The sequence below is a fragment of the Bufo bufo genome, chromosome 1 (assembly GCF_905171765.1).
Source record: "Bufo bufo chromosome 1, aBufBuf1.1, whole genome shotgun sequence".
NCBI lineage: Eukaryota > Metazoa > Chordata > Amphibia > Anura > Bufonidae > Bufo > Bufo bufo.
Window position 1 is genome coordinate 157,636,817 of NC_053389.1, and position 72,089 is coordinate 157,708,905.

Sequence of the window (72,089 nt, forward strand, 5' to 3'; positions counted from 1 at the left end):
AGTAGCGTAGGGCAATCAGTAGCGATTTGTTGTTAAGTAAGGCATAAATAGGCGGAGCTATCATAAGACGACTCACGCCTATTTATGAATATTAATTATTGAGATCTGCATAAATATCAATAATTAATATACCCGTTAACAATGGCCATGTTCACCTCCTCCGGCGGCTTAACAAAAAACTGCCACACCGCTGAGTACGTGATTTTACCCCCAACACTATGCACTAACTGACTACATCCCGGGCAGGTAGGCTCCTGCGAAGTGGGTGGTCTACCCCAGGCACATTTGGCTCCCGACCTCCCACTGCTGCCATCCTGCTGACTCCCGGCCACACTAGAGACTTGCTGGCTCTGCTGCTCCCTCACGAGCAATCTGCCACCCTCTTCCACCGATGATGATGAAGCGCCTTCGTCACCCGGCTCCCAAGTGCGATCAGCTACATCATCATCATCGAGTACTGTCTGCACATTACTGATGTCCTCCTCAACCAGTGGCATACTGCCAATATAGGCAGATCATGCCGTTGCTATGGGGCCCGTGGCACAGGGTGGCCCGAAGCAAATGGAAGGCTCCGCCCCCTACTCTGCACAAGAGAGTGAAAATTTATTCATAGTTTGAGGCGGCCTGAGGCCAGCCCACTTGTGTTCTTGAACTTCTCCCTCCGGCTCCAACCCTGGACCCCGCCCCCGTTGGTTGACACGACACCTCTCTCTGACCTCCACCATTATTCCGGCTGCAGCTTCCTCCCAGGCACACCGCATCTGCATTTCACACTGGCCAATCAGCTTTTAGCAACGCAAGGATCATGCTGCTGATTGGCCAGTGTATCAGGCAGCAGGAGCAGCGCAGGCACACATAGACTAGGGTGGCCACTGACTTCACGGACCTCACCGGCCACGCCCTCAAACCTATAAATCACGCCCACCTCCATGAAGCCACACCCCCATCGCCGGGTGGAGGAGAGGTAAGAACTTGTGGAGGGTCCAGGGGTGTCCTGGAGGGACTGGGGGTGTGGACCCAGACAGTCCCCCTTCACAGTAGTAGTTATTAACCCCTTTCAGCAATCCCCCAAGGGGTTAATAAATACTGTGAATGGGAGACTGCTGAAAGGGGCTAATAACTACAGTGAAGGGCCTTCACATTAACCCTTTTCAGTAGTCCCTCATTCACAGTATTTATTAACCCCTTTCAGTCCCCTCTTCACACTTATTTATTCCCCCCTTTCAGCTGTTCCCAGGACCAACACAGTAGTTATTATTAACCCCTTTCAACATGACCAGCGCCTGCCCTTCTTCCCCTTTGAGCAATCCCCGGCAGCTCACAGCACAGACCAGTGAGTATCTCAACGCAGCTGCACTCCTCAGAGTCTGTTCCGCCATGTGGCCACACCTGCACCAACCAGAGTTGACTGGCACGATGCAGGCGCTGCCGGAAGTGCGACGTGACGTCAGTGCGCTCTGCGCTGTGATGTGAGTGATCCTTAAAGTGCCCCGTACTCGCCGAGTCTAGAGTCGCCGATTATCACAAAAAAGGACTTCTGGACGGAGGACCAGGAGTCTAAAAACCGGACTGTCCGGCCTAAAACCGGATGTCTGGCCACCCTAATAGAGGTGTGGACCTGGCGTGGCAGAGTTATCCTCTCTGCGCTCACGTGCTGACCGCCATCTGCCGCCCACCCTCAAGACAGTCATCAGCCAGTGAGTGCCCCTGGCCCATACTGAATGACCGGTCAGTGAACACAGAAGTGTGCCACAGTAAGAGGACAGCAGCAGACTTAATATAAAGTTCATATATGGTATTAGTTGGATATGGGTATTCTTGATGAAGGGAGGGCAGCAGCAAGCAGTGGGGTTTGGGGGGAAGGTGGCCCTGTAGTGTCATAGAGGACTCAGGAGGACAGTGTGCTTTCCTCCTACTCCCCCCCCCACTCCCCGGGGGGAAGCACACTGTCCTCCTGAGTGTATCTATGACCCTACAGGGCCCCCCCACAGCACATCAGTCACCTTTCAGGGGGGGGGGGGAGAATATGATTGGTGGCTATGTGCATGCTCAGCATCAGCAGCAAGGAGTTGAAGGGGTTATCCAACTCCTATAATGACCCCCCAAAATGCCTGGGGCCGGGCACCTTACTTACCTCATTCCCCGGCACCCGCATTGCTCCTGATGCCACTGCTTCCCTCCCGTCATGCAGATGAATACATCCAGCGGCATAGGGGTGTGCAGCCAATAGCAGGCCACAATGGGAACGAGCCTCCCTAGCATCGCGGGTGAATCTAGGGAGGCTCATTTCTGACGCAGCCTGCTATTGGCTGCACCCCCCCATTGGGCATAAGTATTATCTGTATGCGGTGCCTGGGCGTTTTGGGGGGCATAATAGGGGTTGAATAGCCCCTTTAACCTTAGGATAACGGAGATTTTTTCATTTTTGCATTTTCTTTTTTCTTCTCTATCTTCCTTTAGCCATAACTTTTTTATTTTTCTGTTTACATAGATGTATGAGGGCTTATATTTTTGCGGGAGAAGTACTTTAATATGGCAGACAACGTAGTGTGAAACGGGCAAAAATAAATTAAAATGGGGTGGAATTTGAAAAAAAAAACAACACAATTTTTCCACCTTTTTATGGGTTTTGTCCCTACGGCATTCCCTTCACGGCAAAACTGACCTGTACCCTTTATTCTCTGGGTCAGTACGATTACAGTGATACCACATATGTATAGGTTTTTTATGTTTAAATAGTGTAAAAAAACACTTTGATAAAAATGTTTTATTTACTTTTTTACATCCCCATATTCTGACCCCCATAACTTTTTTATAGTTATATCTACTGAGCTGTGTCGGAACTAATTTTTTGCGGGATGAACTGTAGTTTTTATTGATACCATTTTGGAGTGTGTGTGACTTTTTGATCACATTTTGATACATTTTTTGCGGTGAGAGAGATAATGAAAAAATGGCGTTGGTAGCAAAGGGGTTAGGATGTGGGGGATGGGCTGTGTCAGGCTTTAGCACAGTGGACACAGGCAGGAGGAGCGATCTGTATGCGGGCTCCTGCCCTGCACTTGTTCAGCTGTGCTTGCATACATATGGCGCGCTGTGCCCACTCTGCTAAAGCCTGACATCGCCCATCTGGGGGGCCCAATTCAGACTCTTGCTATGGGGCCCAGTGATTTCTATGTACGCCCCTGTCCTCAACCGTCTCTGGGTCAGGACCCTGACCGCTCGCAACACCAGCTCCCACGCCACTCTCCTCATCATTACTTGCCTCTAGTGGAGGAAGCGGCGAATGTCTCCTCCACATCTTGGCTGCCAGTAGTTGCTGACTGTATTCTAGTAGCTCGTCCTCACTGTATAGTTGAGCTGAGCACACAGCATACAATACTTCTCTGGCTGAGGGAACAGAAAAGTACAGAGGCAGGTTGAGGGCACAGGGCCTGCTCCCGGGCCATGACAACTAAGTTGGTTGTATCTGACAAACCCACTAACCCTTGGCGGGGGATGTCTGATGTCACTTGCGACGAAGTCAAAGATTGAGTCAACCATTTAAGAACAACTGGGTGGCTGGTCAAGACACGACCGCTAACTGACACTGGGAGCTCAGACCTCTCGAAGTGACCCCTGCTGCCACGGCCCCTTACTCTGCTGCGACCTCTGCCTAAACAGGAGATTAAAGCACCCCAAAAAAGTCTGTAATTTTTTCATTTCACCACAAAATCAGCTCATAAGCCCTTTTTTTCCCCACTATTACACGACAAAAAGAGCTTTATAACATATAACTGCACCTGCTGAATTGCAAATATATTTTACTTTTGCCACTAATACATGCCACAAAAGGCTTTAGAGCATATAACTGCACCGCTGAACGTCAAATATATTTTACTTTTGCCACTAATACACGCCACAAAATGCTTTAGAACATATAACTGCACCGCTGAACAGCAAATATATTTTACTTTTGCCACTAATACATCACAAAATGTGCTGTAATTTTAGCACTTCACCAAACAACGACTTTAGAACATATAACTGAACCGCACAAGGGCAAATAAAAAATATTTCCTAATAAATCCTGTTAATGGCTGTAACACCCCAATAACAAGAACGGTTTGCTGGAATTACAGAGCTGTATAATGGCAATTTGGATCCCAAGTCAGTGCAGCAAGGTGTAATAGGATTGTTCCTATTAACCAGATTGTAACCTCCCCTACTGAACCCTGTTCAACATAAATGCTGCGGAATGATTCCTCACTTTCCTTTTCCTACACTTTGAATAATATTTCCCTGCACTTGAAAATAATTTTTTTAGCACAATGAAGTTTTTTCTAGCACTGGCCCTAGCATCTGCTGACGTCTCTCCCTGCACTAAGTACACTGGAAAATGGCAGAATCTAAGATGGCTGAGGCTATTTATAGTGCTGGGACATCACAGGGCTGGCTGGCTGCTGATTGGCTGCATGCATGGAATTATGGGTGATCCTGCCTTCCTAGAGTTCCTTGCTCCATGTCCTCACACGTGCAGTAGTCATTTTAGGAAAAAATGTGATTCGTTACCACGAAGTGTGAGAAAATTCGGATTCGGTGCGAATTGAATTTTTCCTGATATTCAGATCGAATTCCACTTCATAAACTTAAATTTAAATAGGCCCTTATTTTTTTCCACTTATACACTCCACAAAAGGCTTTAGAACATATAACTGCACCGCTGAACGGCAAATATATTTTTCTTTTTTCCACTTATACACTCCACAAAACGCTTTAGAACATATAACTGCACCGCTGAACAGCAAATATATTTTTCTTTTTTCCACTTTTACACTCCACAAAAGACTTTAGAACATTTAACTGCACCGCCGAACGGCAAATATATTTATATTTTTTCCACTTATACACTCCACAAAATGGCTTTAGAACATATAACTGCACCGCTGAACGGCAAATAGGCCCTTATTTTTTTCCACTTATACACGACACAAAAGGCTTTAGAACATATAACTGCACCGCTGAACGGCAAATATATTTTTCTTTTTTCCACTTATACACTCCACAAAACGCTTTAGAACATATAACTGCACCGCTGAACAGCAAATATATTTTTCTTTTTTCCACTTTTAAACTCCACAAAAGACTTTAGAACATTTAACTGCACTGCCGAACGGCAAATATATTTATATTTTTTCCACTTATACACTCCACAAAATGGCTTTAGAACATATAACTGCACCGCTGAACGGCAAATAGGCCCTTATTTTTTTCCACTCATACACGACATAAATGGCTTTAGAACATATAACTGCACCGCTGAACGGCAAATAGGCCCTTATTTTTTTCCACTTATACACGACACTAAAGGCTTTAGAACATATAACGGCACCGCTGAACGGCAAATATATTTTTAATTATTCCACTTATACACTCCACAAAAGGCTTTAGAACGTATAACTGCATCACTGAACGGCAAATATATTTTTCTTTTTTCCACTTATACACTCATGCATCCAGCCAAACCTTGGGTTCACACCCTAAAGGGCCTAAGGGCTCATGCACACGACCGTGACTATTTTGCGGTTCGCAAATTGCAGATCTGCAAAACACGGATGCTGGCTGTGTGTGTTCCGCATTTTATGGAACGGAACGTCCGGCCCTCAATATAGCAGTCCTATTCTTGTCCATGATACTAGAATGGGTCTGCGATCCGTCCATTCCGCAAAAAGATAGAGCAAGCTCTAGTTTTTTGCAGTGTGGAGACACGGAACAGAACAGCACAGAAGCGCTCCGTAGTGCTTCCGTGGGGTTCCGTTCCGTGCTTACGTTCCATTCCGTCCTGCACCACATCTCCGGATTTGCGAACCCATTCAAGTGAATGGGTCTGCATCCGTGATTCGGAATGCACACGGCCAGTGCTCCGTGTATTGCGAACCCGCCGTATGCGGGCCACAATACGGCAATGGAGGTGCAACGGCGTGAATGAGCCCTTATTAAACCAAAACTAGACATAGGTCCAAAACACAGAATTGGCACAAATATTTCTCATAGGTTCCACTCCTGGTTTTGGCTCACATATTCTGATGCAAAATACTGAAAATGACCTAAATACTCTATGCACACGGTGGTATATGTGAGTAAAAAACTTATTGTGCAGTATTTTTTTTATTGTACACCTTTGTATGGAATAGTATAGTCTACTCTACTATGTTATTGAATACTGTAAAAAAGGTATACCAGCCCAAAGGAGGCCCAAAGGACACTCTTTTGGTCTCTGACGGTTGAATTGAGCCCTATGAATACGTGTGGTGTATACATCGGTGTATATGCCAACCATAGGACTCTAATGTGACATGAATAGAACCTAACCTGCATGCAGACTTACAAATTGTGCAGGCAATAAACAGTAATGGCCCATTCAGATGGCCGTAGTGCTTTGCGGTTACGCAAATTGCAATCTGCAAAACAAGGATACCAGCCATGTGCGTTCTGCAATTTGTGGACCGCACATAGCTGAAACCATAATAGAAAATGGCTATTCTTGTCCACAGAATAGGACAAGCTCTATCTTTTCCGCGGAGCCGCAGAACGGAACCACGGATGCTGTCCGCATCTTTTGCGGCCCCATTGAAATGAATGGGTCTGCCGCAATTATGCGGAACGGATGTGGACTCATTCAAACGGCTGTCTGAATGAGCCCTAAATGAATGAATGTTTGGAGGTGACGTTTACTTTTTGCTTAAATGATACTGCATGTATAGATGTGTATGGTGTAGCAAGTGAACATTTTACCAAATGGCGGTATTTTAACCTGTTCCCCCGACTGCCTTATGACTATATATTTCAGCGGTCAGGACTTTAAATATGGCTCCTGCTCGCAAGTGCAGTGAGCGCCATAGCCACCTGGTGCCTGCTGTTTTCAAATCTGACCATGGCATCTGTGAGGATAAAAATCATTAGCTGTTGCTCCCAGCCATACACCGGCCGCCCCTAGCAAGGATCCTGCAAGCCAGATGTCGTGTGCGGCAGCCTCAGTCCTCCTGAGTGACATAAGGCTGCCGCACATTAGTTCCTATGGACAGCCTGTCTGTGGCAGGGCTCCAAGGGAACTTATAGGACCATTTATCAAACTGTTTTAAAGTAGAACTGGTCTAGTTGCCCATAGCAACCAATCAGATTTCTCCTTTAATTTTTGAAAGCTCCTTTGGAAAATGAAAGGTGGAATCTGATTGGTTGCTATGGGAAACTAAGCCAGTTCTACTTTACACCAGTTTGATAAATTACCCCTTTAGTGTAGTTCTCATAGACTCCAATGCTAATGCATTGGAGTCTATCAGAGAAGCAATCTAATGATTGCTTGTTATAGTTCACTAGGGGAACTATTAAAAAGGGTAAAAAAAAAAATTATTGTTGAAAAAATATTTTAAAAATATAAAAATTCTAATCACCCCCCTTCCCCCAAAATTAAAATACCTAAAAAATTTAAAAAGATAAACATCATGAACAAAAAATGCAAAAATATTTATCCCATATGGCAAATGGTGAAACAGTTTTAGGTATGCTGCACACTACACGTCCAACATCATGCCGCGTCTCTGCTACCAACTGCTGTAACTGTTCTTCTTACCGCTCTCTCTCGCTCCTGAAGAAGTGTCAACAATATGGGGACACAAGAAACGCGTCGGGAGGGATTGGCTTAGAGTAGACGATAGTAGCGTTGTCTTTTCCCCATCTACCCCTCAAAGGAGGCTGGCTAGGTTACAGTCAAGCAGCCGCTTGCAGCTTATTAATTTTTGCAAGGGTGTAGATTCACATTGGGAGCTGTATGACCTGAGTGGAATCAGCAAAACTGGTCTCTTCTCCCACCAGTATTGCTTTCATATTGTCAGCTCACCGAGGTATGGTCGTTATATACAGGGGCGGATTAAGTGCATGATAGGCCCGGGGCTGTCTAACCAACTTGCCCCCCCCCCCCCCCCATTTTAGTTTAGTTTTTTTTTTTTGTATGAAGAGGCTGTGGTGCTTCATGAGCGCCACAGTCTCTTCCTAGGCCATATGACATCTTCAGACAAAAAAAAAATACCCCAAATTGGGTCCTAAACTGAAAAATTTGGTCGCCAAATTTAAAATACATATAATTATAATAAAAAAGACATGGAGGAGAATACAGCACCACATACCTCTTACATCCAGTGACATCTCCTGTCATGTAGACCTTCTCTTTCCTCTTCACCTCCATTTGACCCAGACCACCATGGCAAATTCTTTCAGCCACATCTCGTCTCTACAGTTTGGAACACAGACACGTTAGTTTTCTCAATTCCTCCTCATCCTGGTGTCCCCACAGTGTCATCCTGCTGCCACTCCCAATACTGTGCCCGTTGTGCCCCCCAATGTCCAAGGTACTATACTGCTTAAAAAATAGTGACCCTAATAGACATAATTGGAGTCATTTATCAAACTGGTGTAAAGTAGAACTGGATTTCCAAAAGAGCTGTCAAATATGAAAGGTGGAATCTGATTGGCTGCTATGGGCAACTAAGCCAGTTCTACTTTACACCAGTTTGATAAATTACCCCAAATGTCCTTATAGTGTCCACAGCAGCTATAATGTCCCCTAGAGTGCCCCAGTAATAATAACACCCTCTATTGTGCTCCAGGTAATAATCCCTGTATAGTGTCCCCAAAAATAATAGAATTGCCCCTACAGTGCCTCCCCAATAGCAACACCCCCATATAGTAATTTCCACCACACTGCCCCCACATAGTAATTCCCCCATAGTAATTTTCCCCCACACAGTAATTTCCCCCAAACTGCCCCCATATAGTTCTTTGCCCCCACACAGTAATTTCCCCTACATAGTAATTTGCCCCACACTGCCCCTACATAGTAATTTCCCCCACATAGTAATTTGCACCCACACTTCCCCCACATAGTAATTTCCACCACACTGCCCCCACATAGAAATTACCCCCACACAATAGTTTCCCCCACACTGCCCCCACATAATAATTTGCCCCTACATAGTAATTTTCCCCCACATAGTAATTTCCACTACACTGCCCCCACATAGAAATTACCCCACACTGCCCCCACATAGCAATTCCCCCCACACTGTCCCCACACAATAGTTTCCCCCACATAGTAGTCCCTCCCATAATAATTTGGCCCCACACAGCCCCATATAGCAATTTGCCCCCACACTGTCCCCACATAGTAATTACCCCACACTGCCCCCACACAATAGTTTCCACCACACTGCCCCATATAGTAATTTGCCCCCACATAGTAGTCCCTCCCATAATAATTTGCCCCCACACTGCCCCCACATAGTAATTTGCCCCCACACTGCCCCATATAGTAATTTGCCCCCACATAGTAGTCCGGCTCCCATAATAATTTGCCCCCACATAGTAGTCCCTCCCATAATAATTTAGCCCGAACACAGCCCCCACATTCCCCCTCCCATGTACTCGAGGTCCCTTCCCTAATATGTCCTCCTCTGTGTCTCGTCCCCCACATGTCCCCCAAAGTAGGCACATGAAATAAAAAAATTAAAATTGGGAAAAAAAATGAAAAGCTAAATACTTACCGTCCAGGGCCAGGCACTTGATCGCAGACGAAGGCGGGATGAGGCAGGCGTGCACACGTCAATGTGCTGTGTCCCGGCACAGGCGCGTGATGACGTCATCACGCACGCCTGCGCCGGGATTTCACTACCGCATAGGCCTCAGGCCTACTAGGCTTGAAGCCTATGGCGGTGATAGGCGACGGGACAGGGAGCTATGCGCTCCCGTGCCCCGCCGCAGTATGTGGGCGTTCGGGACGGCGCTGGGCCTCCCAGCGGTGCTGGGCCCGGGGCTGCCGACACGAACGTCCCTATTGTAATCCGCCACTGGTTATATACTAATACCATCACCTACCCTGGGCGGATTTCCTTCTCTTCCTCTTTTTTCCTTTTTCTTTGGATTTGGGTTTGATTGACCGGTTTATCGGTTTATTTACTACCTTATCGGCCATTCTTACATGTGCCAACATCCATAAGGCATTAGTAAAGACCCCCGTATCCTGCATCTGCTTTGGGACAGCAGATGTTGCATATACTATATCCTTTAATTAACATAGGCGGCAGGATACGGTATCCAAAATTCCTGAACTGGTTAATACATAAGGCTATTGTCACGACTGTGACTGATCCAGACAGGTCTGGGAGGAGAAGGTCGCAGCGACTTGCTACTCGCGATAGCTTGTGAGTTTGCTCCATGGTTCAGGGTATGTCATCCGGGTTTTGCCTTGTGAACCTTTTTGTCCTGACTGGGAGTTTGTAGGAGTCCTTCTCAGGTGAGTCCTGTCTGCCACTCCCAGCTACTATATTAGTTTCAGTTTCACTTGCAGTCATTGCCAGATATAGTCCTTACTCCCAGTTCTATTCTGACATTTGAAGGAGATCGTTTGATGGTGTTGCTGTGGAGCTCTTGTCCGGCGTGGACTGTCGTGATTGGGATCGCCTTCTCTGCTCGTGACTGGATAAGTCTATCTCTGTTATAGTTTGTTTGTTGCTGTCTTCCCCTGCTGTTCTCCTTGACATGAGTGATGGTGACTAGTGCTCCCATCGGCCTTTCCCCACTCTAGGCTTTAGGGTGACTGAGGGTTTAGGCATCCTGCTCGCCGCACGGGTTCACACCCCGTCTAGGGTATCAGGGCAGACAGGTGCCAGCTTAGGGTTAGTCAGGGGTGGCCATACTATTCTCATCCGTAGATAAGGGTCCCCCTTCCCCTCCATCTGGTGCGACACGACCGCTGCTTGGATAGCGGTCGTGACAGTATATCTGGCCTTTTAAAAGAAAATAAATAAATAATGACATTTCTTTTTTTTTGCTTGCTGTTTTGCTTTGTATTTTTCTGTTCCACTATGGATCCGGTTACGGTTTTGGCGAAACAATTACAGGGATTATCCCTTGAAGTGGCAGGATTAAAAGCAACAGTGCTGCAGCAGCCATCCTTGGGTTCCACCGTTGCTACGGGAAACCAAGGTACTCCTGAGCCAAAAGTGGCTTTACCTGATAGGTTCTCAGGAGGGAGAGACCAATTTGTAACCTTCAGAGAAGCTTGCAAATTGTTCTTCAGGTTACGCCCTAGATCCTCCGGCGGTGAGGAACAATGGGTGGGCATTGTAATTTCTCTCCTGCAAGGAGATCCGCAGGCTTGGGCTTTCTCCCTACCATCAGACTCTCTGGCCTTACGATCAGTGGAGGAGTTTTTTGAAGCCCTGGGTCTCGTATATGATGACCCGGACAGGGTCTCACTGGCTGAGTCTAAGCTACGTAGACTTCGGCAAGAGAACCGGTCTGTTGAACTATATTGTTCCGAATTCCGTAGGTGGGCTACTGATACGTTATGGAACGACTCGGCCCTTAGGAGTCAGTTCTGCCAGGGGTTGTCTGAAAAATTAAAAGACGCACTGGCGGTATACGAGGTCCCTGGGTCTCTGGAGGCTGCTATGTCTCTGTCCATAAGAATCGACAGACGACTCAGGGAGAGACTATTAAACCGTTGCTACGGGAAACCAAGGTACTCCTGAGCCAAAAGTGGCTTTACCTGATAGGTTCTCAGGAGGGAGAGACCAATTTGTAACCTTCAGAGAAGCTTGCAAATTGTTCTTCAGGTTACGCCCTAGATCCTCCGGCGGTGAGGAACAACGGGTGGGCATTGTAATTTCTCTCCTGCAAGGAGATCCGCAGGCTTGGGCTTTCTCCCTACCATCAGACTCTCTGGCCTTACGATCAGTGGAGGAGTTTTTTGAAGCCCTGGGTCTCGTATATGATGACCCGGACAGGGTCTCACTGGCTGAGTCTAAGCTACGTAGACTTCGGCAAGAGAACCGGTCTGTTGAACTATATTGTTCCGAATTCCGTAGGTGGGCTACTGATACGTTATGGAACGACTCGGCCCTTAGGAGTCAGTTCTGCCAGGGGTTGTCTGAAAAATTAAAAGACGCACTGGCGGTATACGAGGTCCCTGGGTCTCTGGAGGCTGCTATGTCTCTGTCCATAAGAATCGACAGACGACTCAGGGAGAGACTATTAAATTTTACGGAGGCCTCTATAGGGCAGGGATCGGTTTGTTATGATCCAGTCGAACCAATGCAAATAGGGGGCGCCACTAGACGGGTGAATCCTCCTAAGTTCCGCCGTAGGTCAGAGGTTTCTTTTCGTTGTGGGGGGAGGGGTCATTTTGTAAAGGTTTGTCCCTCAGAACCCAAGAGACCACAAACAAAGGAGCCGCCGGAAAACTAGAGTCCCCAGATTGTGCGGAGGATAACAGTCTGGGCGTATTCGTTTCCTCCATACGCATGTCTCAGTTTTTGTTGTCCGCTACCGTTGAGGCGGGCAATAAGACTGAGATCTGTTCCGTCTTTTTGGACAGTGGGGCGGGGGTCAACTTGGTGGATTCACGGTTTGCTCAGGCTCTGGGTTTTACTCCAGAACCGATACGCAGAACTATTCCTGTTTTTGCCATCGACTCCTCCCCTCTTACTCAGAGAGAGTTAACTCAGATCATCCATAATATCCATCTGCAGGTAGGGGACCTCCATAAAGAGCATATCTCTTGTTATGTCCTGGACGGTCTTCCGGCTCCTATGGTATTGGGGTTTCCCTGGCTGGTGACTCACAATCCAGTGGTGGATTGGCAGGCCGGGGAGATTGTGGAGTGGAGTGAACATTGTAAGGACAACTGCTTGAGTAGTAGGTGCTCTACACTCTCTGTAACATCTTTACCTGCCTTTCTGTCAGATTTTATGGATGTGTTCTCTGAGAAGGGTTGTCAGGGGTTACCACCTCATCGTCCATATGATTGCACGATTAATCTACTACCTGGGGCAAAACTACCTAAAACCCGGTAATACAATCTTTCCGGCCCGGAGAGGAAGGCTATGAAAGATTATATTTCGGAGAGTTTGGCTACGGGACACATCAGACCCTCCTCTTCACCTGTGGCTGCAGGGTTCTTTTTTGTTAAAAAGAAAGATGGGGGCCTACGTCCTTGCCTGGATTTCCGGGAATTAAACCGGATAACTATCCGAGATCCCTATCCTCTTCCTCTCATTCCCGACCTCTTTAATCAGGTTGCTGGTGCTAAATGGTTCTCCAAAATGGATCTCAGAGGAGCCTATAACCTGGTTCGCATCAAAGAGGGGGATGAGTGGAAGACGGTTTTTAATACTCCGGAAGGGCATTATGAAAATCTGGTCATGCCATTTGGTCTTACTAATGCGCCTGCGGTATTCCAACATTTTGTCAACGATATTTTTAGTCACCTTATCGGGAGATTTGTTGTGATATATCTTGATGACATCCTGGTCTATTCCCCGGATCTGGATACACATAAGATCCATGTGAGACAAGTGCTGCAGATATTAAGGGCCAACAAATTGTTTGCTAAATTAGAGAAATGTGTGTTCGCCGTAAAAGAACTGCCATTTATGGGGTATGTGTTGTCAGATTCAGGTTTCCGCATGGATCCAGAGAAAGTTCGGGCGATTATAGACTGGGATCTGCCTGAGAACCTGAAGGCATTGCAACGCTTCCTGGGGTTTGCCAATTTTTATAGAAAATTTATAAAGAACTATTCCTTGGTGGTCAAACCACTGACGGACATGACCCGAAAGGGATCCGATTTTTCCAAATGGTCACATGCAGCCAAAACTGCCTTTGCATCTCTGAAGGAGAGATTCACCTCGCCCCCTAGTCTCGTACAGCCAGATATCTCGCTTCCTTTTATTGTAGAGGTTGACGCATCAGAGGTGGGGGTGGGAGCGGTACTATCTCAGGGCCCGTCCCCTGGTGAATGGCGTCCGTGTGCTTTCTTTTCGAAGAAATTGTCTACTGCAGAAAGAAACTATGATATTGGCAACAGGGAACTTTTGGCTATTATGTTGGCTTTTGAGGAGTGGCGTCATTTTTTGGAGGGGGCGGTTCATCCCGTCACGGTGATTACTGATCACAAAAACTTATTATATCTGGAGTCTGCTAAACGTCTCACCCCTAGACAGGCTCGGTGGTCGTTATTTTTTACTAGGTTTAATTTTGTAATAACCTATCGCCCGGGGGCAAAAAATACTAAGGCGGATGCATTGTCTCGAAGTTTTCCTGGAGGGGGTGATGTTGAGGTACCAGAGCCCATTTTGCAAAAGGGGGTGGTGGTCTCTGCATTACACTCAGGTTTAGAGGGTAGGGTGTTGGAAGCTCAGGGGGACGCTCGGGTAAACTGTTTGTGCCAGAAAATTTACGCCTGGAGATACTAAAAGAACACCATAACTCCACACTGGCAGGACACCCAGGTAGTAGGGCAACCTCTGAATTAGTGTCTCGTCGGTTCTGGTGGCCTAAGTGGCGCCAGGAGGTCTTGAATTTTGTGTCTGCATGTGCTACCTGTGCTCGTTCTAAGGTAGATCATACTCGTCCGGCAGGGCGTCTTTTACCTCTAGATAAGAGATATAGTGGTTTTTGAACCCTATTTGCGGCGCTGAAAACAGGAGGCAGATTCTCGTGAAGTATTTTTTTAAAAATTGGATAGCTTGTTTATTCTTTTGTCAATGCGTTTCAAGGGCGCACAGCCCTCTTCGTCAGGACAATAAAAGCATATGTAGTATCAAGTTAAAACATCGTCTTTTAAAAAGGGGTATTTTGGCGCGCAGGCCAGTGGTTCGTTGGGCAGGGAGCTGGTGTGTATGACGTCATTAGCGGCGTCACTGGGGGGGACGTCCTTCACTATCTGGATGATGTTGAAGGTACGGTGATCGCTCTTTTTTGTATATGTATATAGCGCGTCTGGTTGCCGTTTTTATGGTCTTTATGTCTTTTTATTGTTGTTCTTCTGTAAGTATTATTGTGTGCTGGCCGATCATTTTTGTTGCAGTGGTGTACGGCCTATTTAGGTACCCTGATCTAGTGGTTCTTGTATGTTTTGGGCTGCTGCCGGCACTGTAAAGTAAGGGGGATGAGTGTCCTGGTAGCGCTCCCAGTGCCTGTAGATGTCAGGCTTTGGTAGAACTTATACTTTGCTGTAGTAACCGCATAAAGGAAAGGGAAAGAAGTGGGCAGTGTTCCGTTTCAGATGGCTTTTCAAGGTGCTGCAGGGTGACGGGCTATGTTGGCGCTATGATTTTGAAAGTGTGTTGGGAGCGGGTGTTCCATGCTGCTGGGTGTTCCCATGGGTACGGAGATGTTTCATTTGGGAGGCAGGCAGTGGGGAGCGCACTGGAGAGGGCCGCATTTTTGCATATATGACTGCGGCAGGGTCCCTGTATTTGGTCTATTGCGGTGGGGAGGTACGTCCTTTTGGAGTTGTTATCTGGCATTTTGGTCTTGTAGAACGGAGGGGGTGCGGTGATTCCTCTTAGTTTGGAATTGTGTTGTATTTTTATTTTTATTTTATTTTATTTTATTTTATTTTGTGTTTGGGTGTATGCATATAGGGAGGCCCAGGTGTCTGTATTGTCATATGTATTGAAATTGCTGTCGGCAGATTTGTTATGTTTGTGTGTACTTGTTGGTACGTGGATTATGTTTGTGTGTTGATATTTTCGTTTTTATTTTGTGGTTGTAGAGTGCGCTGTCTGCTGTGTTTCCAGGCTGGAGACTGTGACACCGTCCGCAGGTAATATCACTTTGTATGTCATTTGTTTTATAGCGCAGGGTTTTTGTAGCAGAAAAACTGGAGGGGGGGGGGTGGTGGCGGAGGTGTTGTATTTTTATTCGTATGTTTTTGCCAAGATGTTTCTATATTTATAGATTAGAACATGGGATGGGTGTCTTGTTGGTTGTATTTTTTTGGGGGATCGGATGGGGGCGGCTGACGGACATGGAAAGGGGCACCATGTATTTTTATTTATATTATGGAAAATAGTTTATCTTTTTTATTTTTTATTTTTTAGGGGGTGGGTTTGGGGGTGTCTGATTATAGGATGGTTTCCGAAATTGCGTTGAGCCCATATGGTGCAAGGGTGTCCAGCTGGTATATCCAGTACACTTCTCTCTTTTGTAGGGTGTTGAATCTGTTAAAGGGATTTTCGGCTATGAAATCGATTGGGGTGATGGTTAGGGGGTGTTTTTCTTTTTCGGGTGTTGATGCACAGTGTCTGGAAAGACTGTGTTTTAGGTACTGTCTGCGTATGTTATACCTGTGTTGGTTTACACGGTTATGTAGGGCCTGGGTTGTGCGTCCCACATACTGGAGGCCGCATTTGCATTCAATAAGATATATCACGTAGCAGGTTTGGCATGTCATGTGGTGTTTGATCATAAAGGTGGAACCGTTTTTGTTTGAAGTGAATTGTGTGCGGTTGTGTGTAATGACCTTACAGCATAGGCACGTTTTTACTCCACATTTGAAACTGCCTTTCTGTTCGGGCCTATCCAAAAAAGGAAAGTCTTTTTAGATTCCACAGTAAAAGACAAACCCTCTCCCAAAGGAAATGCCGCCCCCCAAAAACAGCCAGCCACTACAGTCAAAATATTCAACCTTTCGTCACACACCCTTTCAACATCTGAATATAGACTATTACAGAAGGGACTCTCCTTTTGCCCATACAACCCGGTCGACCCATTCGAACTCTACCTAGATATACAAAAATTCAGAAAAAATCTAACAATAAAAAGACACTTTGAATCCCAAAACACAAGGAACACAGAGACTTCACAAGAAAAACCTGAAATACCTCACGACCCCTCTATATATACACATCAGGAAGTACACCCCAAGTCAAATTTCTTCCCCCTACAAAGTCAGGGACATTTTATACCAACATTCTTTGACTTGATATCGACAGATATAAAAAAGATGACGGCAAAAACAAACCCAAAAAAATCCTCCTTTAGAGAGAATCTGAGCAGCCAAGAAAAAATGGCCCTCAAAAAACTAAAAGAAAACACTGAGATAATAATCCGTCCAGCCGACAAGGGAGGTGGCATTGTCCTACAAAATTATATAGAATATGAAAATGAGGCACAAAACATTCTAAAAGACCCAATCTATTATGAGACGATCCAAGAAAATCCCTTCCCAACCATAAATAAAGAACTGACCACCAGAATAAAACATGCCCATGAACAACAGCTTTTAAATAAAAAAGAAAAAAACTTTTTAATACCGAAATCCCCATGTATACCATATTTCTATCACCTCCCAAAAATTCACAAAAATACAGACAAACCCCCAGGCAGACCAATTGTGTCAAATACCAAATCAGCCACCAGTAACCTGTCCCACTACCTGGACCTTTTCCTACAACCATATGTCCGTGCACTCCCCAGCTATTTACACGACTCCTGTCAACTCATCCGTGAACTAAGTGACCTCCCATATAAAGACACATATGCCCTGTTTACCATGGACGTCACCGCTTTATATTCAAACATACAACATGACCTAGGGTTAAAATGCATAAACAGAGTACTGGCAAACGATAAAACATTAAAACCCCAACAGATAACCTTCCTTTTAGAAAGCCTCAAATTCATTCTAGAAAACAACTTCTTTATCTATAACCACACCACATATCACCAGTGCAGGGGGACCGCGATGGGGACGAAAGTGGCACCGGCGTTCGCAAATCTCTTCATGGGAGAATTCGAGAAGGAACACATTCTGAACACCCTTAAACCAAATAAACATATCATCCACTATAGGAGATATATAGATGATCTGTTCATCATCTGGGATGGCAGTGAAAAACAAGCCCTTGATTTCTGCACCCAGCTAAATGCCACAGACTGGGGAATCTCTTTCACCCCAAGTTTCAACAAGACAACAATAGATTTCCTCGACATTACAATTACCAATACCAATAACCATCTGACCACAAAAACATATTTCAAAACAGTAGACACGAACAGCTACATACATTTCACAAGCTTTCATCACAAGAAATGGCTCAAAAATATTCCTTACAGCCAATATAAACGTATCAGACGCAACTGCACAAAAGGGGAAGACTTCATTTCACAAGCAAAAATAATACAAAAACGATTCAATGAGAAAGGATATCCTAAAAAACTAATAAAGGATGCATACGAGAAAACCGCACAAATAACACAAAAAACCTGTTTAGAAAAAAGCAATAAGAATGAACAAAAATCGGAAATGCACCTAAGCCTAATCACCCAATATAATACATCCAACAAAACCATCCGTTCAATATTAGCCAAACATTGGCACATTCTACAACAAGATCCCTATCTCAAAAAACACCTGTCATCACAACCAAGAGTCATCCACAGAAGAGCCCCCACAGTGAAAAACATGCTAGCCCCCAGCAAACCTAGACAACACGAAAAAACCACGGAAAGGGATAGGCCCGAACAGAAAGGCAGTTTCAAATGTGGAGTAAAAACGTGCCTATGCTGTAAGGTCATTACACACAACCGCACACAATTCACTTCAAACAAAAACGGTTCCACCTTTATGATCAAACACCACATGACATGCCAAACCTGCTACGTGATATATCTTATTGAATGCAAATGCGGCCTCCAGTATGTGGGACGCACAACCCAGGCCCTACATAACCGTGTAAACCAACACAGGTATAACATACGCAGACAGTACCTAAAACACAGTCTTTCCAGACACTGTGCATCAACACCCGAAAAAGAAAAACACCCCCTAACCATCACCCCAATCGATTTCATAGCCGAAAATCCCTTTAACAGATTCAACACCCTACAAAAGAGAGAAGTGTACTGGATATACCAGCTGGACACCCTTGCACCATATGGGCTCAACGCAATTTCGGAAACCATCCTATAATCAGACACCCCCAAACCCACCCCCTAAAAAATAAAAAATAAAAAAGATAAACTATTTTCCATAATATAAATAAAAATACATGGTGCCCCTTTCCATGTCCGTCAGCCGCCCCCATCCGATCCCCCAAAAAAATACAACCAACAAGACACCCATCCCATGTTCTAATCTATAAATATAGAAACATCTTGGCAAAAACATACGAATAAAAATACAACACCTCCGCCACCACCCCCCCCCCCCCTCCAGTTTTTCTGCTACAAAAACCCTGCGCTATAAAACAAATGACATACAAAGTGATATTACCTGCGGACGGTGTCACAGTCTCCAGCCTGGAAACACAGCAGACAGCGCACTCTACAACCACAAAATAAAAACGAAAATATCAACACACAAACATAATCCACGTACCAACAAGTACACACAAACATAACAAATCTGCCGACAGCAATTTCAATACATATGACAATACAGACACCTGGGCCTCCCTATATGCATACACCCAAACACAAAATAAAATAAAATAAAATAAAAATAAAAATACAACACAATTCCAAACTAAGAGGAATCACCGCACCCCCTCCGTTCTACAAGACCAAAATGCCAGATAAAAACTCCAAAAGGACGTACCTCCCCACCGCAAGAGACCAAATACAGGGACCCTGCCGCAGTCATATATGCAAAAATGCGGCCCTCTCCAGTGCGCTCCCCACTGCCTGCCTCCCAAATGAAACATCTCCGTACCCATGGGAACACCCAGCAGCATGGAACACCCGCTCCCAACACACTTTCAAAATCATAGCGCCAACATAGCCCGTCACCCTGCAGCACCTTGAAAAGCCATCTGAAACGGAACACTGCCCACTTCTTTCCCTTTCCTTTATGCGGTTACTACAGCAAAGTATAAGTTCTACCAAAGCCTGACATCTACAGGCACTGGGAGCGCTACCAGGACACTCATCCCCCTTACTTTACAGTGCCGGCAGCAGCCCAAAACATACAAGAACCACTAGATCAGGGTACCTAAATAGGCCGTACACCACTGCAACAAAAATGATCGGCCAGCACACAATAATACTTACAGAAGAACAACAATAAAAAGACATAAAGACCATAAAAACGGCAACCAGACGCGCTATATACATATACAAAAAAGAGCGATCACCGTACCTTCAACATCATCCAGATAGTGAAGGACGTCCCCCCCAGTGACGCCGCTAATGACGTCATACACACCAGCTCCCTGCCCAACGAACCACTGGCCTGCGCGCCAAAATACCCCTTTTTAAAAGACGATGTTTTAACTTGATACTACATATGCTTTTATTGTCCTGACGAAGAGGGCTGTGCGCCCTTGAAACGCGTTGACAAAAGAATAAACAAGCTATCCAATTTTTAAAAAAATACTTCACGAGAATCTGCCTCCTGTTTTCAGCGCCGCAAATAGGGTTCAAAAACCACTATATCTCTTATCTTCATTCTTATTTCTCCTGCCACCGTCTGGGGCAGAGAAAAAGGAACCCTTGGCAGCAGTACAGGACCCCGCATGCTGGACGGGAGAATACCAGCACAAGCTTTCTACAGTTGTTGTGGCTTCACACAACAACATACGGTAAGCGCTTCTTGTATACAGTGCGTTCAAACCAAATATACAGCCACACACACGAGGCGCGGCCTCCTGTCTCTTTCTTCTCTCCTTTTGTCTTTTACCTCTAGCCATCCCCAACAGGCCTTGGACGCACCTGTCAATGGATTTCATTACGGATCTACCAGTATCAGCGGGGAAGACTGTTATTCTTGTAGTTGTTGACAGATTCAGTAAAATGGTGCACTTTATTGCTCTTGCCGCATTGCCTAATGTTAACACACTGGCTCAGGTTTTTATTGACCACATCGTGAAGCTTCACGGGGTCCCTTCCGATATTGTTTCGGATCGTGGTACCCAATTCGTTTCTAAATTTTGGAAAGCTTTTTGTTCTCGTTTAGGGGTTCATCTGTCGTTTTCTTCATCTTTCCATCCACAGTCCAACGGTCAGACTGAACGTACCAATCAAAACCTAGAGACATATTTGAGATGCTTTGTTTCCGAAAATCAGGAGGAATGGTCATCTTATTTACCGTTAGTCGAATTTGCGATTAATAATCGTAGTCAAGAATCCACCGATAAGTCACCATTTTTTGGTGCGTATGGTTTCCATCCTCAGTTTTGTACGTTTAGTGAGGGGGGGCCGTCTGGGATTCCTGAGGAGGAACGATTTGCGTCTTCCCTTTCTTCAGTGTGGCAGAGTGTGCAAGAAAGTTTGAAGAGAATGGGTGGTAGATACAAACGTGTGGCTGATAGGAGGCGCTCTGAAGGTCCGGACCTTGGGGTGAATGACTTGGTGTGGTTGTCTATCAGAAATATCAAGTTGAAGGTTCCCTCATGGAAATTAGGTCCGAGATTTATATGTCCTTATAGGGTAATTAAGATCATTAACCCGGTGGCTTTTCGTCTGGAGCTACCTCAGACTCTAAGGATCCATAATGTCTTCCAGAGATCTCTGCTTAAGAGATATGTAGAACCTCCTGAACCATTGCCACTACCGCCTCCACCGGTGGTTGTTGATGGCAGTCTTGAGTTTCAGGTAGAAAAGATTGTTGACTCACGATATGTTCGCCGCTCTCTTCAGTACCTGGTGCACTGGAGAGGTTATGGTTCCGAAGAGAGAATGTGGGTTCCAGCTTCAGAGATAAAAGCGGACAGACTCATTCGGGCTTTTCATAGCTCCCATCCGGAGAGGCCTGGTCTTGAGGGTCCAGGGGCCCCTCGTAGAAAGGGGGGTACTGTCACGACTGTGACTGATCCAGACAGGTCTGGGAGGATAAGGTCGCAGCGACTTGCTACTCGCGATAGCTTGTGAGTTTGCTCCATGGTTCAGGGTATGTCATCCGGGTTTTGCCTTGTGAACCTTTTTGTCCTGACTGGGAGTTTGTAGGCATCCTTCTCAGGTGAGTCCTGTCTGCCACTCCCAGCTACTATATTAGTTTCAGTTTCACTTGCAGTCATTGCCAGATATAGTCCTTACTTCCAGTTCTATTCTGACCTTTGAAGGAGATAGTTGGATGGTGTTGCTGTGGAGCTCTTGTCCGGCGTGGACTGTCGTGATTGGGATCGCCTTCTCTGCTCGTGACTGGATAAGTCTATCTCTGTTATAGTTTGTTTGTTGCTGTCTTCCCCTGCTGTTCTCCTAGACATGAGTGATGGTGACTAGTGCTCCCATCGGCCTTTCCCCACTCTAGGCTATAGGGTGACTGAGGGTTTAGGCATCCTGCTCGCCGCACGGGTTCACACCCCGTCTAGGGTATCAGGGCAGACAGGTGCCAGCTTAGGGTTAGTCAGGGGTGGCCATACTATTCCCATCCGTAGATAAGGGTCCCCCTTCCCCTCCGTCTGGTGCGACACGACCGCTGCTTGGATAGCGGTCGTGACAGCTATGACCACCTTTTATATTGTTTTATATCAATAAAGTTTGTTTTTTCATTTTACCATCCTAGTCAGGCATTATTTTTATTTATTTGTTTTTTTCAGTATTAAAATGCAAAAAAAATTAAAAAAAATACACATATGTGGTATTGTTGTAATTGTACTGACCTGGGGAATGAAAGTGACAGGTCAGTTTTACTGCATAGGGAACGCTGTAAAAACTAAACAAAAATGTTATAATTCCACCCCTTTTGTAATTTTTTTCCTGATTCCCACTACATTGTATGCGACCGTAAATGGTTCCATTAGAAAGTACAACTTCTCCCACAAAAAACAAGCTCTTAAACGGCTGTATGAATGGAAAAATAAAAAAAAGTTATGGCTTTGGGAAGGCTGGGAGTAAAAAACAAAAATGAAAAAATGGGAAATCACCCGGACATTAAGGGGTTAAAGGGAAGCGTATTTCGCAAGAGCATCCTGTAATAATGTAGAAAAAAAATCAACAAAGCAATAAAATGAGTTGCTGGAGAATGTTCCCATCTAAATGCTGACCCATTCTGCAGCATTTTTTACAACTGCTAGCGATTCATCAACTAGCTCGTATTTGGAGAACTAAATATTGCCAAAGCAGTATCTAACCTATTAAAGTTTTATCGCCTTCATATCAGTTTTTTTACAGACAATGATTTTGAAAGAATGAAATAAGCCTTTGGGAAATAAATTCTCTCCTTGTTTTCTGCAGCCGATTGTACCTACAAGCTACTATAACGTGTGCAAGAAGATTTCTCGGTCTAGCAAGATCTCACATACCTTCTGCATTTCTAAATGCAAAATTATCAGTTTCTCTAATTTTACAATTTATAGTTGTGTTTGACTAAAATGAACAGTTTTGTTTTATTCTATAAACTATTGACATTTTCCCCAAATTCCAGATAACTGGTTTAGTTGTTAATAGCAACTAGAGATGAGCGAATTTCATGTTATGAAATTCGTTCATGCTTCGTTTTGTGATAAAAGCAGAATTGCATTATGGATTCCATTACCACGGACCATAACGCAATTCTATGACGGAATGCATAACAGAATGCCTTTAGAGGCATTCCGTTATTTATTCTGTCATAATAGAAGTCTATGGCCTTCATAACGGATCCATCCCGTTTCCGTTATGCAGGAGAGGACTCCCCTGCATTTCGTAAACGGGACGGATCCGTTTTGCAGCCCATAGACTTCTATTATGATGGAATGAATAACGTAAAGCCTCTTAAGGCATTCTGTTACAAATTCCGTCATAGAATTGCGTTTTGGTCCGTGGTAACGGAATCCATAATGCAATTCTGCTTTTACCACCAAACGAAGCGTGAACAAATTTCTAAATATTAAATTTGCTCATCTCTAATAGCAACCAATCAGATTCCACCTTTCATTTTCCAAGGAAGCTCTGAAAAATAAAATGTGGACTCTGATTGGTTGCCTTGGGCAATTAAACCAGTTTTCCTTTACATCAATTTTGATAAATCTTGCCCATTGTATTTTTTATCATAATAACTAAACATTTACAGTAATATCAGACCTCAAATAATGCTTAGAAGACAAGTTCATATTCATTGCTAAACAACACAGTTTTAATATTTCAACTTGGGCAGCGTCCAGAAATCAATATTTCGTAGAATAATCCTGATTTTCAATCACAGCTTTCATACATCTTGGCATGCTTTCCACCAGTCTTTCACATTGCTGTTGGGTAACTTTATGCCACTCAAGACGCTGAAATTCAAGCAGCTTGGCTTTGTTTGATGACTTGTGACTAATGTTGAGCGAAGCAAAGCATCTGAAGTGGATTTCAGTTCAAATTTTAGGAAATTTTTTATTCTAAACTAAGCCAAATTTTATGACCCTTCATGGTATTGAATAATTCTTTCCTAAAATGGCATCTGGAGATGTCTTAGAAAGAACGGGGAAAAAAAATACTCACCTGATTCACTTGCTCTCGTAAAGTCAGTCAGCTCCTCTCTTGACTTTATAAGAACTTTCAAAGTACCTGCACTGAACGTTATCACGCTGGGAGTACCCAGTGACGTCATCACGCTCAGCGCAGGTCCTTCAGCAGGTCTTTTTCAATCAAAAGAGGAGCAGACTTACCTCTGTACGAGCAAGTGGATCAGGTGAGTGATTTATTTATTTTTTATTAACCCAAAAGGCCATATTGCATTAGCGTACTACCGTTTTTAATGGCCATTAGCCAGGTACACTTCTGTCTAAGCGGCTGTTAAAATGGTCCCTTTGATTGATAGGCTGAATGGGGTTTTAACATGGTGATTAGTGACAAATTAATTCAGAATTATTCGAATTTCTTGTCATACTTCGATGAAACTCCAAAATCAAATATTTCAAAACTTCACTCATCTCTATTTGTGACCATCAATCTTCCTCTTGATCTTATTACAGAGGTTTTCAATGGGGTTCAGGTCTCATGTACCGAAGTAAGGACACCCTATGCTGCACCAGAATTTAGAACTACGCAGAAAGTGCAATGATGTCAATGCGTTGCCTCCATCACTGAAAGGCACTGACTGGTGAAGTAGGAACCCTAACAGGCCTCTCCTATACCGGCTGAACATATATTTATTGTTTGGTGACTGTAACACACATACGTGAGGAGATAAGTAGAAGCAGCATTTTGTAAAAAATTGTACAATAGTTGTTTTTCAACCAAATTTTGACTTGACCGCTGCTTGTTTTGCATTTTTTTTTGTCAATCTAATGATGGCCACCGTTACATTCATTGACACTTTTTTTTTAACCAAATAAAGAGACTTCCAATGAATATATCCCTAAAGCTACATGATTCAAATGTGATCTCAGCATCTTCTTTTGGTTACTCATGCAGTCTGGAAGAGTCTCTCCTACTAAACACTGATCCCTATCTGCAAACAACTAGAGGCTCTGAATGCCCCTCTTATATACAGTTTCTAACTTAAGGGTAGAGTGGAGAAGCACAGAATAAACAGAAATAATGTTGCAATTTGTCTGTCATAGACTTGTATAAAGTTTCAATACAAGTCTATGGGAATGACTAAGCAGTTAGTCAGACATAAACACGTCTTCAGACATAAACAAAAGAACTAAATCAAAAAGTCAAAAGGTCAGTATGTCTGTTTTTTCCCTCCAAAACCTTGCATAGTTCCTTATAATAACTGTGAAAGATTTCTAACTTTTCAGTGCATAGATAGAAAGTCCCATTGTCTCTCAGCATTAGCTGGCTGTGCATTAACCATTTCTACAGTGCAATGCAGATATACTGCAATTACAATGAAAATGAACAGGTGTATTACAATAAATATACAAAATGCAGTTCAACAAATATAAAACAGTTTAAGTGTAAACAACAGCATAAATCATGGTGCAAGTTAACCCTTCAGAGTGCATTACAGTAGTGAGTTGATGGCTTTGAGTAATAACAATAGGGGCAAATGTCTATAGCCCAAAGTATCATTCTTCCGGGGCACTACATGTATACAGAGATAGCTGTCAATCACTGACAGGACTGCCTCCTTGACTTCAAGGCCCAGAATGAGCAGAGATATAAATGAAAAATAACAAGTTTAACAGAATCAATCTGCTCAGCTTTACCTGTTCTATAACATGCTGTCTTCAGCTCAGATACCATCTTCATTGTGACAGGTTCCCTTTGAAAGGGTTGTTTGAACTACAGACATTGATTACTTAGCTGCGGCACTGAAAACTATACAGTGTATAGACAGTGTATGGAGTCAAAGCAGAAGGCGCCATACACTGTGTAGTTTCCAGCGCTGGCGTACTGAGGCTAAGCTATGCTGCAGGTGTTGGTGGTGTTGGACCCCCATAGATCGGATATTGATTTCTCATCCTAAGGATACGTCATCAATATATGTAGTAAGGACCTGTCATTATTAGTGTTGAGCGCGAATATTCGAATATCGAATTTTTTTTGCGAATATCGGCACTTCGCTAATTCGCGAATATTTCGAATATAGTGATATAAATTCGATATTTCGAATATTCGTTATTTTTTTTTTTTTTTATTGTTATATTTTTTTATTTTCCACTTCCCTAAAGTTGTTCTTACCTGTCCTTTGGATTCCTGGCTGCTCCAGTCAGTGCCCGTTGCCGCTTCTGCCGACTTCCGTGCTCATGGAGCGTCCCCATCACCATGGGAACGTCTCCATATACTAGAATGTACTGTCGGATTTGAGAATTACGTGAAAAATCGCAATTCGATTATTTCAAGTTATAATAATCGAATTTCGATTTTAACTTAGCACTGCTATATTCCATATTAGGCTATAGAATATAGCAGTGCTAAGTTAAAATCGAAATTCGATTATTATAACTTGAATATTATTTTTTTTTTTTTATTGTTATATTTTTTTCTTTTCCACTTCCCTAAAGTTGTTCTTACCTGTCCTTTGGATTCCTGGCTTCCTGGCTGCTCCAGTCAGTGCCCGTTGCCGCTTCTGCCGACTTCCGTGCTCATGGAGCGTCCCCATCACCATGGGAACGTCTCCATATACTAGAATGTACTGTCGGATTTGAGAATTACGTGAAAAATCGCAATTCGATTATTTCAAGTTATAATAATCGAATTTCGATTTTAACTTAGCACTGCTATATTCCATATTAGGCTATGGAATATAGCAGTGCTAAGTTAAAATCGAAATTCGATTATTATAACTTGAATTAATCGAATTGCGATTTCAACTTGGACCTAGTTTACTATGGTTGGCTTGGTAGAATTAGCGAATATGACGAATATATTCGTTATATTCCACAAAACGAATATAACTAATGTATTCGTCATATTCCACAAAACGAAGATAACGAAGTATTCTGCATCTTCGTTTTAGCTACCTATTCATCAACTTCGCTAATTCTAGCAATCATATAGGAAAGTTTACTATAGAGACAGCTAAGTTTAATTCGCTATGCGATTATATTACTTTGCTTTTTTTTTATAAATAGAATAATTATAATAATTATCAGGTATTATAATTATTCTATTTTTTTATTTAAAAAAAGCAGTCATATAATCGCATAGCGAATTAAACTTAGCTGTCTCTATAGTAAACTTTCCTATATGATTGCTAGAATTAGCGAAGTTGATGAATAGGTAGCTAAAACGAAGATGCAGAATACTTTGTTATCTTCGTTTTGTGGAATATGACGAATACATTCGTTATATTCGTTTTGTGGAATATGTTGAATACATTCGTCATATTCGCTAATTCTACCAAGCCAACCATAGTAAACAAGGTCCAAGTTCAAATCGCAATTCGATTAATTCAAGTTATAATAATCGAATTTCGATTTTAACTTAGCACTGCTATATTCCATAGCCTAATATGGAATATAGCAGTGCTAAGTTAAAATCGAAATTTGATTATTATAACTTGAAATAATCGAATTGCGATTTTTCACGTAATTCTCAAATCCGACAGTACATTCTAGTATATGGAGACGTTCCCATGGTGATGGGGACGCTCCATGAGCACGGAAGTCGGCAGAAGCGGCAACGGGCACTGACTGGAGCAGCCAGGAAGCCAGGAATCCAAAGGACAGGTAAGAACAACTTTAGGGAAGTGAGAAAGAAAAAAATATAACAATAAAAAAAAAAAAAAAAAATATTTTTATAATAATCGAATTTCGATTTTAACTTAGCACTGCTATATTCCATATTAAGCTAGAATTAACGAATATGGAATATAGCAGTGCTAAGTTAAAATCGAAATTCGATTATTATAACTTGAATTAATCGCATTGCTATTTCAATAGGAGAGTAGCCTTTTAAGTTAAAATCGCAATACGCGATTATTTAAATCGCATATTAATCGTGACAACAAGAATAATGACGAATATTCGATTTCGACGAATATAAAACGAATATTCTATCGAATATTCGCGAATTTCGTCGAAATCGAATATGGCACCTGCCGCTCATCACTAGTCATTATAAAAAATTCTCAGTGCACTCTGCTTGCATTATTTTATATAGAACAGGATGAGCTGAACAGAATGATGTATAGTTTTCTGGTTAAAGATTCAGTTATAACCTGTATTTTAATCATTTTGATCCCTGCTCCCTCTTTGTGGGTGCTCCCACTCAATCCCGTGAGTGGTCCTACTCAGTGGCTGACAGCAATCTATGGGTACACACTCATACAGGAAAGGGTATCAACCACTGGATAAGACTGCCCTTATGGCCACTGAAGTCAGAAAGAGCATAGATTTTAAGTATGTAAATGACATGTTTTGCTGCATCTTTTCCCATAAAAATATATATAATTTGCGCAGCTTCTCTAGCTCTATAGCCTGAGGCCAGCAGATGCACTGCATTTTCATGGTGCCAAGCCTCCTTTTAGAAAGAAACAGGATCAGCTAAGATTGGGTTTATTTTAACATCTGATTTCTGGCTTCTTTTACTAGCCCATTCTTTTCTAAACTCCTGTATCATCAGACTATCGATTAAGCACATTCTAACAGCGCTTTCCATCAGGCTGAATAAAGAGCAGACACAAGGTTTTCTTTTAGAAATAATAATTCTTAGGAGGAATGTGAAATATAGATCTTTAGTTTCAGCAAGCCTAACATAGTTTGTAAGGAACTTGGGGGTCATTTATCAAACTGGTGTAAAGTAGAACTGGCTTAGTTGGCAATAGCAACCAATCAGATTCCACCTTTCATTTTGGACAGCTCCTTTGGAAAATGAAAGGAAAAAGCTGATTGGTTGCTATGGCCAACTAAGCCATTTCTACTTTACACCAGTTTGATAAATGACCCCCTTTTTGTCAGATTTTTTATTTAAATAATTACAGTCTTTAATTTTTTTTTGCTAAAGACGGAATAAGAGGGCACACTGAAAGCAGTTTTCTGAGACTTTTATACTGATGACTAGAGATTTTAAAAAAAATTGATTCGGTTGGTTTGCCGAATTTTCCGAAAGATTTGATTCGATCCAAATTTATTCGTGGTGAATCGCGTTAAAAAACTGCTATTTCCTGGCTGCAGAGAGACTGTATAGTGGTGTAGAACACTGTTGCCTTGCAGTTACACACATAGGGAGTCTGCTGTGGTAGTGAAACAATACTGTGAGTCAGTATGACATGCAGATCACCGATGTTGCTCTTAGAATCACTGCACACTTCAATTATTTAGGCAGTTATGGGGCCAAAACTGACCAAAATACTCAAGTGTGAACTCAGTCTTACAGGTCAATGTTAGCGCCAGGTATAAAGAACCGTGCAGAGGTCCAAGATCCTACTATAACGTGAAAGAGCGCACTTCTTTTACATCGTCGTCAGCTGATTCCACATAGATGTCTACAGAACCTGTTCTAATAAACGCTTATACAAGTAGAGCCCCCCTGACAGAATGGAGAGGGTGTCAGCAGTAAGTTTGTGTTGACGTCACTGATTATTTTGCCCTTTCTCTGATCTGTCAGAATAATAACCCCCAAAAAACGGATCCTGTCTGTTAAGCACCCTCTTTCACTCGGTCAACATTTGGTCAGTAATCCATCAGTATTGCTAAAGCCCCAAAAAAAACAGGAGTGGATCCAAAACAGAGATGACACGTGAGTGGAATATTTGCATGTATTCTGTGTTTTGTACCGACTCCTGCTTTTGGGTACCAAATCATAAGCCTATTCCGATGCAAAATAGGGACCATGTCATACAGGCCTTATAGCTGCTACATAGACAGGATCTGTTATGCATCTCATTTTTCCTTTCTTCTAAAAGGTCTGAAGAAGGGTCAAATAAATGATGATGTTAAAACAGGCCAAAAAGGCAAAATAGTGGCCCAGTCATGGAGTGGGGAGGGTGGGAACAGCATGAGAAGTCCACAGAGTGGCCCAATGACAGAGTGGTGAGATGACAGAGTGGTGAGGTGGCAGCAGCATGAGGAGACCACATAGTGGCCCAGTGACATAGTGTTGAGGTAGCAGAAGCATGAGGAGACCAAAGAGTAGTGATGGGCAGCAGCATAAGGAGACCACAGAGTGGTGAAGTGGCAGCAGCTTAAGGGGAGAGCACAGAGTGACCTAGTGACATAGTGTTGAGGTAGTAGCAGCATGAGGAGACCACAGAGTAGTGATGTGGCAGCAGCAGCATGAGGATACCACAGAGTGGCCCAGCAACATAGTGGTGATGTGGCAGCAGCATGAGGAGACCACAGAGTGATGATGTGGCAGCAGCATGAGGAGACCACAGAGTGGTGAAGTGGCAGCAGCATGAGGAAACCACAAAGTGGCCCAGTAACATAGTGTTGAAGTGGCAGCAGCATGAGGAGACCACAGAGTGGCCCAGTGACATAGTTTTGAGGTAGCAGAAGCATGAGGAGACCAAAGAGTAGTGATGGGCAGCAGCATAAGGAGACCACAGAGTGGTGAAGTGGCAGCAGCTTGAGGAGACCACAGAGTGGCCTAGTGGCATAGTGTTGAGGTAGTAGCAGCATGAGGAGACCACAGAGTAGTGATGTGGCAGCAGCAGCATGAGGATACCACAGAGTGGCCCAGCAACATAGTGGTGATGTGGCAGCAGCATAAGGAGACCAGAGAGTGATGATGTGGCAGCAGCATGAGGAGACCACAGAGTGGTGAAGTGGCAGCAGCATGAGGAAACCACAAAGTGGCCCAGTGACATATTGGGTAGGTGGCAGAAGCATGAGGAGACCACAGAGTAGTGATGTGGCAGCAGCATGAGGAGACCACAGAGTGGTGAAGTGACAGCAGCATGAGGAGACCACAAAGTGGCCCAGTAACATAGTGTTGAAGTGGCAGCAGCATGAGGAGACCACAGAGTGGCCCAGTGACATAGTTTTGAGGTAGCAGCAGCATGAGGAGACCACAGAGTTGTGATTTGGCAGCAGCATGAGGAGACTACAGAGTGGCCCAGTGACAGAGTGGGGAGGTGGGGGGCAATACCAGTACCAGCTGAAGATGGTGGCTGGCAGTAGGAGCACCTGGCAGCAGGTGTGTCATCAGGCAGGTGGCAGAATAGTAGCTGAAGCAGGTAGCCAGAAGAAACAGGTCTCTTTTGTTAAAGTGTGGCACCATGGATGATCTAGTCTGATTCATCAGGCACTGGTGTTTGAAAATCCTGGCTTATCCATGCCTGATCCATCTTCACAAAGTTCAGTTTCTCCACATTTTGGGTGGATAGGCAAGTTCTTCTTGGAGTAACTATGGCCCCTGCCGCACTAAACACCCGCTCTGATGCTACACTGCTGGCTGGGCAGGAAAGTTTGTCCAGGGCAAAGTCAGCAAGTTGCGGACACAAATCGAGTTTGGATGCCCAGTAGTTCAGGAGATCTTTAATGTGGGGTGGCAGGGTGAACTCCAAGTATGCCACAACTTGCTGGTTCACGTTCTGCTCTATGTCTAGCTGCTGCTGCTGGTGAGTAGTTTCTTCAGTAGGTGGGTGAATAAAACTGCTCATCAGCGACTCTAGACTTATGCTGCTGCTGATAGAGCTGGTACTGCTCCTGTTCCCCCAAGCAGCCATGGCAGTGGAACGTGAGCGCAGAGGGCCCCCGGTCAGACCTGCGAGAGGATGGGCGATGGCGCACATAGATAACGGCCAACTGACTACATAAGATGTCTCGATAGTAGTTCAGTTTGTCCTCCCTCTCAGCGGGTGTAATAAAGGCCCACATTTTGTACCGGTAGGGAGGGTCTAACATGGTGGAGAGCCAGTAGTCATCCCTCTGCCCAATGGTAACAATTCGGCTGTCACTATGCAAGCAAGGGAGCATGCATCGAGTCATTTGCGCAAGTGACTCAGAGGAACTCCCTGCCTCCATGTCCACTGCATACTGCCACGGTGTGTCTGGGCCCTCTGCCTCTTCTTCCACATCACCCTGTAGCTTTTCTGGCTGGTCCTGCTCCTCCTCTCCTGTTACCCGTGTTAAAAAACAATACATTACTCTACACATTGCTTGTCCTCGAATGTCCTCCTCCTCCTCTAGTTCAGCCCCCACAGGTCTCATGTGGCCGTGAGATGTAGTCGTCACGTCTGCAGTCCCCTGGCCAGCAAGATTTAGCAGCATCTGTTCCAGGACATGAATCAGTGGAATGACGTTGTTCATCCGTAGTCCTGGCAACTGACAAATAAAGTGGCCTCCTCAAAATGGCCCGAGCAAATGGCAGGTGTCACGCATGAGCTGCCACTGGCTAACATCGATGTTACACAGGGGAGTACTCCTGTCCGCTTGGATCATCAAGAAATCATTTATGGCATTTCTCTGTTAGTACAGTCAGTCCACCATATTGAGGGTGGAATTCCAACGGGTGGAAACGTTGCATATCAGTCTATGTTGGGGGATGCCGTTCTAACACTGCAGCTCAAGGAGGGTGTGCTTTGCGGTATATGAGTAGCTGAAGTGCATGCAAAGTTTCCTGGCCATTTTCAGGATGTATTGCAGATGGAGTGAAGACTTCATGAACTGCTTTACAACCAGAATGAACACTTGCGCTATGCAGGGAGCATAGCTCAGCCCTCCTTGATACAGCGCCGACACCTGTTTTTCCTGTTGTTGGTCACCATGGTTCTGATTTTGAGTTGTCGAGGAGAAAGCCAGGATTCGATTTCTTGAAGAAGGACACTGAGCAGTTCCTCCCCTGTGTGACACTGACATGCCCTGCACATATTGTATGCTGGAGGGGCACTGTGAATTGTCCCTGCAGTGGAGGCTGAGGACACAGCGGAGGATGAGGAGGCAGAGGCGGACATTGTCGCAGGACCAATGGCGTTAGAACGTGCAGGCGGAAGCAGCGTCATCTGGCCAAGTTGCTGGTGTGGCTGGGCAGGAACCACATTTACCCAATGGGCCGTAAAGGACATATATTGTCCTTGACCGTAGTTACAGCTCCACCCTTCGGCGCTGCCATACACTATGGCAGACACCGACAGGCTCAAGGACAGGCCCACCTTCTGTTTTACATATGTGTGCAGGGCTGGTACTGCCTTTTTCGCAAAGAAATGAAGGCTTGGGACTCTCCACCTCGGCTCGGTACAAGCCATCAGTTATCTGAAAGGTGCAGAGTCCACCAGTTGGAAAGGAAGGGACTGCAGCACCAGCAACTTGGCCAGGAGCACATTCAGCTTCTGCGCCGTTGGATGAGTGCACGCATACTATTGTCTCTTGTGGCAATTGCTTCGGTGATCAATTGCTGACGGAATGACTGATGAGAAGTAGGAGGAGGAGGAACAGGAGTATCAGGACCAGCAGATGATGGGAAGGACAGACAGCTCCCTTCAGCTGAGGTGGTGGCGCCTTGACTGCATGAAATTGGGGGCGTGCCACTGTATGATCCAGCAATTGCTGCGGCAGGCTGGACTACCACATCGGAGCCACGGTTCTCCCAGGCCACTTTATGGTAAGGCTGCATGTGTTAACGCAGGGCCTTGGTGCCAACATTCACCTTCTGCCCACAAATTCTGCAAACGGCCATGTTTAGAGTTGAGCGGACACCTGGATGTTCGGGTTCGGCAGGTTCGGCCGAACTTGAAAAAAAAGTTCGGGTTCGGGACCCGAACTTGACACCGAACCCGAACCCTATTGAAGTCAATGGGGACCCAAACTTTTGGGCACTAAAATGGCTCTAAAATAGTCCTGGAAAGGGCTAGAGGGCTGCAAAAGGAATCAAAATGAGCTTAAGAGCGTGGCAAGTGCTCTGCAAACAAATGTGGATACTTAAAATAACATAAAATACAGAAAAATTAAAAATAACAATCTGGATCTACGAGTAGGAGGTTGAGGAGGATGGGTGTATGTGACGTTATAGGTTGACGTGGCGGTGTAGGTGGAAGCAGCGGTGAAGGAGGAATAGGTAGCCAACACTGATTTGTGTTATATTTTATTTTTAAATTGGGGTATCCCCCAAAATATTGGGACATATAACAAAATAAAACTAAGAATAAGTGCACTTGAGTACAAGAATGGATGGCTGAGGCTGGTATAAATGTCTATTCTGCACAAGGTACGGACCAGTCCTGTGGGATCCATGCCTGGTTAATTTTAATAAACGTAAGCTTGTCCACATTGGCTGCCCCTGTGATAATGCTCTCTGCCGTACTAAACACACGTTCACACTATACACTGGCTGCAGGGCAGGTCAGCACCTCCAAGGCTGACAAAGCTTTTCCACATTTTAGCTATGCTAACCCTGCCTTCTCAGGTGCTGGTAGTGCCCCAGCTGTGTTGGCGACCTCTTCCTCCTCCTCTGCCTTCGCCTTGTGCTTCCACTGTGCCCCTGCTGTCAGGTGGGAATGCTATCATCAGCGTTGTAGTCGCGCATCTTCCGATCAGTAACAGATGTTTTCACAAAATTTTGTTCCCTGTCAGCAATGCAGAGCAGGGGTTCATTCACGGCAAAAGGGGGTTCATGTCACCCAGCAATAGAACAGAGGATTTTGAGAGATTTAGGCCCCTGTCAGCAATGCAGAGCAGGGGTTCATTCATGGCAAAAGGGAGTTCATGTCACCCAGCAATAGAACAGAGGATTTTGAGAGATTTAGGCCCCTGTCAGCAATGCAGAGCAGGGGTTCATTCATGGCAAAAGGGGGTTCATGTCACCCAGCAATAGAACAGAGTATTTTGAGAGATTTAGGCCCCTGTCAGCAATGCAGAGCAGGGGTTCATTCACGTCAAAAGGGAGTTCATGTCACCCAGCAATAGAACAGAGGATTTTGAGAGATTTAGGCCCCTGTCAGCAATGAAGAGCAGGGGTTCATTCATGGCAAAAAGGGGATCATGTCACCCAGCAATACAACAGAGGATTTTGAAAGAGATTTAGGCCCCTGTCAGCAATGCAGAGCAGGGGTTCATTCACGGCAAAAGGGGGTTCATGTCACCCAGCAATAGAACAGAGGATTTTGAGAGATTTAGGCCCCTGTCAGCAATGCAGAGCAGGGGTTCATTCACGGCAAAAGGGGGTTCATGTCACCCAGCAATACAACAGAGGATTTTGAGAGATTTAGGCCCCTAACACCCAGGCACAGCAGGGGTTTGTATAAGCAAAAAATTGTAAAATGTCACTCAACAATTGAAAATAAGAATTTTTTCAATTTAGGGCACTAAAATTGGTACTTTTTTTAAATTAAAATGGCTCTAAAATAGTCCTTGAAAAGGCTAGAGGGATGTAAAAGGCAGTGAAATGTGCTTAAGAGCATGGCAACTGCTCTGCAAACAAATGTGGATAGGGAAATAACTTAAAATTATAACTTACAAATTATTAACTTGCAACTCAGAGAAGGAGGTGGATATGGAGTCGGAGGTTGAGGAGGCGGTGAATGTGGTGTTGTAGGTGGAGGCAGCAATGGAGGAGGAACAGGTAGCCAACAATGTTTTTTTTTTTATTATTGGGGTAGGAAGCCCCCAAAATATTGGGACAAAAAAAAAAGGAAAACAAAGAATCATTGCAATTGACTTGAGTACAAGAATGTATGTTTGATGGTGGTATAAATGTCTATTCTGCACAAGGTACAGACAAGTCTTGTGGGATCCAAGCCTGGTTAAATTTAATGAACGTGAGCTTGTCCACGTTGGCTGTGGAGAGGCGGCTGCGTCTGTCTGTAATGACACCTCCTGCCGTGCTAAATACATGTTCAGAGAGTACACTGGCTGCAGGGCAGGCCAGCACCTCCAAGGCATACAGGGCAAGCTCTGGCCATGTGGACAATTTGGAGACCCAGAAGCTGAATGGGGCAGAACCATCAGTCAGTGCATGTAGTCGTGTGCACAGGTACTGTTCCACCATGTTGTTCAAATGCTGCCTCCTGTTAACACGCTCCATATCAGCAGTTGGGGCTGGTTGTTGCGGCGAGGTGACAAAGCTTTTTCACATGTCGGCCATGCTAACCCTGCCTTCTGAGGTGCTGGTGCTGACACAGCTGCGTTGGCGACCTCTTCCTCCTTCCCTGCCTTCGCCTTGTGCTTCCACTTGTCCCCCGGCGTCAGTCGGGAATGCTCTCAGGAGCGCGTCTACCAGCAAGCGCCTGTAGTCGCGCATCTTCCGATCACGCTCCAGTGAGGGAATTAAGGATGGCACATTGTCTTTGTAACGGGGATCCAGCAGGGTGGCAACCCAGTAGTCAGCACACGTTAAAATGTGGGCAACTCTGCAGTCTTTGCGCAGGCACTGCAGCATGTAATCGCTCATGTGTGCCAGGCTGCCCAGAGGTAAGGACAAGCTGTCCTCTGTGGGAGGCGTATCGTCTGCGTCCTCCGTATCCCCCCAGCCACGCACCAGTGATGGGCCCGAGCTGCGTTGGATACCACCCTGGTGTGAACATGCTTCATCCCCATCCTTCTCCTCCTCCTCCTCAGGTAGTGGGCCCTGGCTGGCCAAGTTTGTACCTGGCCTCTGCTGTTGCAAAAATCCTCTTTCTGAGCCACTTCTAAAAGACTGGCCTGAAAGTGTTAGAGATGACCCCTCTTCCTCCTCCTCGTCCTGGGCCACATCCTCTTCCATCATCGCCCTAAGTGTTTTCTCAAGGAAACATAGAAGTGGTACTGTAACGCTGATAACGGCGTCATCGCCACTGGCCATGTTGGTGGAGTACTCGAAACAGCGCAACAGGGCACACAGATCTCGCATGGAGGCCCAGTCATTGGTGGTGAAGTGGTGCTGTTCCGCAGTGCGACTCACCCGTGCGTGCTGCAGCTGAAACTCCACTATGGCCTGCTGCTGCTCGCACAGTCTCTCCAGCATGTGCAAGGTGGAGTTCCACCTGGTGGGCACGTCGCATATGAGGCAGTGAGAGGGAAGGCCGAAGTTACGCTGTAGAGCAGACAGCCGAGCGGCGGCAGGATGAGAACGCCGGAAGCGCGCACAGACAGCCAGCACTTTATGCAGCAGCTCAGACATGTCGGGGTAGTTGTGAATGGATTTCTGCACCACCAAATTCAGCACATGCGCCAGGCAAGGGATGTGCGTCAAACCGGCTAGTCCCAGAGCTGCAACAAGATTTTGCCCATTATCGCACACCACCAGGCCAGGCTTGAGGCCCACTGGCAGCAACCACTCGTCGGTCTGTTGTTCTATACCCCGCCACAACTCCTGCGCGGTGTGGGGGCTGTCCCCCAAACACAGTTTCAGAATGGACTGCTGATGTTTACCCCTGGCTGTGCTGAAGTTGGTGATGAAGGTCTGTCGCTGACCGGATGAGGAGGTGGTAGAAGAGGAGGAGGAAGCCGAGTAGGAAGGGGAGGCAACAGGAGGCAAAGAATGATGCCCTGCGATCCTTGGCGGCGGAAGGATGTGCGCCAAACAGCTCTCCGCCTGGGGCCCAGCCGCCACTACATTTACCCAGTGTGCAGTTAGGGAGATATAGCGTCCCTGGCCGTGCTAACGGGTCCATGTATCTGTGGTTAGGTGGACCTTGCCACAGATGGCGTTGCGCAGTGCACACTTGATTTTATCCGATACTTGGTTGTGCAGGGAGGGCACGGCTCTCCTGAAGCAGTAGTGGTGGCTGGGAACGACGTACTGTGGGACATCAAGCGACATGAGCTGTTTGAAGCTGTCCGTCTCCACCAGCCTGAATGACAGCATTTCAAAGCCCAGCAGTTTAGAAATGCTGGCATTCAGGGCCAGGGATCGAGGGTGGCTAGGTGGGAATTTACGCTTTCTCTCAAAGGTTGGTGAGATGGAGAGCTGAACACTTCCGTGTGACATGGTGGAGATGCCTGGTGACGGAGGTGGTGTTGTTGGTGGCACATCCTCTATTTGCTGGGCGGCAGGTGCCAACGTTCCTCCAGAGGCGGAGGAAGAGGCCGAGGCAGCAGCAGAAGAGGGAGCAGGAGGGGCCTGAGCCCTTTCTTGGTTTTGAAGGTGCTTACTCCACTGCAGCCCGTGTCTCACATGTAGATGCCTGGTCATGCAGGTTGTGCTAAGGTTCAGAACGTTAATGCCTCGCTTCAGGCTCTGATGGCACAGCGTGCAAACCACTCGGGTCTTGTCGTCAGCACATTGTGTGAAAAAGTGCCATGCCAGGGAAATCCTTGAAGCTGCGTTTGGTGTGCTCGGTCCCTGTTGACGGTGGCCAGTAGCAGGCAAACTGTTTTGGCGACGGCTGCTCTGCTTTTGCACCCTGCTCCCGGTTTTGCTACACTGTTGGCTCGGTCTCACTACTGCCTCTTCCTCCGAACTCTGAAAGTCAGTGGCACGACCTTCATTCCATGTGGGGTCTAGGACCTCATCGTCCCCTGCATCGTCTTCCACCCAGTCTTCCTCCCTGATCTCCTTTTCAGTCTACACACTGCAGAAAGACGCAGCAGTTGGCACCTGTGTTTCGTCATCATCAGAGACGTGCTGAGGTGATATTCCCATGTCCTCATCAGGAAACATAAGTGGTTGTGCGTCAGTGCATTCTATGTCTTCCACCCCTGGGGAAGGGCTAGGTGGATGCCCTTGGGAAACCCTGCCAGCAGAGTCTTCAAACAGCATAAGAGACTGCTGTATGACTTAAGCTCAGACAGGTTCGCCGATATGCACGGGGGTGATGTGACAGACTGATGGGCATGGGTTTCAGGCGCCACCTGTGTGCTTTCTGCAGAAGACTGGGTGGGAGATAATGTGAACGTGCTGGATCCACTGTCGGCCACCCAATTGACTAGCGCCTGTACTTGCTCAGGCCTTACCATCCTTAGAACGGCATTAAGCCCGACCAAATATCACTGTAGATTCTGGCGGCTACTGGGACCTGCGGTAGTAGGTTTAGTAGGACATGTAGCTGTGGCAGAACGGCCACGTCCTCTCCCTGCACCAGAGGCTCCACCAACACCACCACCACGACCATGACCGCATCACTTATTAGATGTTTGCCTCATAGTTAGCATTCACAAAGCAAAGTAAAAAGTGGCTAAGTATGTTAAAAGTAATTAACCGCCAATATAAACCCTGATGTAGGGTATTGCACTCAATTTATTTTTTTTAGCTCTATATGACAGCGGTATTTGTGGCCTAAATGTGACACTCACTTATGCACGTCTTATCCCAGATGTGCAGTATATTAGAGGGTTTTTTCACCCTAACCAAAAAGCTGTATTTCTGTCCCAAATGTGACAGTCACTTATGCATGTCTAATCCCAGATGTGCAGTATATTAGAAGGGTTTTTCACCCCAGTATGCCAAAGTCGTATTTATGGCCTAAATGTGACAGTCACTTATGCACGTCTAATCCCAGATGTGCAGTATATTAGAGGGTTTTTTCACCCCAGTAACCAAAAGCTGTATTTCTGTCCTAAATGTGACAGTGACTTATGCACGTGTAATCACAGATGTGCAGTATATTAGAGGCTTTTTTCACCCCAGTAACTAAAAAGCTGTATTTCTGTCCTAAATGTTACAAAGACTTATGCACGTGTAATCACAGATGTGCAGTATATTAGAGGCTTTTTTCACCCCAGTATGCCAAAGCGGTATTTATGGCCTAAATGTGACAGTGACTTATGCACGTGTCATCACAAATGTGCAGTATATTAGAGGCTTTTTTCACCGCAGTATGCCAAAGCCATATTTTTGGCCTAAATGTGACAGTGACTTATGCATGTGTAATCACAGATGTGCAGTATATTAGAGAGTTTTTTCACCCCAGTAACCAAAAAGCTGTATTTCTGTCCTAAATGTGACAGTGACTTATGCACGTGTAATCACAGATGTGCAGTATATTAGAGGCTTTTTTCACCCTAACCAAAAAGCTGTATTTCTGTCCTAAATGTGACATTGACTTATGCACGTGTAATCACAGATGTGCAGTATATTAGAGGGTTTTTTCACCCCAGTAACCAAAAAGCTATATTTCTGTCCTAAATGTGACAGTGACTTATGCACGTGTAATCCCAGATGTGCAGTATATTAGAGGTTTTTTTTACCCCAGTATGCCATAGCCGTATTTATGGCCTAAATGTGACAGTGACTTATTCACGTGTAATCACAGATGTGCAGTATATTAGAGGGTTCTTTCACCCTAGCCAAAAAGCTGTATTTCTGTACTAAATGTGACAGTGACTTATGCACATGTAATAACAGATGTACAGTTTATTAGAGGGTCGTTTCACCCCAGTAACCAAAAAGCTGTATTTCTGTCCTAAATGTGACAGTGACTTATGCACGTGTAATCACAGATGTGCAGTATATTTGAGGGTTTTTTCACCCAAACCAAAAAGCTGTATTTCTGTCCTAAATGTGATAGTGACTTATGCATGTGTAATCACAGATGTGCAGTATATTAGAGGGTTTTTTCACCCCGGTAACCAAAAAGCTGTATTTCTGTCCTAAAGGTGACAGTGACTTATGCACGTGTAATCACAGATGTGCAGTATATTAGAGGGTTTTTTCACCCCAGTAACCAAAAAGCTGTATTTCTGTCCTAAATGTGACAGTGACTTATGCATGTGTAATCACAGATGTGCAGTATATTAGAGGCTTTTTTCACCCCAGTAACCAAAAAACTGTATTTCTGTCCTAAAGGTGACAGTGACTTATACACGTGTAATCACAGATGTGCAGTATATTAGAGGCTTTTTTCACCCCAGTATGCCAAAACCGTATTTAAAGCCTAAATGTGACAGTGACTTATGAACGTGTAATTACAGATGTGCAGTATATTAAAGGGTTTTTTGACCCTAGCCAAAAAGCTGTATTTCTGTCCAAAATGTAACAGTGACTTATGCATGTGTAATCACAGATGTGCAGTATATTAGAGATTTTTTCACCCCAGTAACCAAAAAGCTATATTTCTGTCCTAAATGTGACAGTGACTTATGCATGTGTAATCACAGATGTGCAGTATATTAGAGGCTTTTTTCACCCCAGTATGCCAAAGCCGTATTTATTGCCTAAATGTGACAGTGACTTATGCACATGTAATCACAGATGTGCAGTATATTAGAGGGTTTTTTCACCCTAACCAAAAAGCTGTATTTATCGCCTAAATGTGACAGTGACTTATGCACGTGTAATCACAGATGTGCAGTATATTAGAGGCTTTTTTCACCCTAACAAAAAAGCTGTAATTCTGTGCTAAATGTAACAGTGACTTATGCATGTGTAATCACAGATGTGCAGTATATTAGAGGGTTTTTTCACCATAACCAAAAAGCTGTATTTCTGTCCTATATGTGACAGTGACTTATGCATGTGTAATCACAGATGTGCAGTATATTAGAGGCTTTTTTCACCCCAGTAACCAAAAAACTGTATTTCTGTCCTAAATGTGACAGTGACTTATACACGTGTAATCACAGATGTGCAGTATATTAGAGGGTTTTTTCACCCTAACAAAAAAGCTGTAATTCTTTCCTAAATGTAACAGTGACTTATGCACGTGTAATCACAGATGTGCAGTATATTAGAGGGTTTTTTCACCCCGGTAACCAAAAAGCTGTATTTCTGTCCTAAATGTGACAGTGACTTATGCATGTGTAATCACAGATGTGCAGTATATTAGAGGGTTTTTTCACCCTAACCAAAAAGCTGTATTTCTGTCCTAAATGTGACAGTGACTTATGCATGTGTAATCACAGATGTGCAGTATATTAGAGGCTTTTTTCACCCCAGTAACCAAAAAACTGTATTTTTGTCCTAAATGTGACAGTGACTTATACACGTGTAATCACAGATGTGCAGTATATTAGAGGCTTTTTTCACCCCAGTATGCCAAAGCCGTATTTATAACCTAAATGTGACAGTGACTTATGAACGTGTAATCACAGATGTGCAGTATATTAGAGGGTTTTTTGACCCTAGCCAAAAAGCTGTATTTCTGTCCAAAATGTAACTGTGACTTATGCATGTGTAATCACAGATGTGCAGTATATTAGAGGTTTTTTCACCCCAGTAACCAAAAAGCTGTATTTCTGTCCTAAATGTGACAGTGACTTATGCATGTGTAATCACAGATGTGCAGTATATTAGAGGGTTTTTTCACCCCGGTAACCAAAAAGCTGTATTTCTGTCCTAAATGTGACAGTGACTTATGCACGTGTAATCACAGATGTGCAGTATATTTGAGGGTTTTTTCACCCAAACCAAAAAGCTGTATTTCTGTCCTAAATGTGACAGTGACTTATGCATGTGTAATCACAGATGTGCAGAATATTAGAGGCTTTTTTCACCCCGGTAACCAAAAAACTGTATTTCTGTCCTAAATGTGACAGTGACTTATACACGTGTAATCACAGATGTGCAGTATATTAGAGGCTTTTTTCACCCCAGTATGCCAAAGCCGTATTTATAGCCTAATTGTGACAGTGATTTATGAACGTGTAATCACAGATGTGCAGTATGTTAGAGGGGTTTTTGACCCTAACCAAAAAGCTGTATTTCTGTCCTAAATGTGACAGTGACTTATGTACGTGTAATCACAGATGTGCAGTATATTAGAGGCTTTTTTCACCCCAGTATGCCAAAGCCGTATTTATAGCCTAAATGTGACAGTGACTTATGAACGTGTAATCACAGATGTGCAGTATATTAGAGGGTTTTTTCACCCTAACCAAAAAGCTGTATTTCTGTCCTAAATGTGACAGTGACTTATGCATGGGTAATCACAGATGTGCAGTATATTAGAGGCTTTTTTCACCCCAGTATGCCAAAGCCGTATTTATTGCTTAAATGTGACAGTGACTTATGCACATGTAATCACAGATGTGCAGTATATTAGAGGGTTTTTTCACCCTAACCAAAAAGCTGTATTTATTGCCTAAATGTGACAGTGACTTATGCACGTGTAATCACAGATGTGCAGTATATTAGAGGCTTTTTTCACCCTAACAAAAAAGCTGCAATTCTGTGCTAAATGTAACAGTGACTTATGCATGTGTAATCACAGATGTGCAGTATATTAGAGGGTTTTTTCACCCTAACCAAAAAGCTGTATTTCTGTCCTAAATGTGACAGTGACTTATGCATGTGTAATCACAGATGTGCAGTATATTAGAGGCTTTTTTCACCCCAGTAACCAAAAAACTGTATTTCTGTCCTAAATGTGACAGTGACTTATACACGTGTAATCACAGATGTGCAGTATATTAGAGGCTTTTTTCACCGCAGTATGCCAAAGCCGTATTTATAGCCTAAATGTGACAGTGATTTATGAACGTGTAATCACAGATGTGCAGTATATTAGAGGGTTTTTTGACCCTAACCAAAAAGCTGTATTTCTGTCCTAAATGTGACAGTGACTTATGCATGTGTAATCACAGATGTGCAGTATATTAGAGAGTTTTTTCACCCCAGTAACCAAAAAGCTGTATTTCTGTCCTAAATGTGACAGTGACTTATGCACGTGTAATCACAGATGTGCAGTATATTAGAGGCTTTTTTCACCCTAACAAAAAAGCTGTAATTCTGTCCTAAATGTAACAGTGACTTATGCACGTGTAATCACAGATGTGCAGTATATTAGAGGGTTTTTTAACCCTAACAAAAAAGCTGTATTTCTGTCCTAAATGTGACAGTGACTTATGCATGTGTAATCACAGATGTGCAGTATATTAGAGGGTTTTTTCACCCCGGTAACCAAAAAGCTGTATTTCTGTCCTAAATGTGACAGTGACTTATGCACGTGTAATCACAGATGTGCAGTATATTTGAGGGTTTTTTCACCCAAACCAAAAAGCTGTATTTCTGTCCTAAATGTGACAGTGACTTATGCATGTGTAATCACAGATGTGCAGAATATTAGAGGCTTTTTTCACCCCGGTAACCAAAAAACTGTATTTCTGTCCTAAATGTGACAGTGACTTATACACGTGTAATCACAGATGTGCAGTATATTAGAGGCTTTTTTCACCCCAGTATGCCAAAGCCGTATTTATAGCCTAATTGTGACAGTGATTTATGAACGTGTAATCACAGATGTGCAGTATGTTAGAGGGGTTTTTGACCCTAACCAAAAAGCTGTATTTCTGTCCTAAATGTGACAGTGACTTATGTACGTGTAATCACAGATGTGCAGTATATTAGAGGCTTTTTTCACCCCAGTATGCCAAAGCCGTATTTATAGCCTAAATGTGACAGTGACTTATGAACGTGTAATCACAGATGTGCAGTATATTAGAGGGTTTTTTCACCCTAACCAAAAAGCTGTATTTCTGTCCTAAATGTGACAGTGACTTATGCATGTGTAATCACAGATGTGCAGTATATTAGAGGCTTTTTTCACCCCAGTAACCAAAAAACTGTATTTCTGTCCTAAATGTGACAGTGACTTATACACGTGTAATCACAGATGTGCAGTATATTAGAGGCTTTTTTCACCCCAGTATGCCAAAGCCGTATTTATAGCCTAAATGTGACAGTGACTTATGCACGTGTAATCACAGATGTGCAGTATATTAGAGGGTTTTTTGACCCTAACCAAAAAAGCTGTATTTCTGTCCTAAATGTGACAGTGACTTATGCATGTGTAATCACAGATGTGCAGTATATTAGAGGCTTTTTTCACCCCAGTATGCCAAAGCCGTATTTATTGCCTAAATGTGACAGTGACTTATGCACATGTAATCACAGATGTGCAGTATATTAGAGGGTTTTTTCACCATAACCAAAAAGCTATATTTATTGCCTAAATGTGACAGTGACTTATGCACGTGTAATCACAGATGTGCAGTATATTAGAGGCTTTTTTCACCCTAACAAAAAAGCTGCAATTCTGTGCTAAATGTAACAGTGACTTATGCATGTGTAATCACAGATGTGCAGTATATTAGAGTTTTTTTTTACCCTAACCAAAAAGCTGTATTTCTGTCCTAAATGTGACAGTGACTTATGCATGTGTAATCACAGATGTGCAGTATATTAGAGGCTTTTTTTACCCCAGTAACCAAAAAACTGTATTTCTGTCCTAAATGTGACAGTGACTTATACACGTGTAATCACAGATGTGCAGTATATTAGAGGCTTTTTTCACCCCAGTATGCCAAAGCCGTATTTATAGCCTAATTGTGACAGTGACTTATGAACGTGTAATCACAGATGTGCAGTATATTAGAGGGGTTTTTGACCCTAACCAAAAAGCTGTATTTCTGTCCTAAATGTGACAGTGACTTATGCATGTGTAATCACAGATGTGCAGTATATTAGAGGCTTTTTTCACCCCAGTATGCCAAAGCCGTATTTATTGCCTAAATGTGACAGTGACTTATGCACATGTAATCACAGATGTGCAGTATATTAGAGGGTTCTCCTCGCGGTGATCTCTTCACAATGTCGATGCCCTAAATTTAATGACGGAAGCGTTACCACTGTGGCATTCTACCACATGGCGGGCGATAGGTGTGTTCTGACATTTGTTAATATCAGATACATGTTCCCCTATACGCCGTCTTAGCTCACGTATCGTTTTACCGACATATTTCAGGCTGCATTTACATGTCATTAAATAGACCACGCCGGTAGTTTTACAGTTCACAAATGGTCTAACCAAAAAGCTGTATTCATAGCCTAAATGTGACAGTGACTTATGAACGTGTAATCACAGATGTGCAGTATATTAGAGGGTTTTTTGACCCTAACCAAAAAGCTGTATTTCTGTCCTAAATGTGACAGTGACTTATGCATGTGTAATCACAGATGTGCAGTATATTAGAGGGTTTTTTCACCCCAGTAACCAAAAAGCTATATTTCTGTCCTAAATGTGACAGTGACTTATGCATGTGTAATCACAGATGTGCAGTATATTAGAGGCTTTTTTCACCCTAACAAAAAAGCTGTAATTCTGTCCTAAATGTAACAGTGACTTATGCACGTGTAATCACAGATGTGCAGTATATTAGAGGGTTTTTTCACCCCGGTAACCAAAAAGCTGTATTTCTGTCCTAAATGTGACAGTGACTTATGCACGTGTAATCACAGATGTGCAGTATATTAGAGGGTTTTTTCACCCTAACCAAAAACCTGTATTTCTGTCCTAAATGTGACAGTGACTTATGCATGAGTAATCACAGATGTGCAGTATATTAGATGCTTTTTTCACACCAGTAACCAAAAAACTGTATTTCTGTCCTAAATGTGACAGTGACTTATACACGTGTAATCACAGATGTGCAGTATATTAGAGGCTTTTTTCACCCCAGTTTGCCAAAGCCGTATTTATAACCTAAATGTGACAGTGACTTATGAACGTGTAATCACAGATGTGCAGTATATTAGAGGGTTTTTTGACCCTAGCCAAAAAGCTGTATTTCTGTCCAAAATGTAACAGTGACTTATGCATGTGTAATCACAGATGTGCAGTATATTAGAGGTTTTTTCACCCCAGTAACCAAAAAGCTGTATTTCTGTCCTAAATGTGACAGTGACTTATACATGTGTAATCACAGATGTGCAGTATATTAGAGGCTTTTTTCACCCTAACAAAAAAGCTGTATTTCTGTCCTAAATGTGACAGTGACTTATGCACGTGTAATCACAGATGTGCAGTATATTAGAGGCTTTTTTCACCCTAACAAAAAAGCTATAATTCTGTGCTAAATGTAACAGTGACTTATGCATGTGTAATCACAGATGTGCAGTATATTAGAGGCTTTTTTCACCCCAGTAACCAAAAAACTGTATTTCTGTCCTAAATGTGACAGTGACTTATACACGTGTAATCACAGATGTGCAGTATATTAGAGGGGTTTTTCACCCCAGTATGCCAAAGCCGTATTTATAGCCTAAATGTGACAGTGACTTATGAACGTGTAATCACAGATGTGCAGTATATTAGGGGGTTTTTGACCCTAACCAAAAAGCTGTATTTCTGTCCTAAATGTGACAGTGACTTGTGCATGTGTAATCACAGATGTGCAGTATATTAGAGGCTTTTTTCACCCCAGTATGCCAAAGCTGTATTTATTGCCTAAATGTGACAGTGACTTATGCACATGTAATCACAGATGTGCAGTATATTAGAGGGTTCTCCTCGTGGTGATCTTTTCACAATGTCGATGCCCTGAAATTTAATGACGGAAGCGTTGCCACTGTGGCATTCTACCACATGGCGGGCGATAGGTGTGTTCTGACATTTGTTAATATCAGATACATGTTCCCCTATACGCCGTCTTAGCTCACGTATCGTTTTACCGACATATTTCAGGCTGCATTTACATGTCATTAAATAGACCACGCCGGTAGTTTTACAGTTCACAAATGGTCTAACCAAAAAGCTGTATTTATTGCCTAAATGTGACAGTGACTTATGCACGTGTAATCACAGATGTGCAGTATATTAGAGGCTTTTTTCACCCTAACAAAAAAGCTGTAATTCTGTCCTAAATGTAACAGTGACTTATGCACGTGTAATCACAGATGTGCAGTATATTAGAGGGTTTTTTCACCCCAGTAACCAAAAAGCTGTATTTCTGTCCTAAATGTGACAGTGACTTATGCACGTGTAATCACAGATGTGCAGTATATTAGAGGCTTTTTCACCCCAGTAACCAAAAAGCTGTATTTCTGTCCTAAATGTGACAGTGACTTTTGCACATGTAATCACAGATGTGCAGTATATTAGAGGCTTTTTTCACCCTAACCAAAAAGCTGTATTTCTGTCCTAAATGTGACAGTCACTTATGCACGTGTAATCCCAGATGTGCAGTATATTAGAGGGTTTTTTCACCCTAACCAAAAAGCTGTATTTCTGTCCTAAATGTGACAGTCACTTATGCACGTGTAATCACAGATGTGCAGTATATAAGAGGGTTTTTTCACCCCAGTATGCCAAAGCCGTATTTATGGCCTAAATGTGACATTGACTTATGCACGTGTAATCACAGATGTGCAGTATATTAGAGGGTTTTTTCACTTTAACCAAAAAGCTGTATTTATTGCCTAAATGTGACTGTGACTTATGCACGTATAATCACAGATGTGCAGTATATTAGAGGCATTTTTCACCCTAACCAAAAAGCTGTTTTTCTGTCCTAAATGTGACAGTGACTTATGCACGTGTAATCACAGATGTGCAGTATATTAGAGGGTTTTTTCACCCCAGTAACCAAAAAGCTGTATTTCTGTCCTAAATGTGACAGTGACTTATGCACATGTAATCACAGATGAGCAGTATATTAGAGGTTTTTTTCACCCTAACCAAAAAGCTGTATTTCTGTCCTAAATGTGACAGTGACTTATGCACATGTAATCACAGATGTGCAGTATATTAGAGGCTTTTTTCACCCCAGTAACCAAAAAACTGTATTTCGGTCCTAAATGTGACAATGACTTATGCACGTGTAATCACAGATGTGCAGTATATTATAGGCTTTTTTCACCCTAACCAAAAAGCTGTATTTCTGTCCTAAATGTTACAGTCACTTATGCACGTGTAATCCCAGATGTGCAGTATATTAGAGGGTTTTTTCACCCTAACCAAAAAGCTGTATTTCTGTCCTAAACTTGACAGTCACTTATGCTTGTCTAATCCCAGATATGCAGTATATGTCACGACTGTGACTGATCCAGACAGGTCTGGGAGGAGAAGATCGCAGCGACTTGCTACTCGCGATAGCTTGTGAGTTTGCTCCATGGTTCAGGGTATGTCATCCGGGTTTTGCCTTGTGAACCTTTTTGTCCTGACTGGGAGTTTGTAGGAGTCCTTCTCAGGTGAGTCCTGTCTTCCACTCCCAGCTACTATATTAGTTTCAGTTTCACTTGCAGTCATTGCCAGATATAGTCCTTACTTCCAGTTCTATTCTGACCTTTGAAGGAGATCGTTTGATGGTGTTGCTGTGGACCTCTTGTCCGGCGTGGACTGTCGTGATTGGGATCGCCTTCTCTGCTCGTGACTGGATAAGTCTATCACTGTTATAGTTTGTTTGTTGCTGTCTTCTCCTGCTGTTCTCCTAGACATGAGTGATGGTGACTAGTGCACCCATCGGCCTTTCCCAACTCTAGGCTAGTTAGGGTGACTGAGGGTTTAGGCATCCTGCTCGCCGCACGGGTTCACACCCCGTCTAGGGTATCAGGGCAAACAGGTGCCAGCTTAGGGTTAGTCAGGGGTGGCCATACTATTCCCGTCCGTAGATAAGGGTTCCCCTTCCCCTCCATCTGGTGCGACACGACCGCTGCTTGGATAGCGGTCGTGACAGTATATTAGAGGAGTTTTTCACCCCAGTATGCCAAAGCTGTATTTCTGGACTTGCAGATAGCCTATGCTGGTGCACTATCGTTGCATAAAATGGCTGTCGATCATGTATTGATATTGACAAACTGAAGAAAAAAAAGTTCGTTTTCAGCAGTAGTTGGCTCAGGGCAGGCTTAAAATAATTGTGCTCTGCACCCAGAAAAAACACCTTTTTTGTAGATCACTGAGTACATAAACCAGTTCTTAATAAGATTTCTCCCTGATCTCTCTCTCACAGGGTATCAGGGCAATCTATAGAAAAATGGGGAACCGCACTCTGTTTTAGAGGTGGTATCACCGGTGCCGATCAAGGGCTACTTAAGCCGTATCCAAGTAATAAGAATTTGAGGCACTCAGTCCGTAGGTTATGCAATTCAAATAATTTTTTTATTATTATTATTATTCATGTTTTCTGCACCATCCATATGCCCGTGAAAAATAAGGAATGACAGATTATTTCTGACCAGACGTTTCGGTCACGGTGGACCTTCATCAGTGGTCATGTTATCTCTATGCTGGGTAAAGGTTTGCTTGGGCGCTGGATGCATAACCTACGGACTGAGTGCCTCAAATTCTTATTACTAGGGTATCAGGGCAGACAGGTGCCAGCTTAGGGTTAGTCAGGGGTGGCCATACTATTCCCGTCCGTAGATAAGGGTTCCCCTTCCCCTCCGTCTGGTGCGACACGACCGCTGCTTGGATAGCGGTCGTGACAGTATATCTGGCCTTTTAAAAAAAAAAAAGTGACATTTCTTTTTTTTTTTTTTTTTTTTGCTTGCTGTTTTGCTTTGTATTTTTCTGTTCCACTATGGATCCGGTTACGGTTTTGGCAAAACAATTACAGGGATTATCCCTTGAAGTGGCAGGATTAAAAGCAACAGTGCTGCAGCAGCAGCAGCCATCCTTGTGTTCCACCGTTGCTACGGGAAACCAAGGTACCTCCTGAACCATTGCCACTACCGCCTCCACCGGTGGTTGTTGATGGCAGTCTTGAGTTTCAGGTAGAAAAGATTGTTGACTCACAATATGTTCGCCGCTCTCTTCAGTACCTGGTGCACTGGAGAGGTTATGGTTCCGAAGAGAGAATGTGGGTTCCAGCTTCAGAGATAAAAGCGGACAGACTCATTCGGGCTTTTCATAGCTCCCATCCGGAGAGGCCTGGTCTTGAGGGTCCAGGGGCCCTTCGTAGAAAGGGGGGTACTGTCACGACTGTGACTGATCCAGACAGGTCTGGGAGGATAAGGTCGCAGCGACTTGCTACTCGCGATAGCTTGTGAGTTTGCTCCATGGTTCAGGGTATGTCATCCGGGTTTTGCCTTGTGAACCTTTTTGTCCTGACTGGGAGTTTGTAGGAGTCCTTCTCAGGTGAGTCCTGTCTGCCACTCCCAGCTACTATATTAGTTTCAGTTTCACTTGCAGTCATTGCCAGATATAGTCCTTACTTCCAGTTCTATTCTGACCTTCGAAGGAGATCGTTTGATGGTGTTGCTGTGGAGCTCTTGTCCGGCGTGGACTGTCGTGATTGGGATCGCCTTCTCTGCTCGTGACTGGATAAGTCTATCACTGTTATAGTTTGTTTGTTGCTGTCTTCCCCTGCTGTTCTCCTAGACATGAGTGATGGTGACTAGTGCACCCATCGGCCTTTCCCCACTCTAGGCTAGTTAGGGTGACTGAGGGTTTAGGCATCCTGCTCGCCGCACGGGTTCACACCCCGTCTAGGGTATCAGGGCAAACAGGTGCTAGCTTAGGGTTAGTCAGGGGTGGCCATACTATTCCCGTCCGTAGATAAGGGTTCCCCTTCCCCTCCATCTGGTGCGACACGACCGCTGCTTGGATAGCGGTCGTGACAGTATATTAGAGGAGTTTTTCACCCCAGTATGCCAAAGCTGTATTTCTGGACTTGCAGATAGCCTATGCTGGTGCACTATCGTTGCATAAAATGGCTGCCGATCATGTATTGATATTGACAAACTGAAGAAAAAAAAGTTCGTTTTCAGCAGTAGTTGACTCAGGGCAGGCTTAAAATAATTGTGCTCTGCACCCAGAAAAAAAACCTTTTTTGTAGATCACTGAGTACATAAACCAGTTCTTAATAAGATTTCTCCCTGATCTCTCTCTCACAGCAGCTGCAGCCTCTCCCTACACTAATCCGAGCAGAGTAACGGGTGGCGCTACGTGACTCCAGCTTAAATAGAGGCTGGGTCACATGCTGCAGTTGGCCAATCACAGCCATGCCAATAGTAGGCATAGCTGTGATGGCCTTTTGGGGCAAGTAGTATGACGCTTGTTTATTTGCTGCTTTGCAGCCTTTCAAAAAGCGGCATAAAAATCGCCGAACACCGAACCGGAACCCGAACTTTTACGTAAATGTTCGGGTTCGGATCCGGATGCCGAAAACCCTAAAGTTCGGTATGAACCCGAACTTTACAGTTCGGGTTCGCTCAACTCTAGCCATGTTCACTTCCTTCGGCGGCCTAACAAAAATTGCTCTCAGTCTTGGGAGAGTTTTTGTATACAATAAAAGTTATATTTTAATATGTAACTGCTCCCCTTTCTCTAGCCTAACAAAAAATTGCCACATTGCCGAGTATGGCATTTTCCCCCCAACACTCTGCGCTGAATGCCTGCTAGCGCTGCCGCCGTAAACCCCTGCACCGCTACCTTTCCGGGCCGATAGGCTCCTGCGAAGCAGTTGGTCTACCCTGGGCACGTTTGGCTCCCGACCTCCTAATGCTGCCACCCTGCTGACACATTGCCACACTGCAACATTGCTGGATCAGCCGCTGCCTTACGCGCAAGCTGTCACCTCCTTCTCCTAATGATGATGTTTAGAGATGGCCTTGTGGTCCGCCAGGCTGTCGTTTTGCGGTGAACTTTGCGAATTCGCGATTCGCCGAACATGCAAACATATGCCGGCAACATATTCTTTTGCATTGCGCCAGACTTTGACCCATGACACATCCATCAGGTGGGACAGGGCAGCCAATTGAGATGTTTCAGCACATGGACACACCCCCACCCTATAAAAGAGCCCGATCTGGCAGCGATTTCACATTCTGTGTTTTGCCAGTGTAGGGAGAGGTTTCTTTGTGGAGCAGGGACAGGCTGTTAGGGACACCAAAAGCTAGCTAATAGGGCTACAAAATTCTTTTTACAGACTGGTATAGGTGTGCAATCGATAGGTGTGATATACTGAGGGGTGTGATATACTTATAATATACTTTCTAACATAGAAAGTATATTATAGTGCATTTGTAATGTGCAGCAGTTGTGTGTGGTTCTGCTGTGATACGGCAGCTATATAGAAGGACAAACGCTATTGGAACAACTAATTGCAACGGGTGTGATATACCTGTTGCACCGAAAAAATCGCCGAACACCGAACCGGAACCCAAACTTTTACGTAAATGTTCGGGTTCGGATCCGGATGCCGAAAACCCTAAAGTTCGGTATGAACCCGAACTTTACAGTTCGGGTTCGCTCAACTCTAGCCATGTTCACTTCCTTCGGCGGCCTAACAAAAATTGCTCTCAGTCTTGGGAGAGTTTTTGTATACAATAAAAGTTATATTTTAATATGTAACTGCTCCCCTTTCTCTAGCCTAACAAAAAATTGCCACATTGCCGAGTATGGCATTTTCCCCCCAACACTCTGCGCTGAATGCCTGCTAGCGCTGCCGCCGTAAACCCCTGCACCGCTACCTTTCCGGGCCGATAGGCTTCTGCGAAGCAGTTGGTCTACCCTGGGCACGTTTGGCTCCCGACCTCCTAATGCTGCCACCCTGCTGACACATTGCCACACTGCAACATTGCTGGATCAGCCGCTGCCTTACGCGCAAGCTGTCACCTCCTTCTCCTAATGATGATGTTTAGAGATGGCCTTGTGGTCCGCCAGGCGGTCGTTTTGCGGTGAACTTTGCGAATTCGTGATTCGCCGAACATGCAAACATATGCCGGCAACATATTCTTTTGCATTGCGCCAGACTTTGACCCATGACACATCCATCAGGTGGGACAGGGCAGCCAATTGAGATGTTTCAGCACATGGACACACCCCCACCCTATAAAAGAGCCCGATCTGGCAGCGATTTCACATTCTGTGTTTTGCCAGTGTAGGGAGAGGTTTCTTTGTGGAGCAGGGACAGGCTGTTAGGGACACCAAAAGCTAGCTAATAGGGCTACAAAATTCTTTTTACAGACTGGTATAGGTGTGCAATCGATAGGTGTGATATACTGAGGGGTGTGATATACTTATAATATACTTTCTAACATAGAAAGTATATTATAGTGCATTTGTAATGTGCAGCAGTTGTGTGTGGTTCTGCTGTGATACGGCAGCTATATAGAAGGACAAACGCTATTGGAACAACTAATTGCAACGGGTGTGATATACCTGTTGCACCGAAAAAATACTGATTGAGGGGTGTTATATACCTTCTTCCACAAAATACTGATTTAGGGCTGCGATATACCTGTTCACCCAAGTAAACAGGGTTGTGTGATATAACTGTTGTGGCAATAAAAATAATTGAGGGGTGTGATATACCTGCTTCCACAAAATAATGATTAAGGGGTTTGTTATATCTGTTTCCACAAAATTTCGACTGAGGGGTATGATATACCTGCTTCCACAAAAAACTGATTAATGGGTTTGATTTACCTTCTTCCACCAATTATTTATTGAGACTTGCGATATAACTGCTTCCACAGAATACTGATTAAGGGGTTTGATATACCTGTTTCCAACAAATATTGATTGAGGCCTGTGATATACCTGCTTCCACAAAATACTGATTAAGGGGTTTGATATACCTGCTTCAACAAAATACTGATTAAGGGGTTTGAAGTAAATGTTTCCACCAAATAGTGAATGAGGCCTGAGATATACCTGCTTCCATATAATACTGATTAAAGGGTTTAATATACCAGCTTTCACAAAATACTGATTGAGGGCTGCAATATACCTGATGCTACAAAATACTGGGGTTCGATATTCCTGCTACAAGCAAAAATTGATTGAGGGGTGCGATTTACCTGCTTCCACAAAATACTGATTAAGGGGTTTGATATACCTGTTTCCTCAAAATACTGATTGAGGGCTTTGATATACCTGCTTCCACAAAATACTAATTAAGGGGTTCGATATACCTGTTTCTACCAAATATTGATTGAGGCCTGCGATATACCTGCTTCCACAAAATAATTATTAAGGGGTTTAATATACCTGCTTCCACAAAAAACTGATTGAGGGCTGCGATATACCTGCTTCCACAAAACACTAATTAAGGAGTTAAATATACATGTTTCTAGCAAATAATGATTGAGGCCTGTGATTTACGTGCTTTCGCAAAATACTGATTAAGGGGTTTGATATATCTGCTTCCTCAAAATACTGATTGAGGGCTGTAATATGCCTGCTTCCACAAAATATTGATTAAGGGGTTCGATATACCTGTTTCTACCAAATTTTGATTGATGCCTGCGATATACCTGCTTCCACGAAATAATTATTAAGGAGTTTGATATACCTGCTTAGGCAAAATACTGTTAAAGGGCTGCGATATACCTGCTTCCACAAAATACTGATTAAGGGGTTTGATATAGCTGCTTCTACTGAATATTGATTGAGGCCTGTGATATACCTGCTTCCACAAAATACTGATTGAGGGCTGCGATATACCTTCTTCCACAAAATACTGATTAAGGGGTTTGATATATCTGTTGCCCCAAATAACAGGGTTGTGTGATATAACTGTTGTGGCAAAAAAAATAATTGAGGGGTGTGATATATACCAGCTTCTACAAAATAATGATTAAGGGGTTCGATATACCTGTTTCCACAAAATACTGATTAAGGGGTTCGATATAACTGTTTCCACCAAATCCTGAATGAGGCCTGCGATATACCTGCTTCCACAAAATACTGATTAAGGGGTTTGATATACCTGCTTCCACAAAATACTGATTGAGGGCTACGATACACCTGCTTCCACAAAATACTGATTAAGGGGTTCAATATAACTGTTTCAACCAAATACTGGATGAGCCCTGCGATATACCGGCTTCCACATAAAACTGATTAAGGGGTTTGATATTCCTGTTACAAGCAAATATTGATTGAGGGGTGCGATTTACCTGCTTCCACAAAATAATTATTAAGGAGTTTGATATACCTGTTTCGACAAAATTCTGATTACGGGCTACGATATACCTACTTCCACAAAATACTGATTAAGGTGTTTGATATACCTGCTTCCACAAAAAACTGATTGAGGGCTGCGATATTACTGCTTTGACAAAACACTGATTGAGGAGTTCAATATACCTTTTTCTTCCAAATATTGATTGAGGCTGCGATATGCCTGCTTCTACAAAATATTGATTGAGGGCTGTGATATAACTACTTCCACAAAATACTTATTAGGGGTTCGATATACCTGTTTCCAAAAAATATTGATTGAGGCCTGCGATATACCTGCTTCCACAAAATACTGATTAGGGAGTTTAATATACCTGCTTCCACAAAATACTGATTGAGGGCTACGATATAACTGCTTCCAAAAAATACTGATTAAGGGGTTCGATATACCTGTTTCCAAAAAATATTGATTGAGGCCTGCGATATACCTGCTTCCACAAAATACTGATTAAGGGGTTTGATATACCTGCTTCCACAAAATACTGATTGAGGGCTTCGATATACCTGCTTCCACAAAATACAAATTAAGGGGTTCGATATACCTGTTTCTACCAAATATTGATTGAGGCCTGTGATATACCTGCTTCCTCGAAATAATTATTAAGCAGTTTGATATACCTGCTTCGACAAAATACTGATTAAGGGCTGCGATATACCTGCTTCCACAAAATACTGATAAGGGGTTTGATATACCTACTTCCACAAAATACTGATTGAGGGCTGCGATATACCTGCTTCTATAAAATACTGATTAAGGGGTTCAATATGCCTTTTTCCGCCAAATTTTATTGAGGCTTGCGATATACCTGCTTCCACAAAGGATAAATTTGCAAATGACAGTCAGAGGAAGAGGCAGGCTGTCCGCTTCTACACCCTCCTCATCCTCTGTATCTGCACCCTTCTCACTGTCTGCTGTGTGCACCCCCAAATATACCACCACCACCATAGCCCCTCCACTCGAGTCAGCAGAATTATTTTCCCATCCATTCCCAGACCCTACCGATGCGCAGCAATTCTTGACATTGGATGAGGAAGAGGAGGTAGCAACGGCCGCCACCCTGCGGTCAGGCGACAGTACCCAGATCAGCCGAAGGAGGGAGGTCCCCGCTGTTGCTGCCTACTCCAAGATCTCAAATGTCAGTGGTGGTGAAGGTGACGATGATGATGTTTCGATGGACGTCACGTGGGTGCTCACAAGAGAGGAAGAGGAGGGGAGTTTACAGGGAGAGACAGAACAGCAGAGAGGGAGGAGAAGGAGGAGAAGCAGGCAGAGCTCGCAAGTAGTGATGGATGAACATTGGCCGGGACGATTCGCAAACGCGCATTCGAGATCAAATGTTCGCGAACATCAATTTTGCCACGAACCCCATTCACTTTAATAGCAGGAGAACCTGAAAAACCTTTAGGTCATATTTGCAGCCAGCAAGCACTTACTAGAAGTACACACATAGTCCCACAACATGCACAGTAATAGACCAGAGTGGGATCATTGGCAAAAATTCCCACAAAAAATATGTATTTTAATCAGGGGCCATTTTTATGTGTCTCAAAGGGAAACTCTCAAAAATTTGCCCTGCTGGAGCCTAGAAAATTTGTATTTCCTATCGGTTTGATGTATACAAATGTGTAGCACTCCACTTTTTGTATCCTGCAGAGTCCATTAAAAAAATGCATACGTTAACATAATTTTTTTTCTACCATGCAAATGTATGGTAAACGGACGCCACTATACAGCATCAATCTGAGGCATCTGTTAACATACATTTTTGGTATGCATTAAATGGATGGCAAAAATAGGATGTGAACCCAGCCCTAGTGTCATTATAAGCACCAGTACACAGTTGAGCAACATGGCGGAGAAGGGAGGCCGCCATGTACTGACAGAGCGCTACCTGGTCCTGGTGGTCAGGGATGTGGACTGTGTTTCCCAAGGATCATTTTCTACTGGGAAATACAGGGCACAGTATAATACACTAGAATCTATATAATATAAAGATATTAGCCCTACCCCTGAATAATAATACAATTAGGTGGTCATTTATTATATAGAAATACGTCTATGTTAGGCGTATTTCTGACACAGATTGTGGCGCAAAGGTCCTTAGCACCACAATCTGCATATTTTTCCCACCCATGCCAGGTCTAAAAAAGGATGGCATGAACAGGAAAAGGGATACAGTTATGGCCATCCAGTTATTGGATACCACTGCCATACTTTGACCGGATAACACTTCTGTACAGTGACCGGATAACACCGCCATACCGTGACCGGATAAAAGGGTATAAGAGGGCACAGTACAGGGAATGACTAGGGGGGCTGCACAGGCTGTGGTAAAAGGGCACAATGCAGGGTATAAGGGAGCACAGTACACGGTGAGGTTCACAGTATGGGGTGGGGGGCACAGTCACATGACCCTGTGACATTAAAAGGTCCTTATGGTGAATGCGGTTCATACGCCACCATAATGAGAGGCAGAGGAGTGAGACAGGGGTGTGATTATGTGGCTAGAGATATAAAAATTTAAATGTCGGCCAGTACAGGCCCCAAAAATTAGGCAATAGGCATTCACCTGACAGCAAAAAACTTTGGATTCTGTGGCTGGAGATACATTAGGCGGTCACAGGATAAAAATGTAACTGTCGGCCAGTATAGTCCCCCAAAATTAGCCAATAGGCATTCACCTAAAAGCAAAGAACTTTGGATTCTGTGGCTGGAGGTACATTAGGCGGTCACAGGATAAAAATTTAATTGTCGGCCAGTATAGGCCCCAAAAATTAGGCAATACGCATTCACCTGACAGCAAAGAACTTTGGATTCTGTGGCTGGAGATACATTAGGCGGTCACAGGATAAAAATGTAACTGTCGGCCAGTATAGTCCCCAAAAATTAGGCAATAGGCATTCACCTGAAAGCAAAGAACTTTGGATTCTGTGGCTGGAGGTGCATTAGGCGGTCACAGGATAAAAATGTAACTGTCGGCCAGTACAGGCCCCAAAAATTAGCCAATAGATATTCACCTGAGAAGCAAAGAACTTTGGATTTTGTGGCTGGAGGTGCATTAGGCGGTCACAGGATAAATATGTAACGGTCGGCCAAAACAGGCCCCAAAAATTAGGCAATAGGTATTCAACTGACATAAAAGGCCTTTTATGCGGCTGTATATACATATGGCAAGGACCATTCTTTGTTCAGGGTAGTTGCAGATATGTGTGGGCTGGCATGAGGAAATTCAATTACATGTGGTCATCACAGGTGTTGAATTCCTCCAAGATCCATTCCTCATTTATTTTTAAAAATGTGAGGTAGTCCACACTGTCATGAGATAGGCGAGTGTGCTTATCGGTCACGTCCTTGCGAACAGGACACTCGACGAGGGGCAAGCCAAGAGTTCCATGGCAAATTGTGCCAGCTCTGGCCACAGGTCAAGCCTGCACACCCAGTAGTCAAGGGGTTCCGGGCTTCTCAAAGCGTCCACATCGGCCGTTAACCCTATATAGTCGGACACCTGTCGGTCTAGGCGTTCCCTAAGGCTGGATCCGGAGGGCAGCTATCGATGGGTTGGCTGCAAGAATGATCTCATATCCGAAGTAACCAACACATCTTCAAACCGCCCTCTTTTTGCAGGCGCGGTAGGATTGGTACCCGCAACTGTTTCGCTGTAGGTGGAAATTCCTCTGCCATTGCCCGCAACAGCAAAATGCAGCATCTCTCGCAGCAAGGCCTGGATATGCTGCATTTTGACAGCCCTCTGTGATGCTGGTAACATGTCCGCCATTTTGTGTTTGTACCGGGGGTCTAAGTACGTTGCCACCCAGTACAGGTCCTTGACCTTTATGCTTTTAATACGGGGATCCCTCTTCAAGAACTGGACCATGAAGGCCCCCATTTGCACTAAATTGGAAGCAGTGGAGCGCCCTGGCTCCTGCTCATCGCCCAGGAGAATGTCGTCCTCGGTCTCCTGCCCCCAGCCACGGACAACATCAGGGATCCCCGAAAATATTAAAGCCTCCTGTTCTTGCTCCTCCTCCTCCCCCCAGCCACCATCCTCCTCTGACTCCTCTTCAGACTCCTGCTTACTTGTCTCAGATTGAGTAGCCCCCCCCCGGGAATTCATTCAGCATAGCAACTTCCTCATCTTCCAGCTCCTGCTCCTCGATGGCTTGATCAATGGCATGACGCAATGCAAGCTCCAGAAAGAAGGCGTAAGGTACGATGTCACTGATGGCGCCCTGGCTGCGACTGACCAGTTTGGTGATCTCATCAAATGGCCGCAGAAGTCTGCATGCATCGCGCATGAGCTGCCACTGGCGCGTTGAAAAAAAACAAGCTCCCCAGAACCAGTCCTGCCGCAGAGTTCGTACAGGTAGTCGTTAACGGCACATTTCTGCTGGAGCAGCCTATCAAGCATATACGTACAAGGTGGAATTCCATCGCGTCGGGCAGTCACAAATCAGACGTCTGACGGGCAAGTGGTGTCGCCGCTGAATGTCATCAAGGCGAGCCAGGGCCGTGTAAGATCTTCTAAAATGAACAGAGATTTTCCTGGCCTGCCGCAAGACGGCCTGGACTCTGGGGTATTTGGCAACAAATCGCTGCACGACTAAGTTCATGACGTGTGCCATGCATGGCACATGTGTCATTTTGCCCTGTTTCAGCGTGCTCAGCAGATTTGCACCGTTGTCGCACACCACACCAACTGTCAAATTGAGTGGTGTTAGCCACTGATCGGCCTGTGACCGCAGAGCTGAAAGGAATGCAGGTGTGGCTCTTGGCTTCCAGGCACAACAGCCGCAGCACAGCATGGCAACGTCTCACTTGGCACGTCGAATAGGTTCTGGGGGGCGCAGCAGAAGAGGCAGAAGCAGTGGAAAAGGAGGAGTCAGCCAATGAGGAGATGGAGGATGGAGTAGGAGTAGGAGGAGGGGAAGAGGCAGGCTTGCATGCAATTCATGTTGGTAACACCAAATCCACACGGGTGCCACGGGTTGCATGCTTGATGGCCGTCAGAAGGTTCACCCAGTGGGCAGTAAAAGTTATGTACCTTCCCTGCCCGTGTTTGCTAGATGACGTGTCTGTGGTCAAATGTATCTTGGCACCGACACTGTGTGCCAGAGATACATTCACTTGCCTCTGAACGTGGCCATTTACAGTCAGGTCAATAAATATTGGGACATCAACACAATTCTAACATTTTTCGCTCTATACACCACCACAATGGATTTGAAATGAAACAAACAAGATGTGCTTTAACTTCAGACTGTCAGCTTTCATTTTAGGGTACTTACATCCAAATCAGGTGAACGGTGTAGGAATTACAACAGTTTGCATATGCGCCTCCCACTTGTTAAGGGACCAAAAGTAATGGGACAATTGGCTTCTCAGCTGTTCCATGGCCAGGTGTGTGTTATTCCTTCATTATCCCAATTACAATGAGCAGATAAAAGGTCCAGAGCTCATTTCAAGTGTGCTATTTTCATTTTAAATCTGTTGCTGTCAACTCTCAAGATGAGATCCAAAGAGCTGTCACTATCAGTGAAGCAAGCCATTATTAGGCGGAAAAAACAAAACAAACCCATCAGAGAGATTGCAAAAACATTAGGCGTGGCCAAAACAACTGTTTGGAACACACTTAAAAAGAAGGAACGCACCAGTGAGCTCAGCAACACCGAAAGACCCTGAAGACCACAGAAAATAAATGTGGTGGATGGCTGAAGAATTCTTTCCCTGGTGAAGAAAACACCCTTCACAACAGTTGGCCAGCTCAAGAACACTCTCCAGGAGGTAGGTGTATGTGTGTCAAAGTCAACAATCAAGAGAAGACTTCACCAGAGTGAATACAGAGGGTTCACCACAAGATATAAACTATTGGTGAGCCTCAAAAACAGGAAGGCCAGATTAGAGTTTGCCAAACCACATCTAAAAAAGCCTTCACAGTTCTGGAACAACATCCTATGGATAGATGAGACGAAGATCAACTTGTACCAGAGTGATGGGAAGAAAAGAGTATGGAGAAGGAAAGGAACTGCTCATGATCCTAAGCATACCACCTCATCAGTGAAGCATTGTGGTGGTAGTGTCATGGCGTGGGCATGTATGGCTGCCAATGGAACTGGTTCTCTTGTATTTATTGATGATGTGACTGCTGACAAAAGCAGCAGGATGAATTCTGAAGTGTTTCGGGCAATATTATATAGGCTGTAATTGACTGCAAATGATTTGCAACCAAGTATTAAAAAGTGAAAGTTTGATTTATGATTATTATTCTTTCCATTACTTTTGGGAGGCACATATACAAACTGTTGTAATTCCTACACAGTTCACCTGATTTGGATGTAAATACCCTCAAATTAAAGCTGACAGTGTGCAGTTAAAGCACATCTTTATTCGTTTCATTTCAAATCCATTGTGGTGGTGTATAGAGGCAAACATGTTAGAATTGTGTCGATGTCCCAATATTTATGGACCTGACTGTAGCTCCGAGATGCCCTTCTGGGAGAATTATTTCTTTCCGGGAACCTTCCATTGCAGTGTACCAATGGCCATAAATTTTCTAAAGGCCTCAGAGTCCACCAGTTTATATGGCAGTAGTTGGCGGACTAGCAGTTCCGACAAGCCAGCGGTCGAGAGGGTTATCCGGCGTCATCAACTTTTTTTGCTCGAACATTTGGGCCACGGAAGCCTGCCTTTTTCTAGATGAACGTGACGCCGGCACGGTGGAAGGTGGAGTTGACAAATGGGAGGAGAGAGGAGAAGAGGCAGGACGTGGAGCACCAGGAGTGTGTCTTTGTTTGTTCTTCTGATGGTGTTGCTCCCACTGGGCTCGATGATGGGAGGCCAGGTGCCTTCTTAAGGCGGTCATCCCTAGGTGAGTGTTGGGCTTACCACAACTTATGCATTGACAGCACAGGCTGCAGATGGCAACACTATTGTCAGCAGCGGACACATTAAAATAAAAGCCCACACTGCAGAGCCATGTGTCGGTATCCTGGGAGCACCAGATGTGACCGTGCATGGTGGATGGCTCGTTCCAGATACATTAGCAGTCTGCTTTTTGCCTCCTGTACACTGTGAATTCTGCCTCCTTCTCTTCCTTCTCCTTCCTATCTGCTGCTCTGGCTCTCCCTCTGAACTCCCCTCCTCTTCCTCTTTTGTGGGCACTAACGTGACGTCCATAGACACGTCATTATCGTCCCCTTCATCACCACTGACATTAGAGATCTCAGAGTAGGCAGCAACAGTGGGGACCACCCTCCTTGGGCTGATCTGGGAACTGATGTCAGACTGCTGGGTGGCGACCGTTGATACCTCCTCTTCCTGATCCGATGCCAAGAATGGCTGCGCATCGGTAAGGTCTTAATGGATGGGAAAATAATTCCTCTGACTCGAGCGGAGGGGATATGGTGGTGGTGTCTTTGGGGGTGCTCACAGCAGAGAGTGAAGAGGGTGCAGATAGAGAGGATGAGGAGGGTGCAGAAGCGGAAGGCTGAGTGAGCAACAAACTCTGGTGTCCCTTTGACATAATCACACGCACCTTCTCCAACTTTCCACTTAGTCCCCGGCCTGGTGCAACTGCCCGACCCTACCACCCCTGCGGAATAGCCTGCCTCTTCCTCTGCCTATCATTTTCAAAATGCAGTATTTGTGGAAGAAGGTATATCACACCCCTGCTTCAATCAGTTTTTTGGAAGGCAACTGATATATCACACCAGTAGAAATTATTTGTTCCAATGGCATTTGTCACTTGTGTAGCTGAGGTAACTCAGCAAAACCGCAAACAAATGCTACACTACCCAAATGCACTATATAGAAAGTACAGTGGGATGCAAATGTTTGGGCAACCTTGTTAATCGTCATGATTTTCCTGTATAAATCGTTGGTTGTTACGATAAAAAATGTCAGTTAAATATATCATCTAGGAGACACACACAGTGATATTTGAGAAGTGAAATGACGTTTATTGGATTTACAGAAAGTGTGCTATAATTGTTTAAACAAAATTAGGCAGGTGCATAAATTTGGGCACCACAAAAAAGAAATGAAATCAATATTTAGTAGATCCTCCTTTTGCAGAAATTACAGCCTCTAAACGCTTCCTGTAGGTTCCAATGAGAGTCTGGATTCTGGTTGAAGGTATTTTGGACCATTCCTCTTTACAAAACATCTTTAGTTCATTCAGGTTTGATGGCTTCCGAGCATGGACAGCTCTCTTTAAGTCACACCACAGATTTTCAATTATATTCAGGTCTGGGGACTGAGATGGCCATTCCAGAACGTTGTACTTGTTCCTCTGCATAAAGACCTTAGTGGATTTTGAGCAGTGTTTAGGGTCGTTGTCTTGTTGAAAGATCCAGCCCCGGCGCAGCTTCAGCTTTGTCACTGATTCCTGGACATTGGTCTCCAGAATCTGCTGATACTGAGTGGAATCCATGCGTCCCTCAACTTTGACAAGATTCCCAGTCCCTGCACTGGCCACACAGCCCCACAGCATGATGGAACCACCACCATATTTTACTGTAGGTAGCAGGTGTTTTTCTTGGAATGCTGTGTTATTTTTCCTCCATGTATAACGCCCATTGTTATGGCCAAATAACTCAATTTTAGTTTCATCAGTCCACAGCACCTTATTCCAAAATGAAGCTGGCTTGTCCAAATGTGCTTTAGCCCACCTCAAGCGGCACTTTCTGTATCCTTCCCCTAAACCATGATGGTGAACAATCTTTGTCTCCAGGTCATTTGAGAGTTGTTTTGAGACCCCCATGTTGCTACTCTTCAGAGAAAATAAAAAGAGGAGGGAAACTTACAATTTACCCCCTTAAATACTCTCTCATAATTGGATTCACCTGTGTATGTAGGTCAGGGGTCACTGAGCTTACCAAGCCAATTTGAGTTCCAATAATTAGTTCTAAAGGTTTTGGAATCAATAAAATGACAACAGTGCCCAAATTTATGCACCTGCCTAATTTTGTTTAAACAATTATAGCACACTTTCTGTAAATCCAATAAACTTCATTTCACTTCTCAAATATCACTGTGTGTGTCTCCTATATGATATATTTAACTGACATTTTTTATCGTAACAACCAACGATTTATACAGGAAAATGATGACGATTAACAAGGTTGCCCAAACTTTCGCATCCCACTGTATATAATTGGTATATAACACCCCTGCTTCAATCAGTTTTTTGGGGGGGCAACTGGTATATCACACCAGTAAAAATTATTTGTTCCAATGGCGTTTGTCACTCTGTGTAGCTGCGGTAACCATGCAGAACCGCAAACAAATGCTGCACTACCTTAATGCACTATATAGAAAGTATATTATTGGTATTAGTTAGTTAGTTAGTTAGTTAGTATATATATATATATATATATATATATTACAGATAGTTAGTGGGAGATAGTCAGTGTAGGTTAGATAGTGATATAGTGTAGCTGATAGGTTCTGCTGTCCATACATACATGCTACATACATAGAGCTGTATGTATGTATGTACAGTATGTATGTATGCTACTACATATACCAAAAAAGAACGAGGATATATTGTAATAAAAAATCTAATTTTTATTCAAATCAGTAACATGATCAATACAATAGGAGTCAAAAAGGGACAGGACATGAAGACTGAGCCTCTATGGGGCTCAACAATGTGGAGAATCACGCAGGAGATGAGTAGCACCATAAACAGCCGATAATACAACAATGTTCAGGACCTGAGAGCACAGGAGTGGTTGAGGGTGCGGAATGCTGATCCCACAAATTATAGAACCTAACTCCAATAAGTCTCAGCGTCCCACATATGAACCCTGTTGGATGCTAGGACCAGGGTGGTGTACTGACATAACAGATGGTAAATATACACAGTGACTATTGCCGCCCGTCCAACCCTGCACAGAGTATCACGTTACATACCCATGTTGTTGCTGTTATCAGGTGAAAAAAATCCCCAAGCGCCTCAGGTTGAGGTTGAGGCGCTTGGGGATTTGTTTCACCTGATAACAGCAGCAACATGGGTATGTAACGTGATACTCTGTGCAAGGTTGGACGGGCGGCAATAGTCACTGTGTATATTTACCATCTGTTATGTCAGTACACCACCCTGGTCCTAGCATCCAACAGGGTTCACAATCAAGACCATATTCGCGAACTCTTGAATTCGCAAATATATGATGAATATTCTACCAAATATTCGCGAAATATCGCAAATTCGAATATTGCCCTTGCCGCTCATCACTACTGGTAACCTTGAGAAACACTGACTGAAGTGCTAGCAGGAAACTTATGCGCCTTTCATATGGAACCAATTCATAATTATAGATTTTTACTGGTCTTTGGTTTTTAACAAAAATAACCTGTTCCACTTGAAACCAGACTCCAGAGTAAAAAGATTATACAGCTCTTGTTATAAAGATTTCATTCATTCTTTCATAATCTTTTATGTACAGCTAGAGCGAGAAGAAAATAATACGTCTTTTGTGTTTACGCCTGGAACCCTCTACCCCAAGCAGGAGATAAACAGGTGGTCATGATAAAATGAAGCACGAGTTACACAGAGAACTTTTATCTCAGCATGACAAATCCACACTCTTTACCAAGCAGTAATTTAATAAAAATAAAATTTGAGCTGGAAGGAAACAAAATGTGACATATATATTCAAAGTGAATGTTCAACATCTAAATCTGCTCTTAGATTGAGCATGTACTGTACTCTGATCTGCAAAAATAAGGAATAGAGGAGCAAGACATGGATGATGTTCACATGTTCACATGCACATCTTAAAGGCAGTGTGAGCAGCGTTCCCAAAAGAGGTGGAGGGGATAGGAGGAGTGATAATGGCAATAATGGAGGTTGAAGTTACTACTCACTCTGAAGCGCTCCTGGACCTTGAAGGGCTCAATTCAAATACATTAGGCCTCATGCACATGAACGTATGTATTTTGCTGTCCGTGCTGCATCCGGATTTTTTTTACTTCAGTGGGACCATTATCCGCATTCTGCAGCCAAGTTTAGAACATTTTCTATCTCTTGAGACACAGACATACGGATCAGAGATTTTAACTTCCCAGATATTGATTGGGGTCATGGTTCTGCCTCAACTGCAAAGGGGAGAAAATTCTTAAACTTGCTGCAGGACCACTTTATGGGACAGCTTGTAGAAAATCCCACTAGGGGCTGTTGAATGTAGTAATTTCGAGCAATTTAGAGTTTGCTGGAAATGTTACTGTTCGTAAAACACTTGATATGAATATGATTGACCACAATATAATTATATTCCCCCTGAATTGAACATTTAATTTTAAAAATACCAATTTCCCCAGATTGAGGGCAGCACTTAAGGACATAGACTGGGAGCAGCTATTTTCACATAATAATACAGAGGTTAAATGGGAGAGCTTTAAATCTACGTTGGGTAATTATAGAGCAAAACTTATTCCTGTAGGTAACAAGTACTGTATAAACGGCTTAAATTAAACCCCACATGGCTTACAGCTTCTGTAAGAAGGGCATTAAATGACTAAAAGGGCATTTAAAAAATACAAATCTGAAGGGTCAGTTGTACCCTTTGAAATTTACAAAGGGCTTAATAAAATCTGTAAAAAAAAGAAAGAGATAAAATCTGCAAAAATACAAAACGAATGGCAGGTGGCGAAAGAGAGAAAAAAATTAACTTTAAAGGGAACCTGTCACCTAAAAAAACCTCCCAAACCACCAGCATTACCTTAAAGTAGCCATCAGTATGTTTCTAAAGATCCTATTCTTCCTGCGGCTAGATGCACCAAAATCTTGAAAAACGAACTTTATTCCCCTGCATGCACTATGTAACAGCAGAGTTTAAAGTCAAGGGGGCAGTGGCCTCCTCGCTTCAAGTCAGGATAACTACACCCCCTTTCCCTGCCCCTACCTGACGAAGGTACGCCGAAACGCGCGTCGGGGTAACGCCATCCCAGCTATCTAGGTCGCATTCATTCTGGTGAGTCCCCCTTTTTGTACTATCAACCTTTGGTCTGGCACTCTGCACACATATAGGACACAGGTCCAGTTAGGTCACACCATCGCCTGGTGCACGGGCTGCATGTGTGTGTGGATTATCCTCTGGCCATTGTCCCTATTATTTCAATAGTTCAGCCACTCCTTATATTTTGGACTCATATGTAATCTTATTAATGTCTAATCTATTTGTGATTTTTTTATGCTGACACTGTAGAACTGGGATGGCGTCTGTGCTCCCTACTTCCCCTGTTTTGTCCAGTTACATTGGGACACTGGGTAGTCTCTCTATCAAGCCTCGCCATTGTGTGTATACATACTCGGCTATTGACACCCTCGGTTGTGTTTTTGTTTTTTGTGTTTTTTATTCGAGTCGTAACTAGGAGCAGCAGTGCAGAACCGAAAGATGAGGCGGAGGCAAAGTAAAATAAGCAATAGGCCAGGTCAGGCAATCCGGGTTGACAACAGGAGAGTCGAGGCAAGCAGGCAGGAATCAAACACATAGCCAATCCAGAAACACAAGGACAAGTCAGGTACACAGGAACACAAGTAAAGAAACCAGCAACCTTTGCAGAACACAAGGACCTTGATGCCCAGGGACCTGGGAAAGGGGGTGGAGCCACTTATATAGGTGCAGGAGGGCTAGGATTGGTCACCATGGTCACATGTGCCAACCCATAAATCACAGGAAGTTGCGCATGCCGGGCCTTAAGGAAGTGCTACAGGGAACAAGCTAAAACCGTGGAGTGGATTCAAAGGCAGGCAATGCCTGCAAGGTTAGAGCCCAGGACTGTGGCTGTGAATGAGGAGTAGATCACCGCCGAACATGGAGCCTGGGACCGCCGTGGTACGTAGGGGAACATCAGCGGACAGCAAGCACTCTGACAATTCATTTCTATGGGAGTGCCGGAGCACCCCTACTGATGGTTATCCCCTATCCTGTGGTTAGTGAATGACTTTCTATAACCAGAGTACCTTTGTTGTGGGAAAGATGTTTGAAGGACTCTTAAGGGACTATATACAAGAGTATGTCACTGTTATTAACATTGTAAGTGATAGCCAGCATGGGTTTACCAAGAACAGAAGTTCTCAAACTAAAGCTACTTTCACACTCGCGTTTTGGGCGGATCCGTCATGGATCTGCAGAAACGGATCCATTACAATAATACAACCGCATGCATCCATCATGAACAGATCTGTAACATAGCCAAGACGGATCCGTCATGAATTCCATTGAAAGTCAATGAGAGACGGATCCGTTTTCTATTGTGCCAGATTGTGTCAGAGAAAACGGATCCGTCCTGGCACACAATGTAAGTCAATGGAGACGGATCCGTTTTCTCTGACACAATCTGGATCCGTCTCCCATTGACTTTCAATGGAATTCATGACGGATCCGTCTTGGCTATGTTACAGATCTGTTCATGATGGATGGCTCAGTTTTGTCAAGCGGATAGCAAAACGCTGCAAGCAGTGTTCTGGTGTCCCCGTCCAGAGCAGAATGGAGACTAATCGGAGGCAAACTGATGCATTCTGAGTGAATCCTTTTCCATTCAGAATGCATTAGGGCAAAACTGATCCATTTTGGACCGCTTGTGAGAGCCCATGACGGATCTCACAAACGGAAAGCCAAAACGCGGGTGTGAAAGTAGCCTAACCTGATTTGTTTTTAAGAGGCGGTGAGTAGTAGCCAGGACAGAGGGGCGGCTGTGGATGTAGTGTTCTTTGGATTTTGCAAAGACATTTCATACTGTCCCTCATAGACGTTTAACAGGTAAAATAAGATCTATAGGCTTAGAAAGTATAGTTTGTAATTGGATTGAAAACTGGCTGAAAGACCGTGTCCAGAGAGTTATTTCTATTCTGAATCGTTCCCGGTTATACAGTAAGTGGTGTACACCAAAGTTCAGTGCTGGGTCCCCAATTATTTAATTTATTTATTAATGATATCAACAATCGGATTAATAGACCTGTTTCTATTTTTGCAGATGACACCAAGCTATGTAGTACTGTGCAGTCTATGGATGATGTCCATAAACTACAAGTTGGCGTGGACACTGCGTGTTTGGTCATCCACATGGCAAATGAGGTTCAATGTGGATAAATGTAAAGTTATGCATCCGGGTAGTAATAATCTGCATGCATTATATGTCCTAGGGGATGTAACACTAGAAGAGTAATTTGTAGAGAAGGATTTGGGTTTCCTTGTAGATCATAGACTAAATGACAGCAACTGCTTCTAAGGCTAGCAGGATATTTGTCATGTACAGCACTTATGCTTGACAGCCGGCTGTCAGTCACAGGCAAAGAAGCAGGGAAGGGGGGCTCTGTTACCTTGACTTGAAGCAAGGAGGTCGCTGCCCCTTTGACTTCAAACATGACTGGAAAATTGCCGCTGATAAGTTCCCTTTAACCTATATAATTATATAAATGGCCCGTGCAAACAATATGGTGAAAAGTTGTTCCATGTAAAATCCCCTCAAAAGACTTGAAGAGAGCCTCTCTCCGCAGGACCTTTACTCGCAACTCTTATTTTGCTTCTGGCATGCTCCTCAAATATATCTTTTGCTCTTTTAGTCACTTTTCTCTAGGTTTTTCTTCTCTCTGGCTGGTGTAAAGTGAACCTGTCATCAACTTTATGCTGTCCATACTAACGGCAGCATTAAGTAGAGACAGGTAAGTTGATTTCAGCGGTCGGTCATTTAAAAGTTAAAAGTAAGTGGTTGCCGAGAACCAACATCATAATTGTTGCAGACTAGGCCACCTGAGAAGAGTCATGGTTATTCATGAATTCCTGCTCTTCCCGACCACCTGCTGATAACTGACAGGCTTCTACCTAGTTTTCTCCCTTTCTCTCTAAGAGAGAACTGCCAATCATCAGCAGATGGGTCGGAGAAAGCAGGAGATTATGAATAACGATGACTCTTCTCAGGTAGATTTGACTCTTTTCAAGGCCTGGGCTGTAATGATTATGATGCTGGTTCTCAGCAACCACTTACTTTTAGCTCATGAGTGACACACCGCTGAAATCAGCATTTCTGTCACTAATGTATGCTGCCCTCAGTCAGGTCAGCATAAAGTTGATGACAGGTTCCCTTTAATTCAAAGTTCATTTCAGCTATATCTGTACTCATCAATATTTAGGTTGCTACAAGAAATACATATCAAAACCCTTTTGCAGTGGAATACTGCCGTAGCATGTACAGTTGCAAGAAAAAGTATGTGAACCCTTTGGAATGATATGGATTTCTGCACAAATTGGTCATAAAATGTGATCTGATCTTCATCTAAGTCACCACAATAGACAATCACAGTCTGCTTAAACTAATAACACACAAATAATTAAATGTTTTTATTGAACACACCATGTAAATATTCACAGTGCAGGTGGAAAAAGTATGTGAACCCTTGGATTTAATAACTGGTTGCACCTCCTTTGGCTTCAATAACTTCAACCAAACGTTTCCTGTAGTTGCAGATCAGACGTGCACAACGGTCAGGAGTAATTCTTGACCATTCCTCTTTACAGAACTGTTTCAGTTCAGCAATATTCTTGGGATGTCGGGTGTGAATCGCATTCTTGAGGTCATGCCACAGCATCTCAATTGGGTTGAGGTCAGGACCCTGACTGGGCCACTCCAGAAGGTGTATTTTCTTCTGTTTAAGCCATTCTGTTGTTGATTTATTTCTATGCTTTGGGTAATTGTCCTGTTGCAACACCCATCTTCTGTTGAGCTTCAGCTGGTGGACAGATGGCCTTAAGTTCTGCAAAATGTCTTGATAAACTTGGGAATTCATTTTTCCTTTGATGATAGCAATCTGTCCAGGCCCTGAAGCAGCAAAGCAGCCCCAAACTATGATGCACCCACCACCATACTTCACAGTTGGGATGAGGTTTTGATGTTGGTGTGCTGTGCTTCTTTTTCTCCACACATAGTGTTGTGTGTTTCTTCCAAACAACTCAACTTTGGTTTCATCTGTCCACAGAATATTTTGCCAGCACTGCTGTGGAACATCCAGGTGCTCTTGTGCAAACTGTAAACGTGCAGCAATGTTTTTTTTGGACAGCAGTGGCCTCCTCTGTGGTATCCTCCCATGAAATCCATTCTTGTTTAGAAACATAGAAACATAGAAACATAGAATGTGTCGGCAGATAAGAACCATTTGGCCCATCTAGTCTGCCCAATATACTGAATACTATGGATAGCCCCCGGCCCTATCTTATATGAAGGATGGCCTTATGCCTATCCCATGCATGCTTAAACCCCTTCACTGTATTTGCAGCTACCACTTCTGCAGGAAGGCTATTCCATGCATCCACTACTCTCTCAGTAAAGTAATACTTCCTTATATTACTTTTAAACCTTTGCCCCTCTAATTTAAAACTGTGTCCTCTTGTGGTAGTTTTTCTTCTTTTAAATATGCTCTCTTCCTTTACCGAGTTGATTCCCTTTATGTATTTAAAAGTTTCTATCATATCCCCTCTGTCTCTTCTTTCTTCC